General features: G+C 31.5%; 1 protein-coding gene and 2 long non-coding RNA genes across 4 annotated transcripts; all 3 read right to left on the bottom strand.

Moving 5' to 3' along the window:
* Nucleotides 1–36,740: 36,740 nt before the first annotated feature.
* Nucleotides 36,741–45,209, bottom strand: LOC127730861 (uncharacterized). Its single transcript, XR_007995332.1, has 3 exons — nucleotides 44,912–45,209; nucleotides 38,583–38,729; nucleotides 36,741–36,811 (listed from the first exon to the last, which is right to left on the bottom strand). It is a non-coding gene; the product is annotated as an uncharacterized LOC127730861 (long non-coding RNA).
* Nucleotides 45,210–50,402: 5,193 nt separating this feature from the next.
* Nucleotides 50,403–63,489, bottom strand: LOC127730859 (uncharacterized). Of its 2 annotated transcripts, none has more exons than XM_052239471.1 (4): nucleotides 63,398–63,489; nucleotides 52,133–52,282; nucleotides 51,728–51,781; nucleotides 50,403–50,799 (listed from the first exon to the last, which is right to left on the bottom strand). In XM_052239471.1, exons 1-4 carry the CDS (start codon nucleotides 63,459–63,461, stop codon nucleotides 50,759–50,761), a joined length of 309 nt encoding a protein of 102 aa, XP_052095431.1. In that variant the 5' UTR covers nucleotides 63,462–63,489; the 3' UTR covers nucleotides 50,403–50,758. The 2 variants fall into 2 exon arrangements, with proteins under 2 accessions (XP_052095431.1, XP_052095432.1); XM_052239472.1 differs by lacking the exon at nucleotides 63,398–63,489 and adding an exon at nucleotides 57,129–57,147.
* A 2,821-nt stretch (nucleotides 63,490–66,310) lies between these two features.
* On the bottom strand, nucleotides 66,311–68,787 carry LOC127730860 (uncharacterized). The gene is made up of 2 exons (XR_007995331.1): nucleotides 68,657–68,787; nucleotides 66,311–66,655 (listed from the first exon to the last, which is right to left on the bottom strand). It is a non-coding gene; the product is annotated as an uncharacterized LOC127730860 (long non-coding RNA).
* Between the last annotated feature and the right edge of the window lie 3,302 nt (nucleotides 68,788–72,089).

Raw genomic sequence — 72,089 nt, 5'->3', positions numbered from 1 at the left:
TTTAATGACCTGACAACAGTATCGTAACTATATCCCTTCTTAATAAGTCTATTTAAAGGTTTTGTTAGCTTCAGAGGTGAATACTGACATTTTTGTGCTTTATAAAGAATATTTCCATAAAAAATTGGATGTGAAATACCTGAACGTATAAGAAGTCTGCATGTTGAGCTATATTTACGAATGATGTCCTTAAAACGATGATAAAATTTAGTAAATGATTTGACTAGTTTGTGATATCGAAAACCCTGGTGTAATAATTTTTCAGTAATACATAAATTTCTCTCGTTGAAATCTAAAACATTGTTACATACACGAGCGAATCGTACAAGTTGAGATATATAAACACCGTAAGATGGTGACAAGGGAACGTCACCATCTAAAAATGGATAATTAACGATAGGAAATGAAAAATCATCTCTTTTATCATATATTTTAGTATTAAGCTTTCCATTAATGATATAGATATCAAGATCGAGGAAAGGGCAGTGGTCATTGTTAGTATTAGCTTTATTTAAAGTAAGTTCAACAGGATACATTTCTTTAGTATACATACTGAAGTCGTCATTATTGAGAGCCAAAATATCATCCAAATATCTAAAAGTATTATTAAATTTGTGTATCAGATGTTGTTTCGATGGGTCTTTGCTGATTTTTGTCATAAATTGTAACTCATAGCAATGTGTTTATCTGCAACACATTTATTGCATCACGGTCAATAAAAACACAATGCCGTCCACAAAGCTGTCGTAGAAAAGACATCAAATCTTTTCAATAACTTCCGTGTACATACATGTAGCAATCTATTATAAAGAAAATGCTGACAGAAAACGAATACATTGTAATATTGTCTTAACTGAAAGATGGATACTCAAACGAAGATGTTGCCTGAATATGATTCATAAAATTGAAAGTTCACATTTGGAATATTGAAATATCTATTATATTAAACACGCGATTCTACGCCAGAGTTAATGTTAAAATTACGATTCGGTCCCAGTGCTTAAAATCCCTCGATCCTTTATGGGTTGATTTGGCATACATAAATAAAATACAAAAATAAGTAAGCAATGAACGAGGTTGTTAAATGTGATATATGCTTTTTGTTCTTCTTTGTTAAATATTTGTTTGTTTTTGTTGTGATTAAGATTGTGACACGGTGTGGACTGCTGTACCCCTATTTTGACATTTTTACCTATTATGTCTGTTTGTTTTATTCACGCATTATTGTCAATATAATGGAATTTGATGCGACTGTCATACAAGTGAGAGGTTTAGCGCTATAAAACCAGGTTCAACCCACCATTTTCTACATAAGAAAATGCCTGTACCAAGTCAGGAATATGACAGTTGTTGTCCATTCGTTTGATGTGTTTGTGCTTTTGATTTTGCCATTTGATCAGGGACTTTCCTTTTTGAATTTTCCTCGGAGTTCAGTATATTTGTGATTTAACTTTTTTTATATTCTCAACTCACCCTAATTGTCAGGTTTGAGATGTATAAGATGACTATTCGGTCACAGAACATCATCGTTTAACGAAAAGAGAAGTGAAAAGACTACAAGGTTTTATTCATTTTTCTTGAGAATCCCTAGTATGAAGTATACGCTGTATATATATAGGAATACCGACTGTCTGTGGAAAAATTCGTCCACAAAACGTTACAAACATGTTACAAACATGTTATCAATCAAGAATGTTTTCCTTAGACTGAATAGGTGTGTCCCTTTTTAAAACATATGATTTCCCCTAAATGTTTTACTAAATTAAGATAGTTTTATCTATATAGAATTGAGAATGGAAATGGGGAATATGTCAAAGAGACAACAACCCGACCAAAGAGCAGATAACAGCCGAAGGCCGCCAATGGGTCTTCAATGGAGCGAGACAATTCCGCACCCGGAGGTGGGCCTCAGCTTGTAAGTTATTCTGTCTCTCTTTCTGAATATAGAATGAGAAATACTTTTATAAAGGTTTCAATGGTAAGATATTTTAGACCATTACACGAGGAGAAGGGATTGAATTGTATGTTATGTACTAAATCTATTGAATAGTTTCGGATCTATTTCTTATCTAATCTCCCAATAGAGTAGGTAGTCCTACAAAAAACATGTTTAGCCCGGTTTTGATAAATGCATGCTACATGTATAAAATTATTTGCTAGTTGGATAGAATTTTCGTTGTGCCTTTATAGAACCAGCATACTAAATATAATCGTTATGTAATTGTGTAGGGACCCTTATGTTATTTTGATATCAAGTAGAGGAAGGGAAGATCATGTTTGTTATGTTTGGTGGAAATTGACATAAGATTTTGGTCAAAAGAAAGATAACTCTAACTATTTCTGTTCTTCTTTTTCGTGTGATATAAAACTAATAGCACTTCTTCTGAAGGATCTAATTTAGAATTTTGATTAGATAATAAAACATTTACGTAACATTTAGATTTTACTTCGGTCACAAGACGGTTGAACTATAATTCTAAAACACTCATTGCGAATGTACGTAAATGAAGTTATAGAAATCCTTCTCCAGCATCTTATAAAAAACGATTTTGAACGTAATGTAAATCACCATAACTTACCTTCCTTCTCTCATTAAATTGCAAACGTTTTGCCTTAAGTAAAGTGTGCTAGCTATAGAAGTACGCCTTCTGACATACGGGCGATTTCTAACTTAGATTTTGACACCACGCTGTAGACCTCATGTGCATTATTCCATCCAAGCATGTAAACCAATACAAGAACTATGCCGTAGGAAACTGTATACAAATGCTCATACCAATAAAGGGTAAGTTGGGAGATGAAAATTATTAGTAAAAGCGTTGTCCCTTTTTTTCAATTGAGTGTTCGAATTTGTGTCATTAATTAATACACTTTATCTCTTTTCTCCCATAACAGTTATAGCATTCGATGGATTTACATGCTGATGTGAACTTTACGTAAGGACATCGTGAAACGTGATGGGAAAATTGATTTTTTTTAAAACCTTTATTTTTTCAAAACTAATCAGTTTATTGCACTATTGGTAGTTAAATTATACCATAAAAGGTACAACAAACCCACGTAGGTTTTAAAATCTTATGACATTCATATTAAGAAAATATTGTAATTAGTTTGTTTGTATACACCATGGCTTGGTTTTGCACCATTTGAACTTCAATATAATTCATGCTGACGTTTTTTGCCTTCGATAATAACTTATTTAGAAATTATAATTATTCGAAATGATTTTTGAACATGTCATTATCAAAACATTTATTATATTAGCAACTTTTTATTCAATAAAAAAAAAATCAAAATCCGTTGCGGTTTAATTACATGTATATGGTACACTGTGCTTGATCAGTTCTGTGGTTAAACGGATACGTAAGTATCCTTTGCAGATTTTGTTTGGCATATAAATAGAGAATATTGGAAACCATAGCGAACGATACAATATGATTTCTGCAGGACTTTTGCTGGTTTTAAATTTACTGGTCAGTTTACAACTTGCAGATGGCTACAGTGAGAGTATGTATATTCGTATTGTAAGGTTTATGCAAATATATATATATATTATATATGGACACTTACGAAGGCTATTTGTTCAGCCGAAATACGATTTTATAACATCTTCTTCGTATATTACCATCTTATAGTAGTACCATTGCGTAAATCTTAAGACTTTTATAAGACGATCCGGTGCATATCAAATTTGCTGGTTATATTAAGTTCAAGATTATTTTTAGTAATATCAAAATAAATTGATCAGATTCATTTTACATCATACTGATGAAGGATATCTGTTATCCGAAATATTTATTGATACTTGTTTTAACTGTTTCCTTTTCTAATATTGGTGTTGTTTTGTACACTTTTTTAGGCGTATATATAATTGTTTTACTGTGTACAGTATCGTTTTGTTTTTCATAACGATCCACAGCGCCCTGATAAGAAATCTAGACGTTTTATATATGTATCGTAACAGTCATGTTACCTGTCAGGCATTTTATAGCAACATGTATAAGGTCGATGATATGTTATTGTGTTAACAATTTTATTCTGATAGATAAGAAGATGGTAGAAAATATAAAAGACAGAAGATATTCACGTTTACTGAAAGTTCTGATCTCCCGTTTAGCATGTCCAGAAAACACATACTGGGACTCTGACACAGAACAATGTGAAAGTAGTGAAAGGTTTCATAAGAAATCACTTCAACAGTCTGCTACCTGTCCCGGAAACTTATCTTGGGACTCTTCTAGTGAGCAGTGTCAGTGTGATGAAGATTATAGCTACGATCAGGAGACAGGAATGTGTATACCTCGTAAGTTCGTACTTCAATTTTATTGAATATGGTTATATGTAAGTGAAAATGTGTATGTGTGTATGTATGTGAGGAGATTTGGGTAAACGCCATTGAGAAAGCAACCAAACAACACTATCGCCAAAATAAATATCTAGAGAGTTGGTAGTTCCAGCCGAATCTATCTATCTGAAGGAAACAATATATAATATCATACTATAGTAAAAGAGAGGCGAAAGATACCAAAGGGACATTCAAAAATAAACTAAAAACGCCATGGCTAAAAAAGAAAAAGACCAACGGACAAACAATAGTACACAAAACACAACATAGAAAACTAAAGACTGAGCAACACAAACCCCACCAAAAACTGGGGTGATCTCAGGTGCTCCGGAAGGGTAAGCAGATCCTGCTCCACATGTGGCACCCGTCGTGTTGCCCATGTTAGTACAAACCCGGTAATAAGTCTAATTCGGTAGGTCACCATCGGAAAAATGGAATATATCCCAGCTAATTATGCCATTTGATTGTTTACCTTGACAGGATATTTGAGCCCATTTACCGTGTGAGCAAAAACGGAGATAATGATGGTAATTAATGTTAAAATCAGGACAGTCCAGTATAATATCATTATTATTCGGGCTTTACACTAGGATTATGGAATCATATTCCCTGCCAGTACCCTATAAAAGACTGACAAGGGATATTGAATAGACATATCAGGTTCGGGAGGGGTATTTTTCGAAAAAATACAAGTCGAAAGAAGGTAACATTACCACCGGGCGAAGTAAAGTTTTTTTCTCAAGACTGGTTAACTTCGCAAATACCAATCCCGAACATGATGTATCTGCTCAATATATCGGATATCAACAGAGATGGTTAAGCTACACATTTCAAATTTAAATGTTATCATTCCATTATACTTTCGCGTCAAGACTTCAAAAATAACTGCATTTAATGAATGTTAGGCTTGGGGGGATCACCAGCCCATTAACTTACAAGAAAATGTAGATATTGCTCATTTTTTAAATTTTTCAGTTATGGAATTGCAAAATCCTCGAAATAAAGGAATGTATCTCCTTTATGCGTAGCTCTGATTCCTTGCACTGGTACCTGTTTGGCTCTACTTTTAGTTCTTTTTGGTTTTACCGGCTCTTTTTATATTAGATTTTAATCTTTCAAATATTTTGGTCTCGAGCATCACTGAAGAGAAATTAATTGTCGAAATGCACATCTGGTGCAGTAAAATGTGTACCTTTTATGTTATTGATAAAGCGCACCAATGATCAAGCATTTCCGTGATTGGTTATAAAAGGCATATAAGTTTTGGTCACATGTTAAATTGTCTGGTTCAACTTGTAACTGTGACAGGGGAAAATTGGCACCCATAATATGTCTACACTCCTAAATTAATATGATATTAAAAAAGGATGAATAAAAACATCAATGGGTTATACGACAGTATGGCAGCAACCCGACGACATAAATATAAAAAAAACATGCATTCTTCAATCAAAGACAGATGGTATACACAATGTGGGGAGCTAGAAAAAATCTCTCCGAGAGTAAAAACGTTGTGAAGAGATTTAACAGAAAATTTCACATATATGTCAACAACAAATTCTGCAAAATAAAACAAAAACATTTAGATGTGACATAAAACAAATAAAAACGAGTTTCCTGACTACGGAAAGTCACATACATATGTGGCGGAGTTAAACTAGTTTTTAACGAATATACGACGGGGTCAAACTATATTCAAATGATCATCATTTAGATTTCGTTTGCCCCTCGAACGTAAATGTAATTGATGGTGAAACGGAACGAACTTCTTTTTTTGGTGTGTGTTCATATTCATATTAAGAACTAATTATTAATTAACTACCATTTTTTTTATTTGTAGAAAATATAGGTTGCTGTAATGGAAGCTTACCATAAATAAAGAACTACAGCATGTGATAAACAGATATATCATATATTGAAATAAATCTTCAAACGAAAAAAAGCTTGAACTAGAAAAATGAATAGTAAAATCATTACGTAGAGAGTGTATTTAGTATTTAAGTCATTTAGTTGTTTATTTTTACTAACTTCATGATAAACAATAAGGATAGGCAATTCTAGAAAGGGCTTTTTTTCATTATTTTATGTTTGTGGTTTGAATGTTTGTTATTTTTCGAAGGATGGACTTTTTGTTTTTGGTCTTTTTTTTTCTTTTCTTTTTTTTTGTGGAGTTGGTATAGGTTGTTAACGGACTGGGAATGACTAAATAAAACCTGCTTGTATTTTCAACCATGAAAATGTATGAGAGAGTTAACCATATTGTATTTCTAAATAAAACCAGAAACTTTACATGGCTAAATAGTCAACACAAATATAACACACCTGTTGTCTACAGCTTTTACTTACCTTACCAAATTTTGTATTCAAGTTTATTAGGATTTATTCTCGAATGTCAAATCCAAGGAATATAAAAATAAGGAAATGTTTTGTTTATAAGCTGGGTTCTTTAAAGGATCATGTTGTCCCCATTGCCAACATCAATGTATCTACTTGTATTACGGACACAACCACCTGTTTCTGGTTAATAAAATGGATTTTTATAATTATCGTTCAATTCATCAATAAATAATAAAATGACAAAACAAAATACTTATTTACTTCATAACATGTAACAATATTATTAAGCTCATATTGTTATGTTTAATCTATGGCTTTTATATAAAATATTGAGATGTGGTATTATTGCCATTGAGACAACTATTTAACAGGGTCGACATAACGTGAATGTAAATAACTAAAGGTCACTGTACGGCTTTCAACAACGAGCAAAATTCATACTGTATAGACAACTATATATACAAGGCAACCGATATGACAAAATGTGAAACAATTCAAACAAAGCAACCAACGGCCTGATTTATGAAAAAAGAGTAAACGGAAAAAAAATATGACAGACAGCAACCAACGACAACCATCGAATTACATGGACTTGAATGGGGACAGGCACATATAGAATGTGGCGGTGTTAAACATTTCCGTGAGCGCTCAACTCTCTCCTAACCTGGGACAGTCATGTAACAGCACAACTTAAGAACAATATGTAAAAACAATTTTTAATGACTTGACTCGTCAAATTGGCACCTTTTGATTACATGCGGCAAAGATATTGTGTATTGAAATACATGAGTCGCATCTAAATTTACTGGCTTTATAAACAATATTATCGTCAAAATTAGGAGGTGATTTCCCGTTTTAATGAGAATTATGTTAGTTGCTTTTTATATCTAGGAATCTAATATACCGTCAAGTCATGGTAGTTAATAAATAAACTTATCATAAATACCAGGATTGAAATTTTGTACGTTAATGTAGTCCCGCGAGATAATTTTCTGATTATTTCGTTCTGACCGGTACTGGAGATTGTTCAGAATATGTAATAATTGTATATGTTTAAATTTCATTTCTGATGAATTTAAAAGCAATCTATCAACACAATTGGCAATCTATACTGCTTCAGTAAACGTAACAAAAGGTGCTCGTCAGCGGAAAATGAACCAAAAAATTGTCCGCTCATTAAACCCAAGCACTCATGGCATTGTCAATCTGTGATAAACAAATATGAATCTCTAAAATAGTGCAAAGTGTACTGATTCTGTGCTGGTTGATTATGACTTTGTTCTGAAAAGCCGGGGTCCTACATTCATTTTTACTGCCGTCCGTGATAGGACCATTCCCGATAAAATTTGTCAAAAGTCTGATCAAGAAATCTGGAAATTAACACTTTAACTAAAATTTGTAAATAGAGAATATCATATGGCTTTTTCAGTATCACATCCGTATCAACCTGAGACACCAATATAATCCCAAGAGCTCTGCTCGAGGGATTATATTGGTTGAGGGTTGATACGGTGTGTGAATTGATATTGAAAAAGCCATATCATATACACTTTAGTATATACCTCTAGAAGAAAATTTTTACATGACATGACGTAATACAGATTTAATTGGGGATTGATAAAGCCTTCTCAACCGTGACTGATATCGATATCATCACGGATGGCTGATACAGCACGATTCCATTGATTGTATTACACATACAATATATCTGTATTTACTACTAAATATATAATAAAAACATTTATTTAATCACTACAACAATCAGATATTGTTCAGGAAGCGTCCAAATTCATCAGTTTCCAGCCAATTTGTCCCGACTATCCCGTTCTTAATCCGAGATAATCCGATTTGTATCTTTCGCATGGTAAAAAACGACCGAATCTGTCCCGACAGCCTCCCGATTCTGCCGAATACGATCCAACGGATATCAGACAGTGACCAGACAGTGAACCGACGCTGACGGAAGATATCCGTTAGAAAACTGTCGCCATATTCGGGATGATCAGGTACTGTCGGAACGCAATCCTATCACAGTCTGCTGTACCGCATTGCAAACGGCTTTGTCTGGACTCAGTCGTATCGTGTTCTGTAATTGTCGGGACTCTGACGAGGGTATTATTGCCGAATGTCGTATTAATAACGGGATTGTTCCGGAACGGTTTCGGCAAATACGGTTTGCATTCGGCAAGATCTGGATGCAATCTGGACTCAATCGGTAAAAAAAACAGCAATGACAAATTGCTCCAGATTATGCCCGTTCCACAGGACACCGTCCAGAAAAAAGAGAACATTGTTAGGATTTTGATCCGATACAGCAGAATCTGTCATGACATAGTCACGATTGTAATCCGACTAGACAAAATCGGCCGAGTTTTCCCGAATGTTACGGGACGCACCTAACTGTCGGGGGTGCTTGGCCGACCTCTCCGGACCATTCCCGATCCGTAGGAATCTGTTACTAACGTATACGACTGCGTTCAGACAATGATAGGACATTCCAGATCATCATCGTGTCTTAGCGCTGTCTGATCTCAAACGGGAGCCATAATCGGCACTGTCAGTGTGACGGCCACATTATGTCTTGATACGGTCCTGGTGAATTTTGACAACACGAATTAAATGATGCATTATCGGATTTTTGCACCTATTTGAACCTGTACTTTGACATATAATTGGCTTTTTTAAATCATCGTTACTATATTTTATTAACATGAGTAATATATAAAAGTCATATGAAACTTCAAATTGAAAAAAAAAAGTTGAGTATGTTTTATATACTTGAATGGCTACGTGTTACTATAAAACAAGTGGACGTGAACTTTCTTGTAAGAGAAAATCCTTTATATTATCAAAATTATCATAAATGTACTGCTATTGAATTATTGTCTTCTCGTACACTAATTCGCCGATGTTTTCCCGTATGAAGTGACCTTAACTACTAGACCACTAGATAGAACTTCGGCCAACGCACAGCGCAAGTGCAAGGGGAAAACCGTGATGAAAGAATGTAAACAAACGTGCACTGAAAGGTAAATAGTAATAAATGATTTTTTCAGAATAAATTTAATACAACAAATCATATAACAGTTAAAAACCAATTGTTCAGAGAACACTTGAAGGTTTTTCCACCCGAAACGATATATTTTGATGTGAAAAATATTAAAACTCGGTTAGAAATGTAATTTTCAGCGCCAAATGATAGCTTATTTTACGCTGAATTTAAAAGTATATGGTTTCTATACATTTTTGTTTGAAATAAGGGAGATAATTCGTTACTTCTGGTTTAAAAAAGGTCACTTCCGGTATCATTTGATAGTTTACTTGACACTGATTCCAAAAATATATGGTTCTATGTACTTTTACATTAAATATGGACAAGAAATAGCTACTTCCGGTTTACAAAAGGTCATTCCCGGTTGATTTTTTCAAGGTCACATGGCTTGCAACAAAGTGCACAAAGAACCATAGCTTTATCAGGCATACATTAAAAGTTAGAGCAAAGGTCAAAATCTAGAACGTCAAATCAAACTTTGACCTTGACCCCAATTTCAAGGTCATGAAACATGGGCCTCAAATCAAAACACTCTAGGTCTCTACTATATATTGTTAATGAGTTATATAACCATACAGCTAATATTAGATATAAAAGGGGCGAAAACTCCCATTAAATGTCTACGTACCCTTTCAACTAAAATTAACGTATTACGACATGTCGCAACTAACAATTCTGTAAAAATATTTTGTCGATATCTTATACAATCTCTGAAAATAAGTGATAACAAGCCAAAATCAAAATTTAGAATATGACCTTGACCTTTGACCTTGACCTTATTTCCTTTTTTTTTTTTGGACCGAGGACCTCAAATCAAAAGACCTAAGGTCTCTATAAGTTATGGTTTTTCAGTTACAAATGCACATCACTTATATCAAATGCATAAGGGGAAATAACTCTCATATGGAGTCTCCGGATAGCTTCGGTCAAAATTAATCAAATCATCCTGAGGATATAACGAGCAATTTGGTAAAATAAATTAGTCGGTTTCTTATGCGGTTGCGACGTATAAGTAATAACAAGAAAAACAGTGTTCGGGGAGGTAACTCTTACATCGAAAAGTTTTTGGTTACGCGGTGTCAGTTTCAAAAGCGTATTAACTGTTCGATATCATATACCATATGTCTAAGCGACATCTTGCGAAACAAAAAAACAGCGAAGGAACAAAAAGTAGGCGGAAGAAAAAAAATAATAATCAGAACAAAATCAAAAGGTCTTTCCACGGAAAGGTGGAAAGACCTAATTAACTGTTAAGGAAAAGTTTAATAAACAAATGGGAACGCCTGGAAAATATAAAAAAAATATCATGGCTCTATCCATTCACTTATTTGTCATGTGCTTCACGTGCTCTGTGTTGATTGTTAATCAATGCCATGATCTTGTAAACTTTGGCAACAAATTCGAAAGTTAATTAGCTTGCGATCAACAATCACTGAATACAATATCATTTGTCGATAAAACACAACAGATTTGTAATAAAAAAAAATAAAAAAAACGTGCATACAGAACTTAATTTGGTATATATGCATGCATTGGTTAAATAATTTCGATAACATCAAAATTACAAGAAACTCGTATCATATGACTTTAAGCTTAATCTTTTATTTACAATAGTTTATAATTCAATCTTGAATCTTTGAACTTTATGAAGGAGTGAATGTTGAATTTCTTAAGATATAATATAATGCAAATGACCTGGGGAAAATAGCCTGGATTATGTTAGTTCACGTATGATATATTTGAACTCTTTTTTTAAGATTACAGGAGATGTAAATTCAAAGTTCATGCCATACATATAATTTCCGTGAGTGATATGATTATGACATTGTTATAAGTAGGAGGAATAAGTTAGTAGAGTATATCTCATGCATAACTTTTCCCAGGGAGATAAACTTCCTTCTCCATTGTCCATCTTTTCTTCGTGCCATTAATTAAATCATTTCACTCACAAAAAGCAATCTTTTCATTTGTAAGTCAACTTTAGATATGTATCTATAAGATTTTCTAAATTTCATACAAGTAAACCATTTATGAATAATGCTGACAAGACACATAGAATCAGTATTTTCAATTAAATCACAAATTCATTTCTTCTGTGATTATAATAGAATCCCCTGAAATAAAAGGAACAAACACACATAAATTTTGACCTTCTGCTCTTCTATTAGATATGATAATGTGAAAACAGTTCCTGCATTTTTATGTTGACAGGAAATGAAATCTTGTTGATGCTAAGGGACTTATCATTTTTTATCTGGGAGGGGGGCTGGTCAAAATGCAGGGGGGATCAAGTTTTTTCTGTATGTGGAAAAGGGGGGTTCAAATTTTTCATAAATTCAAAGTGGGGGGATCAATATTTTTTGCACATGGAAATAAGTAGTTCATATACTTCAAGAGACAAAATATCAAGAAGAACATTATAAAACAGTCAAATCGAAAATATATCTTTAACACCATTCATATACAATTAAGTAAGACATCACAAGACTTTGGTGATGTAGGAAGCTGCCATTTTGTGTCATTTTGTCCCATATAAAATGCATAGGTGCTTCATAATCCGAATTATTCAGTCGTTATATTTCACTCATTTCGGTCACTAAATTGACAAGCATTACTGCCAAGTTTTGTTATAATCAGCTAAATAGTTTGAGAGAAATTAAGTATAAATTAAAACGAAATCTGCATGTAGCGATTTGTGCAAAATTTTGTCCACAAATACAAATCACGCCACATCACGAAAGAATATAGTGTAGAGCAATATCTTCTCCAATAAATGATTAAATATTGCAAACAAACAGTTGAATATTGATACAAAAGATGATTCTGAGATGATGAACAACCCTTATGCATCTTTTTGTTTTCATTACAAGATCCCTTTGACTCCATTTATACCTCACACTCCCTCAAAATTTGTACTTTTTAGGCTAATAAATCTAAATTTTGAGGTTACTATCACACATTTATGAATGAAATGTGACAATAAATGAGTAATTGAATTGTTCAAGCTGAAAGGAACTATCCATATAAAAGTTTAGCGACTCAATGGAGGTTTCAATAAGGCCTTAAGTTTAAGCAGCGTTCAAGAGAGGGACATTTAATAGACCCCTCTTAGTAAATAATGTGTTGTTACTGTTTCGAAAAGTTAACTTTTTAATGTAGATTTTTACAGAGTTACCTAGGATCAAGTTTTCTTTAATAGCCCAATATGGGAAATTAGAAAAAAGGTCAGAATAAGCTACTCAAAGCACTGGCTTGCTCAACTTCTAATATTCATGGAAGAGCCTTATTTCAAGGCAATGTTCCCTCAAATATGTTTTTAGACTCAATCATCTGAGAATGTTTCATTTTCAATATGTTCGTGAAATAAAATGATAAGTGTTTTGCATGTTAAAATTTTGGCATGTTTAATAGAAAGGGGGGGGGTCACATTTTTTAAATGTTTTCACAGGGGGGATCAAATAAAAATAGTGAAATATTATGGGGGGATCAAGGAATTTTGTATTTTTGATTTCAAAATGACCAGCCCCCCCTCCCAGGTAAAAAATGTTAAGTCCCTAAAGTATGATTTCTTGTATATCTACTCCCTTGCCCATAGTATTGTTTATTAAAAAACAACTTTCAAAATGGGGATACCGATATTTTTACTTGTCAAAAATTTTAATAATTTTTATCACAAATATATCAATTTAATTTGATGCATGATTAAACACTCAAAGATTGAATTATAAGTGTTACAAAATAACATATATAATCTACATAATGTAACGTACATCATATTTGTACTTAGTAATACCATGAGCAACACGACGGCGCCACATGTGAGCATGACATATATGAGATTATCCCGATTTTTGGTGTGGTTCTTAATGCTCAGTCTTTAGTTTTCCATGTAGTGTGTTGTAGACTTGTTTATTTCCTTAGTGTAGATGTACCTAACATACATTTCAAGGTTTCTATTCAAAATAATGACTTTTTCAAATGATGAAAACGAACGATCTGTAAAGTTTCTGAAAGCCAGGCTTATAATTTCGTACACCATACGAGCGTTTCTTCGACATAAGAAACATCAGTGAGGCTCAAATCAAAATAGTTTGAATGCCAAATCAAATACAAAGTTGAAGATCATTAAAAACGAAAAAGTTAAAAGGTTGTGTCGAATAAGGCTAAGGCAATCTATACCTGGAGGTATAAAAACCTTCGTGTTTCGAATAATTCAACATTTTATAAACAGTAGTTTAACAGAAAACGCTTGTGTGCCTTAAAAGAACATGTGTTTTTCCGTCCTAGTAATATAATAAAGAACACACAATAATCAACAAAACTTGTTTACAAAGAAGGCAGTTGTCTGTATTGGTGAAGTTTGTTATCTCTCTTTTAACTTATTTAACTAATGCAATCAAATGTTTGGGATTCAAATGTCAACAAAATTATTGACTTTATAAATCAATTTCGCCAATTTAAAGTGTTAATTTATTTACAAACATTACTCTGCAAAAGTTCTGATTACTTCTGTTCTGTGGTGTTGTCATAAAGTGCGTTTAAGTGAACGATGGTTTAAAAAACATAAAATTCCCACACAAAATCTTATGGCAAACTTTTAAAAACAAACTTGGTAAATTCTATATGCTTAATTTTCCGATGTGGACATAATCTCAGCCATCCGTCGTCAGCATGGTCATTGCGACACATTATACATTTCTTTTGCCATTATGAATAATGAACAAAGAGGGTGGGGTTTAAAATGTACGTCACCGGTTAGAGTAAAATACAGTCTACTATGGCATGGTATTGGTTGCAAAAATTTGATATTTTTCATTTAAACGCAATATTTCTTATTTAATTGGTATATTTCTTCATTTAAATGCAATATTTTTTTATTTGAATGGTATATTTTTTCATTCAAATGGTATAACTTTCGTTCAAATGCAATATTTTTTATTTAATTGGTATAAAATGTCATTTGAATGCAATATTTTTTATTCAATTGGTATAGTACTTTTTTATTTATATGCAATAATTGCATTATGGGAAATTCTTTGACGTCATAAGGTCAAATTTGCAACAACGTTCGTGATTTGTCGGTAATTGTTTGGATTTCTCCCCTTTCTTTCTAAACTTGAGTGACCAAGAATTAAAAAACGCGTCTGAAAATCGCCCCTCTAACTATAAATTTGGCGTTCGTGCGAGTTCGTGCACTGGCTGTTAATGCCAATAATGGCCAGGACGAGCAAGAAATGCGAGTGACAAGTAATAATAATTAATTTGACACACAACTTGTTCATGGATAGAAACAGATGCCTGCGTGCATGGCAAAAACACCTCCAATGAAAACCTTTTCTGAAGAAACTCTCCTACAGTCTACACGTTGAAATAAAACATAGCTAGCCCCCCTCCCCCTTCTAAGTCCAGATACATGTAATCATGACGTTCTTTAGTGCTATATCATTTTTTACTTTTCTTGATCCTCAGAGATGTTGCAGGAAGGCACACATGAAAAAAGAATAAAAAGCATCCAGGACGTTACAATTATTTGGACTAAGCCCACTCTTTTTTACTACATGTAGAAAAAAAATCACCTAATTACGACAGCAGAACCAGAAACCCACAAGTAGTGACATAAGCTGTTATACTCCGGAACTATTCCTCAAATAAAGACAATTCAGGATAAATTGGAACCAGTCACTAACCCATGTTACAACAATAGTCCTATGACATAGGACTTCACTATATGAGTCGTGAACTTCATATTTAATACTATCTATAATATGTGCTCTCATGTCTTATGCTGCAAATCATTTTACATTTAGGATTCGTTACTGAGCTTTTTTTTTACTGTTCTCGTCTCCGAATCCCTTTAATAGATTTTTTTTTCAAGCCCCACAGTAGTTCAATAATTACTATATTTCTTTGCATAAATAAGTATGCAGGGCATATTTCAAAACATATTTTATCTTCAGGACTTTTAAATGATTTACTTTTCAATACTGCAAAACCTCGGTGTCTAGAAGGGGGGGGGGGGGGGGGGGGGAGTAGGTTCAAATTTAGATATTTGTATAGAGATGTATATATGCGAGTATTGGCAGTAATGGTTATGGTGTGTGTGTGAGGGTAGGAGTTTCAGATCAAAGATCGTTTCTATAATTCTATATCTTTTAGTTTTTACTATTTCACTCTATTCTTTATCCTTTGATCTCTATTATATTTGTCCTAAACATGCGTGACATATTTGCCACTGGACATAAGGCAACCAAAAGTCAATCAACGTATTCTGTATATTTCATCATTTCTTTATTATGTTATCTATAGGTTTGGTCCCGCCCCTTATCTATTTTTTTTGCACATTAGGGACGACATCAAAAGTTCAATTTAGGATAAAAAAAACTTAATTCATATAGTTTTTTCACTGACCCCCTAACCCCCCCCCCCCCTTTTTTTACTTAATTTGGGAAAAATTGATTGACCAATAAGGATATATATAAAATCGATGTTAATTAACCAAAACTTGCAGCAATTTTGACCCCACCCCCCCAAAAAAAAACTATTTGAATTAAGTTTTTATTTATCCTTCATTGATTTTCTGATGTCGTCCCTTATCCACCCAATTCATGTCCTGATAAATGGTGACTCATGCATAGCATCATATGTGGTTATTAAAACAAGAAAAAAGGGTAGGAGCAAGGCGTTTTTAAACATATCAATGGGGCGCGTTTTTTTTTTTTTTTTTTGTTCTTCGGAAGTGAGCCAGAAGAAGTCCATTTCTGTTTTTTTTTTGCATTGGGAAGATCTTCTGGCTCTCTTCCACCTCTTCTTTTTTGATAGGTTGACGACAGAGGCACATAACAAACATGGCGTCGTTTAGTCTAAATGAAATTAATAAATTTATGAATGCAGATGTATTAGAATGTGAGCTGTTTTATAAACGTTTTTATGGTATGACAGCCTTAGTAGGACATCCATGTGGGACGATAAGCTGGATAAATATAAGAACTACACGGACAATAACAGTTAAGGGACGATTATTTGATATTCTAGGGAAGTGATTTTGATTGATTGGTATTTAACGCTACTTTCAACACTATTGGGCTATTCCGTGGTGGTCAGTTTAAATTTATAGATGAAGGATGGGGAAGGGCAGAGAGGGTATTATTATTCATTTCAATCTGTCGCTAATCATGCCTATTTTTCAGCTCTTACCAGGCAACCATATTCATATATGAAATCCTTTTGTCCCCCACCCCAACAAATAAATAAATATCAAATGGTTTTCCTCTTATTTAACACAAGTTTAAATTGATTGATTGTTTGTTGCTAATTTTAACGCCCAGTGAAAATTATTTCATGCTTGTTCAGGAAAACACGAGTTTAGAAGTCACGTATATAATATAAAAATGAAGAGATGGAATATGATTGCTAATAAGGCAACTATCCACCGGAGTTCAAATATGAAGTGGATGTTAGCAATTATAGATAAGATAAGATAAGATAAGATAAGAAAAATTTATTTTAAGTCGGGTTACATGAAATACTACAAACATAAGCTCTGTAGAGCTTCTTGCCGTCATGTAGACAAATGCTTTTTGTAGACAATCGTAAGGCCTTCAACAATGACAAAAACCTGATACTGTAAAGTCGTCTATAAAAGGCCCGACATGAAAAGTGTGAACAATTCAAACGAAAAAACTAACAGCCTAATTATACATAACAAAACAATTTACAAAATATCAAATATGAGTCGAGACAGGAACCAACGACAACCACTAAAATACAGGCTCCATCCCTGGGACAGGCAAATAAAGAATATGGCAGGGTGGATATAAAAATGAAGATGTGTTATGATTGCAAATGAGACAACTCTCCACAAGAGATCAAATGACACAGAAATCAACAGCTATAAGTCACCGTACGGCCTTCGACAATAAGCAAAGCCTACACCGCATAGTCAGCTATTAAAGGCCCCGAAATCAAAAATGTAAAACAATTCAATCGAGAAAACTAACGGCCAAATTAATGTACAAAAAAATGAACGAAACACAAAAAAAAATATGTATAACAAAGCAACAAACGGCAACCACTGAATTACAGGCTCCTGACTTGGGACAAGCACATACATACGAAATGTGGCGGGGTTAAACATGTTAGCGGGATCCCAATCCTCCCCCTAATATGGGACAGCGGAGTAGTACAACAACATGTTTGTGAGCAACCCATCCCGGAGCTGGGACAGTGGTGTAACAGTACAATAAAATAACAACCTGCACAAATCAGCAAATAAACTCAAAAGATCGGCACGAGACACACAAAAAAACTAACATTAAGACAATAGACACAAAGCACCGACATAAGAGTATTTGCAATTACTGGAAGTTTGCTCAAACTTATTACAACTGGTACGGAAATAAATCTTGTTCTCCCAGACTGAGTTATCAATCAGTACACAACGCGCGGCAAATGATTTATTAAAAAAAGAAAACAGTCTGAGAAACGTCTGGTTGACGTTGTATATAGATATAAGAAGATGTGGTATGAGTGCCGATGAGACAACTCTCCATCCAAGTCACAATTTGTAAATGTAAACCATTAAAGGTCAACGTACGGTCTTCAACACGGAGCCTTGGCTCAAACCGAACAGCAAGCTATAAATTAAGGGCCCCCAAAAAATTAGTAGTGTAAAACCATTCAAACGGGAAAACCAACGGTGTCTAATCTATTTTAACAGCCAGTGCAGGACTCGCACGAACGTTAGATTTAGTTAGAGGGGCGATATTCTGACGCGTTTTTTAATTCTTGGTCACCCATGTTTAGAAAGAAAGTGGAGAAATCCATTCAATTTCCGACCAATCACAAACGTTGTTGCAAATTTGCCCTTATGACGTCAAAGAATTTCCCATAATGCAATTATTGCATATAAATAAAAAACTACTATACCAATTGAATAAAAAATATTGCATTCAAATGACATTTTATACCAATTGAATAAAAACTATTGCATTTGAATGAAAATTATACCATTTGAATGAAAAATTATACCATTTGAATGAAAAATTATACCATTTGAATGAAAAATTATACCATTTGAATAAAAAATATTGCATTTAAATGAAAAAAATATACCATTCAAATAAAAAATATTGCATTTAAATGAAGAAATATACCATTTAGATAAGAAATATTGCGTTTAAATGAAAAATATCAAATTTTTGCAACCAATACCATGCCATAGTCTACAACATTATACAGGTGCCTTCACAATATGCCAAACTGTATATATCGTCCCGAGTTTATAAAAGCAGACAATCTAAATTGTATTACAGCTGACGAAAAAGTCTTTAAAATATTTTTGAAACATTCGGAAGACATGGTTGATTAGTTGTTTGAACCTCGGTTTGAAAATAAATATATACCATTTCAATATGAAATTAACTAAACTGTATCACAAACAATTGACAGACTGAACTTGTATTATCATATTATAAAATAATCTACCTACGTATAGAAAAATTAGTAGTTTTAATATTTCAGAAAAATCTGACTACTATATCATTTTAATGTTTTTTTAGATATTATTTATATAAAATAAGGAGATGTGGTATGAGTGTCAATAAGACAACTATTCCAATAGGGTAATTACCTCATGGTATCACACTTCATGGAAAATGTTGTACTGGTCATAAAAAAAGTAGTTGTGGTTCAAGAAATAACTGTTGTACGCTAAATTATTTTTTTTTTGTATATAACTATACGATAACGGACCGAACAAACAGATATTTATTTATTTTTTACTTAGCAAGATTTACTTCAACTTTTTTTGATCTTTTGGTTTTCCGTACTTAGGCTGGTGTACTTGATGAGTTTTTTATTCTAGGTCGAAACCACTGGTTGTGGGCATTGCGTCCTCGAGCGTATAGCCTTTTCAGATCATTTTCTATAAGTTTATTTACATTAAATGTTTGAACCATTGGAAGTGCCTATGTTGTTCTACCTAAGGCCTTAGCCAGATTAAATACTCATTTTTGTCATTTTTCTGTTTTATTATAATGTTTTAATTCAAGCATCACTAACGAATCTTATGTAGACAAACTATTTTTCTAATGAGACAGTTAATTGTAATTCTAAAATTTTCTTTTATTTTTTCTGTTCTTTGTTTACGATCCGAAAATCTAAAAATTAAACGTCTGTCTAAATCAGCCAATCATCGATGCACACAACACCATGCTCTATTTTTCGTTGCACGCACAATGCACCATGTATATTCTTCGTTGCACAATACACCATTTTGAATAAACAATACATCGTTTGTTCCTAATTCACTTTTACGCCATACAAATTCGTTTTGAGTCAATGGGTGTGCATACAAATTCAATATCTTCAATATCATTAACAATTCTCCACCCAGAGAAGTAATTTAAAAGGTTAGTACAATATTAAGCTACTTATCAGTCAAAATAATCCAAAGCATGCAATTATTTTCCCAAACTTTAGCAAACTTAAATGAAGAGGAGTACATCTCTTATGTAAACAGTCGGGGTGTATTTTTCCTTTAGAATGCTTATGTAATTGTATTACAATTTCTGAAAAGTAACAGTTTTTTAAATTTAGAAAGGAAAAACGTTTCTGGTTACATTTCGATTTATACGTGTCATGTGTTTTGATGAAGCAATTTGGCAATGTCCAAAATCATAGAGGTGTATGTTTTCAAATCGTATAAATCGCTTTCAGAAAGAAGACAAGATAGATGCTGATAGGTCTATTTTATTGACTACAAACAGACAATCATTTTTCAACCTCTAACGTCCTGGTGTACCATTATTACAACATCCATTTCCTACTAAGATATTAAAAAAATCTTACTTAAATAGCATAAATAGAAAAATAGTATATGTTTTTCAAATATAAAAGTAAAAAACATAAGTACAAATCAAAATTTAGTGAAAGCATTAATGTTTAGTTTGTACAGAAAAGTGCCTGTAACTGTATTTAAACCGAACATTTTCATTTGCAAATTGTAAAAATGAGTGAAATAAAACAGCGACTAAAAAGTGGTTTCTATCACATTGTGGTTCTCTATAAAATCAGGTACGAACTTGGAGATAAGTCTAATTCGGCGTTGTCACATTTGAGAAAAAAAGGAAGGGGATTGTGGTTAAGAAAATTTGAACACATCAGTCGTCATCTGTGAAACAGATTCCGTAACGGTCAACCAGTTTGTGATAGTGTCCTTATTATATTTGTCTTTCTTATATGTAATCCATATGCAGGCCCTGTATGTAGTTTTGAATATTGAACGCAGTAAGCAGTTTTAAATTGTATGCAGATTAAAATTTTACGGACGTTATCACGAGTATGTTGATCGTTTTGGAATTTTTGTGCAATTGTCGTAACCACAATCCCGTCCTCTTTTCCACGATTTTGACATCACCGAATAAGTGAACTTTCATAAGCAACACAATGTGTGAAACGTGTAAAGCAAAATTGCTTTTGTTTTCTATGTAGTGTTTTATAAACTTCTTTATCTTTTCGTCATTTTCCTTTTTTTACCATGACGTCATCATTTTTCTTTGTCTTATGCGTTTATGATGTCTTATTAGTATTTTCCATCACTTTTTATAAGACAAATTATGATTACATAGCAGGTAACTCTGTAATAAAAACTTGTTTTGAGTAGTCGGTTACTGTAACCTTTTTTGGTGTAGCAATGCAATACATTTAAAGGAAGGTACTGAAAACGTGCAACAACATTTTAATAAATGCAGATTTTACTGCTTTAGTTTAGTAAATGTTTTCGATGTAGCAATTTGAATATTTGTTTTAATGTTGTATTTTATTTTTTTTCAGAAGTGGTTTTTATGTTGTTACACAAAAAAGTATAACAAACATATGACTGTACGGTATGGGTTTTTCTCATTGTTGAAGGCCGTATGGTTGCCTATTATTGCTTACATGCACTTTATTTGAACTTTGGTGGATAGTGGTCTCATGCGCAATCATACCTCATCTCCTTATTTTTATACTGAACTCCAAGGCTAATTCAAAAAGGGAATTGTCATAAAAACTGACAAAATCAAACGTCATCAATTAAAGGAACAAGTGAGTTGATACAGGCATTATCCGAGAAAAAGGATGGGTTTAACACTAGAGCGCAGTATCAACATTATTACATTTTGATTGAAATCTGTTTAGAAGTGAATTATTGGAATTATATTATCTAAACCCCTACCAATTTTTTCTGTGTAATAAACTATTGCATATGACATTTTTTTGGCTTATTTTGGAAGTTCATGAACCAATATGATTTCATGAGCAGTAAATTCATATGAGCAATAATAGGGTTGCATTTCAAAACAAATGTTTTTTTCTTTAAAAAAAAAGCCCTTAAAGAGAGTCACGGTAATACAAAAAAATAAAAACTTTCAATATAGAAATAGGTATACTTAAAGCGTTAAGATACCTACCATTATAAAGAAAGTTCAGATCTTTATTCTTTTCACATTTTTCTGTCAGTTTATTGAACGAAAATCCATCTTTACACCTGTTTTCTCCTCTAACTTCCAATAACAGGTTCAGAAGGTCCACCAAGCTTTCACCAGGCTGGGCTAGTCCTAAAAAATCATTTACCAATCAAAGTTGTTTATTAACATGTTATAACAAAACGATAGAGATTAACACACACTAGTATACAATATAAAGTTGCACGATGTATAATTGCAAGTCTTTAAAAAAAAAGTTGATATATATAGAAAATATAACTTTTCATTCTATGGATTTAAAAAGATGAATGGAAAATTTTAAAAACGCATACTTCAAGTACTTATTTCTTGAAAACAACATTCTTTTTTATGCTTTTTATGTGTTTTGAACGAATCAAAAGAAGTTTCGATTTCATGAATCCCACCGGGTGTTTTTATAAAACAAATATGTTGGAATTTTGTCAATACAGAAGCACTCACTACTTTAAAGAGTTTGTCGGTCGAAGGATATTGGTTCCCTAACCATAACAACGATTCATTCGTTTTTATCTAATATCACAACTACTAACGCTAGTTGCTTGCATTTCAAGCCCATTCCTTGAAATAATTCATCAGGGAGCACCCAAAGATATTAGAGCAAAACGCTAAATTTAAAACAGTAACCATAAAGAGATTTTAACAACAAATGCAAAAAATAAGAAGGGATATGGGATAAACTTTTTCGGAGGGCGATTATTTTCATACTTACATACCTTCAATGCTTCGCGAAGTTGCCACATCAGAGCATACAAAGAGAAGAAATGTTACCAACACTACACGTGAAATATCCATGTCTATTTTTTTCAGTGAAACTAACTCCTTTTAAAAACGCATCTATGGAATTTACTTTAGATTATACTTCATGAAATTATAAACATTTGTAAACTTGTATGCGACGTACCTTGGCAAATATTAATTTGATTTAATGTTTGGTATGTCTTAAATGAAAAATTAAAAAGCGTTACAATTAATCTATGGTTTCGATTGATGAAAAAATTGGACTAAATCTTTTCATTCAAATCATCTTTTTTAATCAAATTTTTTATAATGTTTCCATATATGAATTCTATCTTATGTATAACTGCATTGTCATTGGTCAACAAAGCTTCAATTTCTACCAACAAATATAAATTTTAACTTAATTACTTAAATGTACTCTGAATTATGATTTGTCAGCAGGACCCAATATATTCTGATGTAGTTAGTTTATGTCAGTATTTATGGAACGCCACAGCTGCCTTATGATGACGATAATCATATCATTAAGGGTTGAGATATAACATGAAGCAAATTTTCAATACAATAACGACATTTGACTATACTACTCTGTCAATTTACTATATCACTAAGATAAATTTATATACTATAAAGACGTTTTGATATAACATGGAGCTACCTTTTCATACTACTTATTCATCTAGACATTCTTTTATACTATGAAGACATTCTTTTATACTATGAAGATATCTTGATATAACATTGAACTACCTTTTCATACTAATCTGTCATTTTACTCTGTCATGAAGACATTCTTTTATTCTACGAAGACATCTTGATATAACATGGATCTACTTTTTCATACTATTTTTTCATTTTACTTTACTATAATGCGATATTGCTATATCATACATAAGATACATTTTATACCATAAAGACATCTTTATATAACATTAAGCAACTTTTTCATTATTTCTCCAAAAAACAAATTTAAAAAATTGAAGAAAGTGGTCATGCCCCCGCTTCCTCATAAGTTCTGAAGGGCATAGCTCTTGAACAGTAACAGTTACAAGACCCAAATTCGAACTTGATCTGTATATTGTGGTATTAAGCATTGTGTATAAGTTTCAAATAATCGGCCAAGGTACAGTAAAGTTAGAGCACGGAAACCACAAAAATTGAAAAAATTCAAAGTTTTCAAGGGGCATAACTAATGAGCCGTAAAAGATGCAAAACCCAAACTCGAACTTGATCTGAATATTGTGGTTATAAGCATTGTGTATAAGTTTGTAATCATTTGGCCAAGCCAAACTAAAGTTCGAGCACAGAAACCAATTTCGAGACATATGTACGTACGTACGGACGGACAGACGGATGGACAGGGGTAACATTTAATGCTCCTTCGCCAAGCGACAGGGACATACAAATAATATTTACTCTAAACAAAGTTGGGCGGTTGAAGATGTATGGGCGGCGAGATGGCTATTAATCAAAGCATCATGGATGTTGTGATCCAGCCAATTTTGTAGCTAGTCTGACATTTTTTCTGACCATACTTTCAATATTTCTTTTGTTATTCTCATTTCCATAATCTAACTGTAAAATTTCTATTCTATTGCCCAAAGATGGAGAATTTTTGCAATATTGATGCATATTATTTTGATATTTCAATTGAAGACACTGTCAGATTTTTTTAACATCTTCTTTTTTTAGAAATATTTGAAATTCAATAATTTCGACAAGAATGTTAAAGAAGATCTTTAAACGTGTAGCATATTTTTTATATGCCATTAATAATAATTGGCTTAATGATTTCCTAAAGCGGCATTAAAATGCACTTTCTCAACAACAACAAAAATAAATAACTATTTTTTATCTAAATTGGTGTTCATTCTCCACTAAGGGGAAAATACATTTCCTGTATTGAAATATACATGTACAAAAACCTAATGCTGAGTTAAATTCAATTACTGTTAAACAGCAATATAATAGGGAATATACAAATAAATTGTATTTATTGTTTCAACCAAATTACTAATAACTGTAACTTAAATAGACCTTAACTATTTACTTATGTCAGATGATTATGACACTTATTTTACAAGTGAAATAAAATCTGGTTGCATTTTTATACATATTTAATTTTCAGTTTTTTCTTTGAAAAAAAAACCCACATCTTATTAATCAGTCAGCTTTCACACAAAATTAACAGAATAATTTTAGGTAGTGTTGATCAAAATGAATAATAGGTACATTATTAAGGTCAAGATTTTGTATATTCAGTTAGATGTGTAATAAATTGAATGCACAACATGTTGACCTCAATACCAGTATGATTATCAATTGTCATGATATATTAACTAAAGTCAATTACAACTGCAGTTGAGTGGAGTTGATTCCAATTAATACTTACACATTGGAGTGTAATTGTTTGAAAATAGTGACAGTTGTCTTTCATACTGGTGTTGTATCAATACTCTTATTTGCCTAATGAAAGAGTGGGAATAATAGCATTTCAAAAAAGTGTGGGAATCAACTCTGATATCAATACACATCTTGAACCAAATCTTATTCAATGGCTTACAGGAACATAAGATACTGATAAAACACTTTCATTATTCTTATCAACTGCTTAAATTTTATAAATCACATTTTCCATATTAATAATAAAATGGCAATTTAACATAAATTTATATTTACAAAGGAACTATATGCAAATGTATATCTAAAATAAAGAAGCTGTTCGCCCAACCTTTTCTTAATTTAAGGACAAACAATATATTTAAAGTTGGCAGTTGATGATTAAAATGGTGTATAAAGTTTCTGTAAGTCATAGAAACACACAGTTATTTTCATGATATATTTTCAACTTAGAGTTTTGCACCGATGCAGGACGTGACGGCCATACTGCCATGACGTCCATAGGATGAAACGGCCATACCCCGAAAAGATGAAACGGCCATATGACAAAAACGGCCATACTTTGTGAAGACGTATCGTCCACGGTTTTTTTTTTTTTTATATAGATGTTATATATGAATTATTTTGATACTTATAGATGGTTATCATAACTTTTAAATAAACTTTACTGTTTTTATATTATTTATCATGTTTAATTTTGTTATATCATTTGTTTACTCATTATATATATATCATAAATGAATGTGTTTAATCTAATAAAATATTAAAATATCATATTGTTTTCTAAATGATTTTTTGATATCTTGCGTATAACAAACAGAACAAAATGAACAAATATGAATGACTATATCCGAATGGGAGACTAATTTCTGTCAAAATTAAAACAATAATTAAGTTCAGTTTTGAAATATATAAAACAAGGTAATCAAGTAATGATTAAGTTTGAAATTTAAGAAGATTGTTGATTGCTTATTATTACTTCTTTGATGAACACAAGTATTAATTATGCTTTTGTCAAGAAATTGTAATGGAAATACAATTCAAGATCACTATAAAAACACAACACCCAAGCTGAGTTCAAGCGGAGTGCAAACATACATTTGGTAGTGAAATTCTTGTAAAAATACAAGCTGTTTGAGCAGTCTTTTTGATGTACCGACCTTGCTTTATAAAATTAACCAGAAATGTCGGTGGCACTCATTTGGAAAATTGCTGTTCATCATGTCGTACCCTTGTGTGCTATGTGACCAGCAAGTCCCACCAAGACAACATGCTCTCCAATGTGAGGATTGTGATAAATGGCAACACAGGCTTTGCAATACAGGTATTTACAAATTTATTATTAATTTAGTTTTTCCTTTGAATCATATTTCGTACTTTCGGTCATATTTTAGATACATTTTTGTTTTTACTTTAATTTTGGTTAAGACCCTTCCCTGATAAGAATTAAATCTATATTAGTGTTATTTGCATTACACATTTGTCCAATAAATGGACCATAGGTATCAATTAATAGATATAAAAAGAAGATGTGGTATGATTGCGGTATGATTCCCAATGAGACAACTCTCCTTCAGAGACCAAATGATACAGAAATTAACAACTATAGGTCACCTTACTACGGCCTTTAACATTATTATCAGTGCATTAATATTACTTGACTGTAAAGAAATATATATATGTCATATTTTAATTTCTTGTTATTTCAGGTATATCAATTACTGATTACCGCCTGATGGTAAATGAAGAAGTCGACATTATTTTCCACTGTGCAGAATGTGTCCGCATACCACAAGATATGGAGGTTGAGGTACATATACGTTATTGTATTATTTCTTTAAATGTTGTGTGTTCGACAGAATTGTTTTAATTTCTTAACGTTTATTGATTATTTTGAGAAGAAAAATTGTATTCAACCTAAATTTTTCATTTTTTGTGGTTGACTATTATTCCGAATAAGTCCTGTTATGCCAAAGGTCTCAAACCGTTATTTATGATTATGTATGATTAACTATAAAAAAAAGACCCATCATAAATCATATTAATCCAATCATTGGGCGCGTGTCTCTGTTTAATGCAAAGTATACAAATTTCGGAGGTGTTAATCCTTTAATTAGTTTACGTGATTGCCAATTATCAAACAATGTTACAAATATTAATGTGAATTTATATATTTTGAATTATATTTTGACATATAATATTATATTATATTTGACGTTTTTTTTTTATACTTTTTTTGTGCAAAAATACACAATTATATTTTGTTTCACGACTTTTATACATATGTTTTTCGTTTAGGTTGTGACTTTTATAACTGCATGTTTATGTATTTTAGTGCTTTATGATATAGGTTATATGTGTGAATGTGAATATAAATGTTTGAATATTGGGTGAAATGTGTATGCAGTGGAATAAATGAATGAGTGACATGAGCATATGAGAGAAAAAGTATGAGATTGTTAATTGAAAAAATGTATATAAGATGAATGTTCAATGGCATATGTATATATGTATGTTCTTACATTTCGATGTGTTTGATTTTCTACATGCCTGAACGAAAAGAATAATATATATGAGTGTTTTGTGTATGTATGATGTATGATGTATGGTTTATATGTTTGTTGTATATTTGTTTATCTGTATGACTGAATGAATAAATAAAATATATTAAACAAAAATATTATCTTTTTGTTTCTTATACTAAGAGTATATTGGTATGATTGTCCATAATACAATTCTCCATCAACAAATGCACAAAAATGGGAACATTTAAATTGTCAACAAATAGTATTCAACACAATGAACAAACTTAAGCAAAAAGAACATTCAGTATGATAAAAATGAAACTGGCCATCTTTTATCATGTTATTAGGGTGCACATTCCTGTCAGATATTACGGTTAATTTGTTATGTTATTGGAAAATTCTACAGTAGTCTCCGTCTTGGAAAGATGTTCAGCAAATGGAATGACTTTTAACTATAAGAAAGAAAAAAAAATACAGAATTATTAAACTATGTGTCTGAATAAAATAAGATGCCTTTATATCACATTACAATAAAAATGATTCTTCAGAAATTGTTTATAACTGATAATGAAGAAATAATCAATATACTTACATAATATGGCCCAACAAGTTGTAAACACGAGTGATGATGATCAAGCAAAGATAACTCTTACAAGAATAAATAAGATCTCTTGTACAGAAAAAAATACTACAAAATCATATTAATGTTATTATTATGAATAAATACTTATTTTATTATTATATTTTATGTTATAACCTCAATAAAAAAAAATTTTTAAAGTGTGGACGATACGTCTCACAATGTGTGGCCGATATGTCCCATGGACGATGTGACGGTATGGCCGACACATCCTATGGCCGTCATGGAAGTATGGCCGTCGCGTCTCGAAAGCGCAAAACGGAGTGATCACATAGATCCAGCATGGCTGAATCAAAAAACTTTCAATAGCGGCCTTTATGCTGTTGAATTTGTAAACTGCATCTTGGAATAAAATTAAGCAAGACATTCTTAAGATACAGTGTGACATGTGAAAAATTGTCTCACCCCTTTTTAAATGAATAAAGTCAATAACTCTGGAAGAAAAAATCGAAATTTCACCAAAAATTATACAGACCATAAGACTGTCATGACAAACAACTTTGTATAGTGAAGTTAATGAAGCAAGACATTCTCAAGATACAAGTGTGACATGTGAAAAATTGTCCCCCCTTTTTATATGAAAAGTCCTTAACTCTGGAAGGAATCAAAATTTAGCAAAAAATTATACAGCCCATTAGACTATCATTAAAAACAACAGTGTAAAGCTCGAAATTAATCAAGCAAGGCATTCTCAAGATGTAGCGCAACGTGAAACACCCCTTTTTAATGAATAAAGTCCATTAAACTAAAACGAAAGGTTAAAATTTCACCAAAAAGTATACAGACCTTGAGACCATCACCACAAAGAACTGAGTACAGGTTAAAGTTATTCGGCAACAGCCAAACTTTGTTTAGAGTAAATAGTATGTGTATGCCCCCGCCGCTAGGCCTGTCTATCTGTCTTTCTGTCCGTACGTCCGTCCGTCCGTCCGTACGTACGTACATGCGTCACGAAATTGGTTTCCGTGCTTGAACTTTAGTTTGGCTTGGCCGAATGATTTGAAACATATACACAATGCTTTTAACCACAATATACAGATCAAGTTCGAATTTGGGTTTTTGCATCTTTTACGTCTCATGAGTTATGCCCCTTGAAAACTTTGAAATTTTCAATTTTTGTGGTTTCCGTGCTCTAACTTTTCTTTGCCTTCTGGCTGTTTATTTCAAACTTATAAATTATGCTTATAACCACAATATACAGATCAAGTTCGAATTTGGTGCCTTGATATTAAGATATGTCTTCATAAGATAATAATATGACTGAATAGTCCCGAAAAAGTTGCTTCATGTTATATCGAGATGATTGTATAGTATACAAATGTATCGTAATAAGATAGTAACATGACATATTAGTATAGTGAGGTGACAAAATAGTATGAAAAAGTTGCTCAATGTTATATTAAGATGTCTTTATAGTATAAAATGTATCTTTATGATATAGCAAAATCGCAACATAGTATAGTAAAATGACAGAATAGTTTAGTCAAATGTCGTAATAGTATAGAATAGTATAGAAAATTTCCTTCATGTTATATTTCAACCCTCAATGATATGATTATTGTTATGACAGCTGTGGCGTTCCATAAGTATTTTTATAACCAGGTAATGCACCTGGTCAATAATAAAATTAATACATACGTCATTAAATACGTCCTAAAATAATTAATTTCTCGATTGAAATTAAGCTTCTTATTGCGGAGATTAAACCATAATATTTACTACAGCCTCATACAAAAACATTTTCTTAAGATAAGTACGAAGTAATTATATTTCGTATGCCAACTCAAGTTTAACCTTTCAATCTTATTTTAATTCAAGTATACTTTGAAAATGATATTATTATCACCATTTTCGTAAACTCTTTGTGTCAAAACCGAAAGCAATACAGACTAATGCTTTATGACAAAAGCAATGTATGACGAAATAATTGTTATGGGGTCAGATAGCGTTCGCCATCATGGATTGTTAAATAGTAGAAATCACTCGTCCATTAAACCTTGTGAAGGAAAATTTATACAACTTGAATAAAGAAGTATTAACTACGAGTTAGACAAAAATTTTAGATACTATTCTTTTTGTTTCAAGTATTAATAAAAGCGGAATTTTGAAGCATTATTTCATTACACTCAGTTAGTTTGGCCCAAATTTGTCCAAATAAGCTCTAAAACATCGCTAATGTATTATTTACTTGCAAGTGAATAATTCGACCTCATGTGAATCCGTATTCATGTGAATTTTAATTTAACCCCTTATCTGGAAATGGGTTACGCATGATATAGTCGTGTTTGGCTATTAAAAGGAAAAAAATGTCAACATTGAAAGTGAAACACGAGTGAACCATTTCGTTGACTGATTCAATCTACAAATTATCGTTTTTATAGAGCTAAAAACGATGATTAACATATGGTTTTTACCTAAAACTTGAAATCAAACAGACCTAGAAAAATCCAATTGCACGTGGTTGCTATCTATTTATATCCATATTTATGTTTAAATCGGGTTATATGACCGTCGGCAGTCTTCGGAGGTCATCTCGATGGTTAATTAGATGGCGTCTAGACAAAATACACACGGAATGCTGATATTAATTACCGAGTCCATGCATGGTTACTTGTTTATTTTAGACTTTTGGTATTTTGGATATACGTTTTAGTATGTTATACATCAAATATGAGAATTTTAGTCAAATCGCTGAACATGAATTTGACAGCTAATTCCCCTTTAAACAATAATTTATTATATATACTTGAGGGGGAAATAATGATGTCACATAAATTAATGAATAAATTATAGCGAACATTTTAAAAAAACGTAACTTGATCCCTTTCATCATGAATTGAAAAACTGTGAAAATATCTGAAGGGAATGTCCAACCTACATCTATATTTTGTTTACTTTGAAATTGAAACAAAATCCAAACCTGTAATCTAATGATTGATTTATTGATAGCTGTGGGTTTTTTTTATTCCTATATACTAAACTATCTATGGCCCACGTATAAGTATATTTTTCTAAATTAACATAGATTAAATTCTCGCTCGCCCTACTCTTCCGGATGTAAAGTATTTCTATTCTGAATTCCATTGGATATAAAAAAAAAAAGAGTAAAAAAACACGGATTAGTTGCTCGCAATAACATTTAATTATTTTTTTCTTGCGAAACAATGTTGAAATAACTGAACAGATTTCTGCCATTCTAAAAACATATAAAAACATGTTATAAACGTAGCAGCAACTGTATATTTACTGATGTGACGAACTTGGACGTAACTGCGAACACCTTTGTTTTAATACATTAAAATTCCAAACTGTATATAGTAACAAAGAACCACACCCGTATAAACCGCCAAAACTTTACTCGTGCTCCATGCACCTTACATCAAACTTTATAAATATTAAGTAATGTTGCAGAACTAGCTTTAGTAGTTCCAATCTGTTTATGATTCATACAAATTACAAATGGGAAAGACCCACTTTAAAACAAATGAAATATATGTTAGTTTTACTGTGAAAATGACAAATGTTTTCAAAACATGTAGAACGACCAGTCACCACTGTTACTTAACAATATATAACTGTTTTTGGTCAATTAATTTTTTTCATCTTACCATGTAAAGAAGTAGACATCTCGTTATCTCATTATACATACATTCACCAGCAAAAACATGGGCCTCTTAAAATCACCAATATTTATGTTTGATTGTCATATAAACCATTAAGTTCCAAATTCGTGTTTGACATTTTTCTTACATTAATAGATTTCAGCACTCCATAGTCACGACATTTCAACAACGAAAAAAAAAATGTTTGGGTTGAGAATTATTAGAATAAAACACATTTTTTCTAGGGGTTTTTCAAGAAATACTTGATGCAAGCTATACATGTATTGAAATTTCTAGATTTATCTTAGAAGGGGTAAAATAGAACTGTCACACTCACGGCAAATTTTCTTCGCTTCAGATTTTTGAATTACCGTATTTAATCCATTAGAATAATTCACGCAAGCCATAGACTTGTTCTCATTGTCCAACAAATATATATCTTGCATGAGTTATTTTTTTATTTTTTTCACATCAAACTATACCGATGCATCTTTGTTACACATGTGAACCTTGTATTAAAAATTCAAAAATACAGTTGAAAATAATTTCTACTGCGAAACAATTTGAATTAATTGATTTTGCATTATTAAATATAATATAAAGTACTCTTTTTAAATTTTATCTTTTTTATTTTGCATTTTTTTAATAATAGCTTTTATGTCAAAGATCTTTTATTTAAAAACAAAATCCAGTAGCTACACGTATGAAAAGTTTATTTTGTGAAATAAAAAGAATCTACATATAACTGCTTGTCAAATTAATTTCAAAATTAGTTATGATGATTCCAAACGTTATGAAATAGTTTGTTTTAATAAATATTGATTAAGGATTTCATTTATTATATGGATATGTCGCACATTAACTATTCTTATCCTGGTATTTATTTTTAGTTTATTTATATATGAAATTTTCTATCTTTATTCCATATGAAATAGAACTACATTTAAAAGAATATATGACAAATTTTTATTCCATAGGTTTTGTAACTATATATGCAACACAGTTCACATTAAAAGAACATAAAAATAAAATTTTGTATTTTAGTCAATGGTTTCATACTTTAAACATTTTGAATATCAACGATTTAGCTGAATAGTAATATCTTGTGTAATGTGTATGTACTATTTTTCTAAAATTACATTCATTTTAAGTTTAAATTTAAGGAGAAAAAATACATCATCTTATGTCGTATGTGCTATACAGTTGTTAAAATGGACAGTTTAATAGCATATGCAAGTATTTATGTAGACACATCATGCAAAATGGAATAAGCATTTAGGTTTTTATATTAACATTCAGAAAAATCAATTAAAGTCATAATTGCATTCCGTTTATAAATGAAATTAAACAAAACGTATTGTATTGATGCAGTAATTATGTATACGATAAAGTCACGATTTATAAATAAAATGAACTGGTCGACTTACAATGTAAAAAAATCGGCTTTGAGCGTTTCTAATGAAGGTAAATCCAGAAAAGCGCTTCGGACGCATGAAATTTTAAAGGTGTATTTATTTTTTTACAGCACTGGGTAGATACCGCTGCTAGTGGACTATCAGTCCCTAGTGTATCATCAGATCAGTAGTCAGTACCTCGGTACTGACATAATTCAGAACAAACCTTTTAAAATTAAAATAAGAAACTATTAAGAAGTTAAGGTTTAACTCCCTAGTTGACCTTATATGAATTTGGCTATTATTTTTAGGTCATTTTGATAATGCTACATTTACACTTCAGTACAATAAGCATTCATATCTCAATGGTGGTATTCCTCTTCCATAGTATAATCTTGTTTAATTTTTTTGCATGAGTAAAGTTTTATCCTGTCCAGTACTATAGACAAAATTTCCCATAAAATTTCATTGCATATAAGAAAATAACCATCACTGGAAGTTAACCAATCAAATTTTCACCTCTTTTTTTCCTGTGTACAAGCTTTAGTAACCATGTAACCTCAAGTTTCCAAAATATTCTATAGAAACACCAAATGAAAAAATAATGGTGCTTTGAAACACCCAAGATATATGTTTATGACTCAGAAATGTTTTACTGCAATGAAATGTAGGATTAATTTCCTACAACTGTCAAATTCAAGGGAATATTTTTTTGTCCCTTTGTCGTATGAAACCGGATGTGACGACTATGATTTGGTGGTATTACACCTTAATATCTTGATTCACATTTAGAGAGTCAATTAAAAACTAATTTTATGACAAAAACAGATATTTTTTTTCTTTTCCATTGTAAAATATTTATTCCTCTGTAGCAGCAATATTCCAGCAGCGCCTTCATATAGGATAGTTGTCTCTAAATTGATACCACATTTCAAGGACTGCGTTTCCTATAATGACTTTATTGATATAGGGATTCAGATAGCAAAGAAATTATAAAACAAACGGTTTCTTATAGTCAAGCTGAAGTCATCCCTTCTGAAATGTTACAGACGCCATAAAGATTAGGTTCACCGTTATGGAAAATATGTGTCTCAGATGACCGCAGATAACCACACATATGTTCCACATGTAACAACAATAATATCCTCTTTTCCCCTACTATGATAGCATTGAGTGTGACTTATCACCGAATTTTACCTGCCATTAGCAACACCTCGTTTGTCACTATTGCAATAGGAAATTCATACCCTATCGCAGTTGGTGTTCTTCCTGGTTTTGTTTTAGGGGTTTCTTTTGTTTTCATGGAACCATATGTGCTGTTCGTATTGTTGTTTCTACCGGCAACAGTCTTGTGTATCCGATGTTCGTGAAAAACTTGTTTTCATTTCAAATGATCATTGTCGGTGAAGTTTAGGGTATACAAATTTACAAGGTTTTATGAATACGGTGATTTCGTAAGTGTATATACCAGACATTTATTATACCGCTGTTGTGTGGTGCCATATCAACGGATATGATTTATTGGATTATTTTCCTGGAGTTACATGGCGTGGGTTAATACTGAAACCCGAACCGCTGCCCAATACGGAGCACACGAATCCCAACAAGGTTTTTTGTTGATTGATTTGTATTTTTTTGTGTAGTGAATTCTTGAATTGTTTGTCTTGTCGCATTTTTGGACTAGCCTGCTCAGAATGCGAGACAGATCGATACTTATCCATTTACGGCTCTAACTATGTATAAAGCGTTATATCTTACAAGGAAAAAGTGTTTGATAATCCATATCTGGTATACAGATACCTAATATCCAATGCTCTTCTACCCGGTAGTTGATTTAGCCTTCCAACTGTTTTGATTCGAGCGCCACTGATTAATCTTCTGTAGACGAAACTTTGGTGAGTTTTATAGTATTAGCTTTCTGTTTTCCTTTTTTTCATGGTCAAATGATGAACGCTACGTTTTCGTGATTAGGTCTGTTGCTATACTAAGTGACTCTGTAAGCAATAAATCAACCATGTTTGGTATATAGAAAGATTGTAATGAGTATGTCATTTTGCCTGAATTCATCTGACCTTTATATGAAAATAAGGAGATGTGGTATGATTGCCAATCAGACAACTGCCAACCAAGATCCAAATGGTGTGGATTTAAGCAACTATAGGTTACCGTACGGCCTTCAACAAAAAGCAAAACCCGTACCGTATAGTCAGCTATAAGAGACCCCGACATGATAAAATTCGAGAATACTAGCGTCCTGGTTTATGACAACACAATAAACAAAAAACTAATATGACAGACAGCAATCAACGACAGTAGAATAACAGCACCTCAACATAGGAACAAAACTTTAAGAACTTGGAAATATATTGACTCATCAGATTGGCATGAAGGACTAAACAACTAATATATATACAAAAGACACAATGTACCGAATTAAGAGTACTCGCAGTTACTGAAAGCTAGTTCAAAGTCAATTACTAATAGTAAATGCCCGTCTAAAAGCGTGGATAAAACCTTGACTTCATGTGCATGGCTCATTGGGCTACGTTATGATAAAAGTCTTGAGAATATTGAGAAATAAGTAAACTGTTGATCATTTACCACGAAAATGATATGAAGACTAGCTAAACCGTGTCCAACGGTCTGTACATCTAATAGTCATTCTATCCATCTAATAAAAAATACGAAAAGGTGAACAACCATTTTCCTTTGCACAAAACGGCTAATTATAATCGATAGTGTATGACACCAGTTTACGTATGTCCAACATGACTGTGCAAAGGTAAATACTGTTCTCATCACGTAAAGTTTATCACTGGTGGTATCATTTATCATATGGCGTTGATAGTCAGGTTTGATCTATCCAATTGGATGTTAACAACTCTTCACATCTTAATAAAATTATTCTTTAAGTCTAACCGGTATTTTTTGTTAGATACTCTTCATCTGTTGTATTTCAACATCAAAGAACAAACCATGGCAAAACCGATGACACAAGAACACTCTTCTTATGAAAATTCGAATAAGATTATAAATCGTTTATTCAGAAGGACAAAATCTTGTCGGGCTTCAATTGATCAATGTATTGTATATTGATAAACAAAAGTGTGTTCTCAGACCATTCAATAATAAGTTCTTTATTCTTACATGTATATAAAAAAATCTTTTCAGAGATAAGAAAGAAATTAGTGAAGATGCATCTATTTTATTTATAACAATAATAATCTTTTCCTCCTGTTTTTAATCAATTGTGCCACTATTACAACATCCATATCCTACAAAAGTATGAAACAGTAGTCTTAATTAAAACATATTCAATAAAAGTCGGAATCCTTATGATATTCATTGCTAGCTTTTGTCAATGGTTCAGTAAAAAATTACTTACATATGCCTGAAATTATTATTCACAAGACCAATTTTATTTGAAATTTAAAAGGAATGCACAAGTTATGACAAGAAAGGTATGACAAAAATGAGGTGTAGAAATATTCAAGCCCTCGTTCACACCCTATCATATTTTCGTCATCCCAAACTGAAGTAAAACTTCATAGATTTGACGCGTTAATTTACTGCTTTTCTGTATTTATCTTCATTAAACACGATATAATCCAAACACTTTAATAACAAGGATGTCTAAGTACTTGCATACGTGAACACCTATAGGACCAAAAAGGATATCAAGAGAATAGCCAAATCCATTTAATGGCATGTGATCCATGAGGGAGTTGTAACATTATTTTCTTAATACTTTTAAAATTAATCAAAGGACACTTTAAGAAAGGTATTACAAATATCTCGTTAGTATAAAAGCACTGACTACCGAGCTGGTGATTCAGGCCGTTAGTTTTCTCTTTTGTATTGTTTTACATTTATCATTTCGGGGCCTTCTATAGCTTAATGTGCGGTTTGTGGTTTGCTCATTGTTGAAGGCCGTATAGTGACCCTATAGTTGCTAAACACTTCTACGTCATTTTGTCTCTTGTGGAGAGTTATCTCATTGGCAACTATACCACATCTTTTTATTTTCATATTGATAGATGTCATTATTGATGGAATTGAGCAATATGAATTTCCTTGTACAGCATTGTTTCAAGCTTAAGAAGCCCCTTTTAACAACCACAAATTCTTTATTGCACTGTTTAGTTGTTTTAAGAACTACCATATAAATCACAACAATTCTATGTAATGTTTATCCCTTTATGTGTGTTACTGTAATTTCAGAACTAATTCATTTGTTATATCAGAATGCGAGTTCTTGTTCTTATTATTGCGATACTTACCCAGTCGCGTTATTCGCATTAATAAAAAAAACCTCGCATTAATTTCTGAATTCACAGTAGTTGCCAAATGAATAAGGGGATTCATTTGACGAAGTTATGTTCTTCTTTGTTAGTGTTATACATTGACATTTCTTATCACTTTGCAAATATCTGAGAAACATTTTTTTCTTGAACAGAATTGTTTCAAACTAAAGAATCCGTAACAAATTATGCTGTATTAAATTTTTTAAAATGTCATGATTTACCATTAATGTGAGACAAACCATAAAATTAAACGGGAACACACCATATCACAAACTGAGCTGATTTTGTTTCATATACCAGTATACAAATATAATTTTTTTTACAAAATGTCTTTTGAACAGTTTGATGTTGATAAAATATCTTTTGAAGGCTGTGTTAGTGTTTTTACAATGTAAAGGTGATTGAGAGCATGACATATTTGACATTTATCAAATCTTGTCCATTGTTGAAGAGCGCGTATTGACATCCAGCTATCTTATATGATGTGTGTAGAATACATCTTTTCTTTCCCATGTTATAAAAAAATGCAAACCTCTTTATATTGTGTTTACTTTGTCTAATGAAACGAATTAGTTTGTAACTCGTTCATAACAAAATATAACAGATGTAGAATATTGAAATAAATGATAAAAAGGATATTAATTTTTTTTCAGATGTAACTTGTTACGGTAATGACGAAAAGTCGTACATACTGCTTTTAATATAAGAACATCTATCTATTTTCAAGCTTTGATATACTTACTTTCAGAAAGCTTGGATCTATTATTATCTTCTTCACATTTTCCTGTCAATTTATTGTAAGAAAAACCTTCGCTGCACTGGTTTTCTCCTCTATCTCCCAATAAAAGGTTACGAAGGACGTACATGGGGTCAATTGGCTTCTCTGGTCCTAAATAACACCAGTAAGTGTAGTTTCAATAACGAGATATAAATGAACAAAACATCGATAGAAATAAACACACACCAGGAATGAACGTAAGATTATACATGGTTTTATACAAATTCACTCTGCTAATAAGATGCTGAAGTGTTGTTAATTCTATGGATTTTTATAAGTGGCATCGCTTCCATTAATGTAATTTTATATTTTTACTAAACATATTTGTTTTTAAAAGAGAAAGATAAAAAATTACGTGTATTCTATATTATACTGCAATCAGCTATTTTACTATACAGATAAAGCTATACGTATAAACGTTAGCTTTATACGTCAATGACCTCAACTAACCTATTAGCCACGCCTACTTACCGGAACTACTGTATTTCATCAACAACGTCACGTCACAACCATGACAACGTGTAGTAACAATTGTCAAACTTTTGTAAATTTAAACTTGTTATGTCTTGAAATTCGTAATTTACATACCATATTTATTAAATACTATTAAATTAGTTTATTTTCTCTTTCTAATTCCTAAAAATGTCAATGTCTTATCGCCTGGACTTTATGAATTACTACGCTTATAGGGAAATACCCAACAATGGTACCCCAAGAGGGAAATTCCAAACACTTTTTTTTAACAATAAATTTGTTACGTATTTTATTTTATTTTTTACGTTTTTTCATCGATTGCAGTATAAAGACAATATACGTATAGTGTCTTGAAATATGAAATTTATTTGTATTCGGCACGAAACAGGGGGAAATGCTCGGTAAACCTCGCATTTCCCCCCGTTTCTTAGCCTCATACAAATAAATTTCATATTTCAAGACACTATACGTATATTGTCTAATTATTGGTTGAAAAAGGTTCCGTTCAAAATTATATTTCCTTAACGTTTACCAAGGTTTCTTCCGAAGTTAACACAAATAACCGATGTCGTTGGTGATTTCTTCCAGAGTTTTCATGCATAAGAAACGGTTCCCTATTATTGAGCTCGAACTTATGGCGTCCCATTTTTCCTTTATGAGCTATTTGGTAGGTGTTGAGAATATAAAGTTTTATTGTTTACTTATATTATTGTACTATTCATAGTTGACAAAGGTATATTGATATGGTCTTTGGGGAATATAATCAAACAGGGAAATATTAATGATATGAAAGCATGAGGATGTGGTAGGAATGCCAATGAGACAACTCTCCACCAAGGAACAAATGACGTAGAGGTTAACGACTATAGGTCACCGTACAGCCTTTAAAAATGAGAAAAACCTATACCGCATAGCAAGCTATAAAGGCCCTGAAATAAAGTTAAACAATTCAAACGAGTAAACTAACGGCCTGGTTAATGTCAAAAACAATAAACAAAAATAAAAAAGACGACAACCACTGAATTAAATACTCCTGACTTGGGACAGTTACATACGGAATGTAACGGGGTTAAACATTTTTGAGGGCTCCCAACGCTCACCCTGATCTCTGATAGTGGAATAACAGCACAACGTAACAAAAAACTAAAAAATCAGTAGAAAAGGGCTTAACTCTTCAAATCGATACAAAGCAAAACCACTAACAATAAACACTAAAGTCACAAAGTACAGTTCTGATAGTACGTACTCGCAGTTTCTGAAAGCAAGTTTAAAGGCAATAACAACTAATAAAACAATCATGTATCTGAGACTAAAACATCAATCACTACACCTCCAACATCCAAAAATTTAGTGTAAAGACGTCATTAACAGAGAAAAGCATGATAGGGCAATGTAAATATAAGCATTGAAAGACTGTAAAACCGTGAATATTGATAGGTGTATAGCAATAATATTTAGTTGTGTTTTAATTGTTTGATAACAAAACCAATAAAATGAGGTGAATTTTAAAAAAATCTAAAATTTAAAATTGATACTATAATTCAGCAGAGCATTAGTTAAGGAACAAAATAAGCTAAAAATATTGATAGGTTATGGAACTCTTTTTCGAGATATTTGATTTTAAACAAATGGGGGGAAAAGGCTGACTCGGACTTTCATTGGCACGTATACCACATCTTCTTATTCCTATTTAACTTTATATTTAGCATTGGCATTATTTGGGTCTCGAATCGTAAGACAAAAGAAATCTAGAATCTGCTTAAATTTTGGTAATGACCTTTTAAGGAGCTATTGAAGTCTTCTATGAAAAGAAAAGTGGGTAGTATTGGGCATGATATTTTATACTATATTGTTGGAAAAACACAAGGAGTCTGAACATCTGACAAAAAATCCTAAACCTAACCTGACTTTATCCTTATTTGATCTTTTAATATCCTTGTGAAAAAAGATGGTGGAAATAGTGAGTATGTTTGTGTAGGGGGCAATTGTTTTAAGATGATTTTTAGTTTGAATTAACTTATACAATTTCAAGTGTACCTTAGTAAAAATACATTAACATTCGATGACTGATAGATATGCAAACCAAATTGAAATACACCTGGAAACATATCTATTTGGAAAATATTTTAACTTGTTTTAGCTTCAGACAAAACCTGAAAGAATGGTACTATCCTTTTTAACGAATTCACACATATTCGTTGTTTCTTTTATCAAAACTATAGACGTATTTTTAATATTACAATTATAAACTAATATCGGTGAACTCAAATAACCACCTAGTTCTCTTAATCTGTGCACTAGCTAAAAGCCTTGATAATTACATCTAATATGCATGTAGCAGATTTAAATGATGAACAAAAAATAAAACAGAATCGTATGCACTGTAAGCATACATTTCTTAACATTTCCGTTCAATGATAATGATTCAGAAATTTGTAAGAACAGGCATTTTGAAATACATTATCAAGCTATGATATGATACCTTATATCCGGATAGGAATAGTATTTAAGCAAACCATATCTCGATTAAAACTCATGCTATTTACGAATTAAGAAAGATACGGTTAATTGAAACATGTGAATTATTGTTCGGCAATGCAATTGTGTGTACTTATTGACTGCTTGAAAAAGAAAGGTTAACTTTTTTTGTCTATTAAATGCCAAATATTGCTCGAGACAACAACAAGGACAGATCGATAGTTGTGAAGGAACAACAAACTTGCCATTCTCTTTATAACCAGTCAATGAATGTTTTATTCTATCGAACAAAGAAATATGCATACACCACCTGGCAAAAAATTATATGCACATGATGTATGAGAAGGATTTTTTGTCCTCGTCTTCGTTCTTAATTCGGAAACATACTTCGATGACAACCACAGACATGAACAGTTATATTATTATAACGTATAGATCGATTTTCTTTGTTCGAAATTGAAGTCAGAAAAGATGAAAAATGAAAACGATGCCATAAACATCCTGATTCAACCCATTTGGCTGAATGTTAATATTAAAAGATATGAAAAGTCATTTATTTTTGAAAATTATTTTAAATCGGGTATCTTTTTATAAGAGAGGCGAAGGATACCAAAGGAACATTTAAACTCTTAAGTCGAAAATAAACTGACAACGCCATGGCAAAAAAAGAAAAAGACAAATAGACAGACAACAGTACACAAAACGACATAGAAAATTAAAGACTGAGCAACACGAACCCCACCAAAAACTGGGGGTGATCTAAGGTGCTCCGAAAGGGTAAACAGATTCCTGCTCCACATGTGGCACCCATCGTGTTGCTCAGGGAAGTACAAACCCGGTGATATGTCTAATTCGGAAGGTCACATTCGGGGGAAAGGGGGAGAGATTGTAGTTACGACAATTGGAACACATTCGTCGTCATCTATGAAACAGATATTCCATAACGGTCAACCAACTCGTGATGGCGTCCGTAAAATTTACGAAGGGATGATTTCAACTTCACCACTTGGAACTCTTGATTTAATAGCTTCCTTAGTGAGCAGCAACCCTTTTTCAAGGAATTCATGATAGGAAACACAAGCCCTGGAATACCGTATCAACTGGGAAATATATACTCCTTATGAAGGCACTGCTGGAATGTTGCTACATAGAATTGGAAAGTTTACAATTGGTAAGCTGACATTATCTCTTTTGTTGTAAAGTTTTGTTTTCAACCGACCATCATTGTAAATTTCGAGATGTAAGTCAAAATATGAGGCAAACTGTATCTGTAGTATCCTTTATCTCAAGTTCGATGGGATAGATGCGTTCAACAAAGTCACCAGATTTTGAATTATTTAGTGAGAGAACATCATCTATAAAGCGGAAAATCAAGTTGAAGGATACTGCTAACTTTTTTTCTTTCTGTATGAAGTCAGCCTCATATGAATAAAGGAAAGTCGGCAAGAAGAGGAGCACGGTTGGTTTCTATGGGAATGCCGATTGTTTGTTGAAAAACACATCCCCAAAATGTAAAAAATATGTTGTCAATAAAACAAATCAAGCATCTTGATAATGTCAGTTTCAGAGAATTTTTTGTTTGAATCAGAGTGATGTTTTACAAAGTACGGTTAACCCTCCCTTAGACAAGAAACTTGTATCTACACAAGCCATTAATTCTTTTTCATGAAACAAAGCATGACCAACTCTTTCAATTTGCCTTTGAGTTTGGAATAGGGAATACTTGTGTAAAGTGTAGAAAAGTCAAATGTTTTAATATATTGCAAGATGAAGTGTCTTAGATAGTATGTACTCTAAAAGATCTTTGGAATTTTTAAGTATCCACATCTGATTCACGCCACCTCTAGAATATGTGGTTTAACAATAGCTTTGAAGCCCGGCTTTAATTGCTGAAAAAAAGTTTATGTTGATGATTTAGAAAGAGGTTTCGTGGAGCATTTGGAAGACCCAGCAATATAACATGTTTGTAAAGACACTTATGTATGTAGTTTAGGTATTCAATACAGTGAAGGAAGATCCGGCTCTTCATCTTTGGTTGAAATTCCAAAGGAACATAGATCAGACACCTATGATTATCCAGGATTTTCCTCCTTGGTAAGTGTCGTGTGGGTATATGTTGAGTTTCCTAGTGAATTGTCAATACCTAATTCATTTATCAAGCTGTTTATGTAATGTGATTTTCACAAAAAAAAAGTTGTTTGAAGCTTTATCTTCGGGGACAACAACATATTTGTCATGGTCTAATCTCAGATGGAAAAATGATCTATTCTCAGATAGAAAAAAAACATACTGACATTTGAACAACTTAAATCTCTATACAGTTAATTCCAATTTTGTTAAATATTATGGTCTTGTTAGTGCAATCCCAGATAGCTGGAAAAAAATATTTCAGAGCATGGTAGATTAGATACTATTGAAAATGATATTGTAGAAAGACTCAAAAATGTTAAAAAAGATACAATTAAATATTTTTATCGATTGTTTCTAGAAAATATTGAAGGAAATCTTTCAATATCACGATACAAATTGTCCGTGGATTTATGTGTTAAAATTGAAGATTGGGGGAAAATCTACTTCACTGCATTTCAAGCAACAAAAAACACTAAACTTCAAAATTTTCAGTTCAAGTTATTACATAGAATTTTAGGTACACACTCTTTTCTTTATAAGTGAGGTTTAACAAATACAGAAATATGCTCTTTTTGCACTGAAACCAAAGAAAGCTTACTGCATATCGTTTGGGAATGTGTACACAGTAGAATTATTTGGATTGCACTTCAAAACTAATTATTAAATTGTGGATTTACCCTTAAACAGATAGATGCAAGGGATGTTATGTTGACACATATAATACAGTTCAACAAATAATGTTGATTTTAAAATGTTATATTTATAGCTGTAAAAATTCAGGAGAAAAACCTTCTTTGAAAGGTAGTACTGAATATTTAAAATATTGTTTTAAAATAGAACAATGTACGGTGAATTATTTATTCCCTATACAAACAGAATATATGTATGAAAAATGGTTGCCATTAGATTCTGTCCTAGGTGATTTAAATATTCCATAACTGGTACAAAAATTATAGTTATATCATTTTTCATGTTTGCTATTTAGAGTTGATGTAATAGAATAGACTTTAAAGGAAATATCTTAAAAACCATACTTGAAACTGTACACCTGTAAGTAAGCTTGGTGTATTCTGTCTTTATGTCAAAAATAAACAAATTACAAAAGCAGTGTCTTTTTTAAGATGAAAACTTGTTATGGCATTGCATGACAGTCGTAAATACTGTTTTTAATATAAGAATATCTATATATTTTCAAGCTTAGATAAACTTACTTTCAGAAAGATTGGATCTATCTTTATCCTCCTCACATTTTCGTGTCAGTTTATTGTAAGAAAACCCTTCGTTGCACTGGTTTTGTCCTCTATCTCCCAACAAGAGGTTACGAAGGACATCAATGGGTTCAACTGGCTTCTTAAGTCCTAAATAAAACTGATTAGTGTAGTTTAAATAACGAAAGATAAATAAGCAAAAATATCGATAAAAAACACAGAGTACTATTGTTTATAAAAATAAGAAGATGTGGTATGTGTTGCCAATGTGACAACACTCCACAAGAGACCAAATGACACAGTTACCTGTATCATTGTACTATCACAATCGACAAAAGAATACTGATATGGTCTTTGCATAATATCAAGAAACAGGAAAAAGATGAATGAGTACGGAAACTTTGTATTTCAAAATGTTTTATATTTTTGTGTCCTAGTGTCAAAGGTAAGGAAAATGGTTTTTCTTTTTTTTTGCCAGTTATTTTTGTAGGATGATATTTAGTATAAATTATCTTCTAGTATTTGAAGTGCTCTTTAGTACAAAAAAACATCAAAATTCGATGCAAATTGAAATATAGACAGAAGCGTGTCTATTTGGGAAATATTTAATATGAAAAGAAGATATGGTATGATTGCCACTGAGACAACTCTCCACATGAGACCAAATCACACAGAAATTAACTATAGGTCACAGTACGGCCTTCAACAATGAGCAAAGCCCATACCGCATAGTCAGCTATAAAAGGCCCAGAAATGACAAATGTAAAACAATTCAATCGAGAATACTAACGGTCTAATTTGTGTACAGAATAATGAACGAAAAACAAATATGTAACACAGCAACAAACGACAACCACTGAATTACAGGCTCCTGACTTGGGACAGGCGCATACAGAATGTGGCGGGGTTAAACTAGTTTGAAGGCGCCAACCCTCCCCTAACCTTGAACAGTGGTTTAACAGTACAACATAAGAACAGCTTGTTTTAGTTGTAAACTAACCTTAAAAAAAACTACACTTACAGAAGTTTATACTATTAGTATCGAATCCCAAATAAGGAACTGCGTATTGCTACCGATTTACGAAGTAAGCATGCTGATTCTTACATTTAAAAAGTGTTTTAACTTATCAGCGTTGACTATATGATAAACGATGATTTTTTTTAAATATATCATGAGAGAACTAACGCATAGTCATTGTTTCTTTTATTTACTCTAATTGTTGTGATTACAATTCTTTACTAAATTTAAAATTGTCTGTGAACTCCAATAACCATCTAATTATCTTAAATGGACCATGAACAAAAATCATTGATCTAGTATACATAAAGCTTAATTCAAATTTAAATCATGAAAAAATTAACAAAATCGTATGTACTATTAGTATAATGTACTTTATATTTCCATTAATGATTATGCTTCTGATATTTACAAGATAAAGAATTTTTGAACATATTATACAGCTAAGATATGATACCGATTTTGCGGATAGGAATATTTTTTAAGCAAGCAATTCCTCGGTCAAAATTCATTGTATTTAGGAATTTGTAAAATTACTGTTAATATGAAAATTGTTGTTCGGCAGTGCAATCGGATGCACTTATCGAGGGTTATGAGGAGAGAGCAAGTTTGTTGTCTCTGAGATGCCAAATATTTCTCTTGGGACCAAGGGCAATTGTTTGTTTCAAAGGGACAACAAACTTACCATTCTCTTCATAACCAGTTGTTAAAGGTGATTCATTTTATCAAACAAAAAAACTTCGAAGAAACATCATTACCTGGCAAAAAAAAGTATTGGTAGCTGGTGTATGAAAAGGCATTTTTGTCCCTGTGTTATTTCTTAATTTTTAAACCGACTTAAATTAGATGACAATGACAAATATAAACAATTATAACGTATAGATTGATTCCCTGTTTTCCTACATTTCAGCAATTAACCTGACGATGTGAAAAGTCTAAGCAACGCGAATAGTCCAAGGCGTCATGTTTGTTGAAAAATAAATATTGATCAGTTTGGGAAATATCATAGCAAAACTTTTGACCGGTTAAATGGTCTTTGAATCTTTTTATTATCAAAAAGTTTTGGAATGAAAAACCGAAAATATGTCATTCTGTTTTAAAAAGAAAAGTTTTATTATATGTAAATGTTCTCACTAGTATCATGGTTGTCATTTGTCATTATGTAACAATGATTTACCAGATCTTGAGTTTATTAACGCAGCAAATCCGAATTGGAAACTTGACGGTTTATTTGTCAGTCAAACAAAAATATTTGTGATTTGAAAAGGTCCTTGAAATAAGAAAGAAAATAAAAAAGATGTTAACTGCTGGTGTAGCTATTTATATATTAAGATATGGTTAGTTTTATTTTCTATCATTTTATGTGACATTTTTTATCTCTTGAGTATATTTACAACACCACATCCAATGTAATTACATGAAATTCTAATGAAAGTTTAATAATGCATTATTTTTAATAGTACACTGTAACTCAAAAATAAACTGCGCCGAATGCAGAACAAAAATTTCTTTTAAATGAAAGTACCATGTATTCAAAAACTGTATTTTAAACTGTATTATAAATATTAATAATATATATGAATTTATGAAAACTAATTACATACACTTATATATTAAATTTCGGAATCCAAATTGTATTCCAAAATAACCAGTGGCACTTATTATTCTTGATATCGTAAAAAATAAAAAACCTTGCAGTCATTTAGGGATAGTTACTATAGTACTGAGTAGACTAGAATAACTGTCAAAAGGGAATTGTTATTAAAATTTGACAAAATAAAATGAAATTATAAACTTGAAAATGAAAATTTGTAGACAGAAGAAATTTAAGATAAAACACCAAACAAATAAGAAACATTAATGAAAAATTAGAAGAAAGTAATGGATTCTTATTTAAATACATACCTTCAACGTGTCGGGTTAGTGTGATCTCAAAGCACATAAACACCAGAAATAATGTCGACACTGATCGTGGAATATCCATGTCTACCTTCCTAAGCGAAGTTTTTCTTATCTTCTTTTTTTTTCTCAATTATCTATACAAGAACTTAAACTTTGCACTGATTTTTTTAACATTTTCAGCCTTTTTTATACAACATGCATTGACACAAATTCAATTAAGTGAATGGTACGTATGATGGGTTAATTCGAAATTAATATGGCGTTACATCTAATCTCTTGGTTTGATTGACGAAAACCTCGGACCAAACCTTTTATTCAAATCACCTTCTTTAATAAAAAAAGAAGTCATTGCAATGTTTTCATTTATGAATGTAAGCTTATATATTAATATATATTATTAGAATTACTGAATCTGATGGCTAACACATGATTAATTGAAACCAACAAATATAAGTTTCAACCTTTACTGACATGAACTCTGATTTATAATTAGTCTATCGGCCCAGATACAAGTCAATAACCTCTACGAAACCGTATTTAATCCTTTAATAGAATTTGCGTAGGTCTGTGTTGATGCAAATGCACCAATAACACATTCGTCATTCTGAACATAATTCATCGAAATAAAATTAAATTTATTTTTGCGTAGATTAATCTTTTGTTGTAATCTTTATTTAAACACTTTTTCATACACATTTTTTTCGGAAATATATGTGCCGTGATTTCATTTAAAAGGTTAAAAAGCTTGAAGAAGAAAATATAATTTTGGCTAGCTTGTTGTATAAATTTAGGGATGGAAAGCTTTTTGAGGTTTTGTTGAGGTATACAAGCATTGACCGGAACATATTTTGTATGAAGCGGCGGTGTTAAAACCAGAAAACCAAGCTTTATATTGCTTTTTTTATATTATCCAACTAATTGTTTTAATGCTTTCATGGAGAGCACGCGTAGTCGTTGGGTGATCCTATGTTTTTTCGGGAATTTAACATCATTTAGGAAACAATGCAATTGTTATCTTTTAAGGAAACTAATGGAATCCTTAAGAAACATATATTTAGGTGGGCTATAAAATGAAGCAGCAGTCTAACAATATAAGTCGATTTATGTCCAAAAATGTTTGTTTTTGTTGCAGTTCAGTGTTTCTGTTGTTCCGTTGTTTTCCTCTTATAGTTGATGTGTTTCCCCCGGTTTTATTTGTGACCCGGAGTTGTTTTCGCTTAATCGATTTATGACTATTGAACAGCGGTATACTACTGTTGCCTTTATTTACAATGTAGTAGTCAGTCTTATTCATTTCAATAAAACTATTTTGAGTGGATGAAATACGTAGAAACTTTCTGACTGCAACTCCCGATTTAATTGGCAGTAGTATTTCAAACATTTTTGACAAATTTTCGCAAAATTTCAAATATACCACATTAGAGAAGCTTTTGATTATGTTATTAGCTATTTGCGAAATGCTGTATTCAAGATTAGATTAATTTTTAATTTGATACAGGATTTTCTTATGTTCCATGCATGTGTATGGAACTGTTACCTGTCACAAGAAGCATTTGTCATATACGTAGACACACAAGGATTATACAAGTCTACGGTATAATGTTATGTAGGGAATCACCATTACCAAGGCGAAATAATTGTTTTGGCAAATTGCATGATCATAGAAGTGCAACAGACATATACATGTTCACTAAACTAGGCTGCTTTGGACCAAATGTTATGGTTTTAGACAATACTTTTAAGAGTACTCTTCCATGACAATCAGAATAGACTTTTGCTAGTGGCGGAGAAGAACATTGTTTTAAGAGAGAAAAGTTGTCATTTTGAAATATTTTAGCTTAACTGCGTCAAACTTATCGAACAAATTTCTTTATGAGATCTGTAATATTTTTTTTTCTGGTACTTGTTACCGTCCTAAGGGAGAAGAATTACTGTGTTGTCAAGTGTGTCAATGTAGAAACGATGGAGTGTAATAGATAAACACTGTAAAAAATTTATCAAACATCTGCAAAAAAACACAACAGTGTATTCGATACTATAAAACAATAACAAATTCCGGAAAATGCTGACATTATTTGTACCATTTTTGCAAAACGAGGCTACCTGAGCTTTTTTCATATTTCATAGTGAGTACAACTGTTTTCTGATATTTTGAAACATTGGTCATTAATATTGTTTTTCTTTTTTTTTCTTTTTTTAAATAGAAATCAACACAAATTTGTTTACCTAGGACGTGGATACCAAATTTAACAGTAATGTAAACAGCAATTTAAGTATTAAGGCAACAGTAGTTTACCGATGTTCAAATCTTATAAATCGATTAAGAAGACAAACCAAGGTAAGAAACACAAACGGAAGGAATCGCATGAAAACCTGATAAAGCGTCCTGCTATGCCTGTATATCCCGTCATGCGAATCCACACTCAGTCAAAATTTCACAATCGGGAATAGGACACAAACGGTTAAATTACAGTCCATATGCCTATTTCCATATCTAAATATCTAAGACTACTATGACATGTATTACGTATTACTTAAGTAGCAGAATACCAGTAGACGATATTAATAAGTATGTTATACGAATATTTCAAAAGTTTATTTGTACACTGGTATTTGAATAGCAAAATTGCTGATTAAAGGATAATACATATGCAGAATGAAAAGTATAATGCCTCAAAAACAAATTTTTAAGGTGTACTTGATATGAGAGAGAGAAAAAAACAAAGCCAACAAATCCGTTAAAGTTCTTTTCGAAGTTTTAAATGTAAATTCATTCGAAAATATAAACAACTTATACAAGAAAAATCTTATCTCTAACAACTTTCATGTTAATCAAAATGTTGAAATTGAATTACTATTTTTGTTTTCTTATTTGCTTGTTAATGTTTGTTAACACTAGAAGCGTAAATATGATGATGAATATTGATTCTTTATTTTCTTCCAATTCCTGCTCCACCAAAAGCTCCAATACCTGCAAAGATATTTTTCATATAAACATATACTTTACGCATTTAATAATATATATGTACATCATAGGCCATGAATTACACTTCAACAAGATTCTATGATATAATACTACAAAATATCATATCAGTTTCTTGGTACTCTATCAATAGTAGCTCTTTTTGTACTATTCATTGTTATCTTAGTGCATTGTGTATTATGTTTTAAAAGGATTAAGACTTTAACGAAATATGTTGTGTATTTTTCCTATTCTTTAAATACTTTTTTCCTGTAATGTTTAGTAGTTGCTTTTATCAGTCTGTACACATTTTGATCCATTAGTATATGGTGGATAGTTGTCTCATTTGGCAAAAACACAACAACTCCTTATTTCAGTCTTTAAAAAAGAAGAGTGAGGAGATATCATGATGGAAACCAAAAACATAAGTCGAACAAAAGCTGACAAAACCTTGATCGAATGAAAAAGTACGAATATACAAACGGTAGTCATTTGTGACACTAACTTTTCACAACGATCAACCAAATTAGTATGGCGCATGTAAAACTTAAGCTTTATTATATTAACCCTTTGTACGAAATTTTCGTTGTAATTAGCAACCATCTCCGGAAATAATGATAGGAAAAGCAAGCCCTGGGATATTGTTTCAACGCCATATGCAGGCGCTGCTGGCTGTTCCTAAAGAGAAATTAAAAATTTACAATAGGAAAATTAAAAATCATCCTTTTGTCTTCAGGTTCAGTTCTGAGCCGATCCTTATTCCCACAAATTTGATGCAGACTTAATTGGATCTGTATTCATAATTTCAAGTTCAGGTAAAACAATATGCGATCAATATTTATCGAAAATATTCAATAAAAAAGATGCCATCGTTTTAGTGAAAAGTAAAGTTTAAGAAATGAAAATGTTAGTCTATTTAATAACAATTACAACTTACCATTTACTCTACAACTTTCAGTATCGGAGTCGTAGATTTCGTCATTCCCACATTCTATAAAAAAATAAAGCAGCTAAATTGTACAATGTATGTGCAACATCATGTAGGCCCTTAAACCAACCTATATTTGTTAAATCAAATAAAGTTGAATCTATCCGCTATGTAATTGAAATTAAAAAAATAAAAACATAAAATAAGCAAAATCTTTACAATTGCGAGGATATGTTAAGTTGGTGTTCGATATTTTAGATTAAACACGATTCATGAATTCATTCTTTTAAAGTAGTGGTCTATATAGTGAACTCTTTTCATAGTGTACTAAGAAAAGTAAAATAAAATTGCATATCTATATACAGCTGTATGCATTTTCAAGAGAACAATCCTGACACAGAAGAAGTAACGTACTTTTGCATTTTCCTGTAGTTGCATTGTACACTTTATTTTTCTTTGCACATTTAGCAGCTTTCGAAATTCTAGTTTCGAGAAGATTCAAATCAGAACTCTCTATTGTATTAAGGTTTTTCAGGACTCGCAATAATCCATATTCCTTTCTTCCTGAAAAAAACAAACAATTTCATTGAAATTTAAACATTTTGTTTATATATATTTATTTTAGATCCCTGTGAACTTCTTCAGTTCTTGATATTTTCCTCGATATTGACACAGATGGACAACCGCAAACTAAAGTCTATGTTAAATGTGATGGTTACAACTGTTCAATTGTCAACTTCCCTTCTCTCAGCAGTAACATATCTCAGTTATACCAATTTAGTAGCAATATACCAACTTCATCTGCATACGGTATATACATATCCCAACTCATTCGGTATTCAAGAGCTTGCAGCTGCTACTCAGACTTTGTAAAACGTCACCAGTGTCTGAGCAGAAAGTTGATGAACCAGGGTTATACCAAAGAACGTCTCGTCCTTTTTCTAAAAAAATTCATCGGAAGATACCAAGACCTTGTTGATAACTATTCCGTATCAACTTCACAAATAATACATGATGGTCTTGATTTATAGATTCTAGGTACTGACGTTGATTTCACAATTACGTGTTATAGTGTTCTTTTATTTGTCTTTTTCAATGTGGGTTTTTAAATAATTACAAATTTTGATTCCTAAATCTTATAAATTAAATGATTCAAACCAATCATAGTGTAGACATATTTCATTCTACATTCATAATATTCAATGTTGATATGGTAAATAATTATTATACCAAAATGTGGTTTATAAATAGCAAATTATGATGATATACTAATCATTCATTTAACAGAAGAAAAATTTGTGTAATGTCATCTGTTGGAATATATTAAGTATTACACATGGACAGGATGTTCCCCATAAAATTAAGGTATTCCACACCCCAGAGTACATGCAACTGTCAAATAGAAGTTATTGCTTTACCTGTAATCAGCCATACAACTTATCAGTTGACCGACCATGCCACTACAATTTAAAAAGTTTGTTGATAGATGAAAATGAAAATCATCATTTTGATAAAAAAAAAAAATTGAATTGAAATTGATGTTCTTCATCAAAATTATGAAGTTAATTATTTTAACATAAAAACAAATTGAATAATTCCCAAAGATTAAAAGAAAATTATTATCTACTCCAGGAATAATAAAAAAAATGTATTTATAATGGGTCCCATCAATGATTTCTATAGAAATCATCGGTCTAATGAAATGGCTCTCAAACAGACATGCATAATATAGATCTAAACATTTTTTTCTTTTCAGGAAGGAGTTATCACAAATATTTATTTTTGATAAAAAATATAAAATTCAACACTCAAATTTGAATAAAATATGTTTTTGGGTTGTTCTAAAAAATGAATAAAGTTTTTGAATCAAGATGGGAACAAATTCTTTGACCTAAACGAAAGCCCCCCCCCCCCCCCCCCCCCCCCTCTTTTTTTAGCCACACAAACCCAAAAGATGAATTGTGGGGTCCAAAAGAGATACAAGACACCTATTTTAGTAAAGCAAATTTGACTGGCAGTTTTGCGAACGGCAAAAATCTAAATGCTGTTTGTCAATACCTTCGACTTATATTCCAAGTGAAAATAATTACTTAATTGTTTAATAAAAATAAATCAAAATTAAACTACATGGGGGATTATTCAGGGTATTCCAACTTAGTTGCACCAAAAGGGTATCTTACTATACCAAATTAATCCTTGATTCTTCAAAGTTTAGTTTAGCCATAATAAAAAGGAGTATATAACAGCAATAGAATGTCATAAACAGTGCAGAATAAGTCTGTTCACATTTCAGGCGAAATTTATACTGTTGATATAGTGTCAAGACATATTTAAGACGTCAAGAATGTGTCGAGACATATTCAGACATTATTTAGAATGTCAAGAATATGTCGAGACATATTCAGACATTATTAAGAATGTCAAGAATATGTCAAGACAGATCGAGACAAATTTAAGACAGTCAAGAATTGGTCGAGACTAATCCAGACTCTTATCAGATGATACAGGAAGTGTCGAGAAATTTTAAGACAATGTTCATACTGTCAAGACACTTGTCAAGAAAAATCAAGAACCTTATTAGACAAATTCAACCTATGTCAAGAATTTTTTTAAATTATTCAGACAAATTAAGAATGTCGAGTAAAAATTCATGCAAATTCAGACAAAAACTGGTCTTTTCAGACTTTTTGACTTTTGTAGTGTATGTTTCACGGTCGATATCACGGACTGGTTGACCGTTACGATGTTTCGGTGTCTCTGTTTTAACGTTGTCATGAAGAGCACGTGAAGTCATAAATGTAGCATTGATACCGGGGGAAATTTTATAAAGGTATAAAATGCATCATCCATGACTGCACGTGCCTCGCCAAAGTTATAAGGAATCGTATGAAACGTCTTTGTAATGTTTTTATAATTGTGTAAAAGCTATACATCAACTACATTTTGGTAAATATAAACAAAATATTGGTTTATAGAACCACTTATTCGGGCTCGGTCGGAAAGAACATAACAAAAAAGTTTTACATACTCAAACAAAATAGTTCGTATGCATAGTTGTAACTTTGTAAAAAGGTAAGCATATTTGGGTAGTTTTGGTATCAGATTAAAGCTTAAGCTTTTTAACAGTTTAGTAATCGTACGGCCTTCAACGATGCGAAAAAACTCACTCATTATAGTATGTTATAAAAAGGCTCCGACAATTTTCGACAAACAAATATGACATACATGAACCAACGATAACCACTGAATTAAAAGCACTTTACTTGGGAAATACACATAGGTTAAACATGTGTGTAAGCGCTCAACCCTCCCTAACCCAGAACAGTTGTGTAACAGCGTAACATAAGTACTTACAAACTGTAAAAATCAGTTGCAAAAGGCTGAACCCGATACATCGGTACGAAGCATAAAAATAAACAACTGCCATAAAAACAATAACACTAAGCACCGATATAAGAGTACTCGAAGATACTGAAAGCTAATTCAAAGCCAGTTACAACTAATAAATAAATTATGTTCTCCAAGACTGAAGTATCAATCAGTACACATCCAAGGGATTAAATGCCAGACGTCGTAAACATAATCTTTATTTAAACTTAAGATAAAATAGCTAAGAATTCTTGAAATCGCAGAATTTAACATCGAAAGCAATGGGGCCATGAATTAGTTATTTTATTCCATAATAACTCCAATACCTCTTTAATCGAAGAAGGTAAACATTATAGATTAATTGATAGGGATACCAATATATATCAACCTATCAAGCCATCATACAAAATGTCCATATTTCGCAAGAAAAAAATCATATGACATTTGTACGTTTCTTCTTTTTTCTACAGTTGCAATGGAGGTAATAACGTCGTTAACGGTAAATGATGTATTTCGCGAAGTCAAAATGAGAAATAATGGAAAAAGATGTATTTTTCCACTGATTTTAAATATGAGCTTGAAAACGAGTATATGGACCCCTGTTATTTGACATTATTATTTGTTCAATTTTTTATGAAAAAATCATTGATGAATTTTTTTGAAGGGGCACAATATTTTCAATAATACCATGAAAATCATGTTCATAAGCTGCGATTTAGACAAAAAATTCAAATACAATTTTGTTTTGTTTCAAACAATTATATAAGCGGTTTCGCTTTTAGCAGTCAATTTGGGCAGAATAAGATAAACAAAAACTCGTTTGAATCCGTATTTATGTAACCCTGGCTTTACCAATAGGTAAAGATGGGTAACGCATGCCCTAAACGTGTCCATTTATTGTAAAGAAAATAATGTCAACATTGAAAAGTGAAACAAGGGAGCCAATATAAAAAAAAAACCATTTTTTTGGCCGATTCGGCCCACAAAAAAACATTCATATACAGGTAAAGCGATGATTTACATTTGTAAAATCTATGGCATGAAATCAAAAATTACACAACTCCACGTGCTTCTCCGTCTATTTCTATTTCTATGTATGCTTATATCGGGTCGAATGACTGTCGGCAGTCTTCGTATGTAATCTCGATGGTTAAGTAGATGGCAAATAGTCTAAAAATGCACACGAAATACTGGAAATACTGATACATTATAACGAGTCCATGCATTTTTAATTGTTTCTTTTGAACTTTTTGTAATTTGGATTTTCGTTTAGTATGTTATGAATAAAATATAAGAATTTAAGTTAAATCGGTGATCATGAATTTTTACAGCTAATGCGCCTTTAGATTAAAATATTTTTGTATGTATCAAAAATGCCGTATTTTTTTAAATACAATCTATTTAAATGGATCATTTCCAAAGAAGTGTTACACAAATTTAAAGTATAATATTGTAAAGAGGATATTTCAAATATTTTTTTCACAAAAATCCGCTTGTGTTTATCGTTTGGAACAATAATTTTACAGATTACCTTAGTTGTGTTCGGCAAAACCTTTCGGAATTTTGTGTCCTCAATGCTCTTCAACTTTGCATTTTTTTGGCCTTTCTAAATTTTGTGATTCGAGTGTCACTGATGAGTATTATGTAAACGAAACGCACTTCTGGCGTACAAAATTTTAATCCTGGTATCTATGAAAAGTTTAATTAGGTAGGTCTGCCCAAATGACAGAAATGTGTTAATGGTATTATTGTCAAAAATTGCGACCTCATTTATAAGTAGCACATAAAGTTTTTGTTATTGATTACGAGGAAGAATCTATCTAAATGTAAGTTTGGTCTCTTTCGAGGTCAAAATATATGAAATTCTAATAACAAAAATGACTGAGCTAAAAAAAAAGGCATAAATGATCAGAATGAGCACCAGATCAGGAAACTAGGAGACACTATTAACACAATAATTTCGGAAACGGCAAACAAACAACTAAATAAAACAAAATGAAAATTTTGAAAAGAATATCAAGATATAAACATTCTCACTTACTTTCATAACCCATCGATGTAGAAATCACTAATATGAAAAGCAGACCTTTTCCAAAATAAAACATCCTCACGTATTGACTGTTTTTGGCTTAATGTCCTGTTTAAAAGTATCTGATTTAAACATTGATAATTAAACCTATAAGTGGTTAAAGTTAAACAAAATAAATATTTATATGTATATATTTATTGCTACTGGCGTATAAATAATTACTGATTTCACGTGATAAAGTAATGGAAACGTGTTATCTAAATATTATTTATACATTTGGTTATACTAATCATTAAATGCCAGTCTTTGTAAGAATCAGGCAATTTAGAAGAATTTCAAAACATGGCCGAAAAAATTCGCCGACCTAGCATCCTATTCTAAAAGTACCCTTATCCTGAGTAAGAAATGGTAGGTCTTTTGTGTCTGCGTGTCTAGTAATTCGAGAAATATCAAGTCAACTTTTGGTTAGAATGATAGCAAATGACGGAGTTATCTCCCCTTAATTGTTAATTTCTAGTGCATTTCCACCATATTATATCATGAATTACCAGACCAGGAAAAGGAAACGAATGTTATATTCGTGCACCAGTATACATTTTGAACTTGTACTTGTACATCCCGCCATTGTGTTGTTGTGCTGTGGTTATTTTTTGTATTCTTGTGTTTCATTTTGCGTATGTGCTTTGTCTATATGCCATTTTGTTTTTCTTTATTGACATATTTGTTTGTTTTTATGATGATTGAGGTTTTAACACAATGTTGACTGCTGTACCCCTATTTTTGACATTTTTACCAATTATGTCTGTTTGTTTTGTTCACATATTGTTGTCAATATAATGGAATTTTATGCGACTGTCATACAAGTGAGAGGTTTAGCTAGCTATAAAACCAGGTTTAAACCACCATTTTCTACATAAGGAAATGCCTATACCAAGTAAGGAATATGACAGTTGTTTTCTTTTCGTTTGATATGTTTAAGCTTTTGATTTTGCCACTTGTTAAGGGACTTTCCGTTTTCAATTTTCCTTGGAGTTCGGTATTTTTGTTGTTTTACTTTTTACAACCGTTATGTTATTACATGTTGAAATTATACGAGTGGTGCTAGACGTTCAGACACCACTTACAACAATGTACTATTGTCGGGACACTTGCGGTGTCCCGAGCCCAATCGGGTCCGCCTGAATATAAAAAATAGCCAGCGTGGGGGACCCAGGTAGCCCGGATACTGACGTTAGTAACTACAGACATCCTTGAAATCTGTCAACTGAACTTTTATACATCTATCTTTAACTTTGGTAATAATTAACGTTTACAACGTAAGGAAATATATTGTCATATGCAACAACCAAAGGTATAATGGAGTTAATAAATATTTAAACTTATACTGATCTATACCTGTTTATCGAATATCTAACTAGGGGAAAATATGACGTGGGTACGAGTAACTAACACAAGAATCATCACAAAGCATACGCCCGTTACAATACGAACTTCATTAACAGGGGTGAACTACTTGCACAAAAATTGCTCCTCTAGTGTTATGAGGAAGAACGACTTAAATCTACTATCACTACAAAAGTCTAAAAGTCTGAAAAGACCAGTTTTTGACTTAATTTGCATGAACTTTTACTCGACATTCTCCAAAAGTATGGCTTGTGTCTTAATTTTTCTTGACAAATTCTCATTTATATTAAATTTGTATGAAATTTACTCGACATATTCTCGACATTCTGAATATGGTCTTAAAATTTCTTGACAAATTCTTGACATTTGAATACTGTCTTGAAATTTCTCGACATATTCTCGACATTCTTATTTTTTCTCAGTATGGCTTGACATATTCTGAACATTTTGAATCGTGTCTTAAATTTACTTGACAGTTCTGAGTTTTACAAATCATGACCAATATTCATGATATAACTTTAATCTTTATTTCTCTTTATATGATATACTGTTGTTTCAAGTTACACTTCTTTACAACAAAAATAAAAGTTGGGCATGTAAAAAAATTGAAAATTTGGGTATATAAATATTTTTACAAATGCAAATATGGCTATGAAGTCTAAAGTATAAAATAATTCAAATGTGGGTGTGTTGATATAAAACAATTTCAATGTGGGTTTTTAAATAATTACAAATTTTGATTCCTAAATCTTATAAATTAAATAATTCAAACCAATCATAGTGTAGACATATTTCATTCTACATTCATAATATTCAATGTTGATATGGTAAATAATTATTATACCAAAATGTGGTTTATAAATAGCAAATTATGATGATATACTAATCATTCATTTAACAGAAGAAAAATTTGTGTAATGTCATCTGTTGGAATATATTAAGTATTACACATGGACAGGATGTTCCCCATAAAATTAAGGTATACCACACCCCAGAGTACATGCAACTGTCAAATAGAAGTTATTGCTTTACCTGTAATCAGCCATACAACTTATCAGTTGACCGACCATGCCACTACAATTTAAAAAGTTTGTTGATAGATGAAAATGAAAATCATCATCTTGATAAAAAAAAAATTGAATTGAAATTGATGTTCTTCATCAAAATTATGAAGTTAATTATTTTAACATAAAAACAAATTGAATAATTCCCAAAGATTAAAAGACATGCATAATATAGATCCAAACATTTTTTTCTTTTCAGGAAGGAGTTATCACAAATATTTATTTTTGATAAAAATTATAAAATTCAACGCTCAAATTTGAATAAAAAATGTTTTTGGGTTGTTCTAAAAAATGAATAAGGTTTTTGAATCAAGATGGGAACAAATTCTTTGACCTAAACGAAAGCCAATCCCCCCACCCCCCCCCCCCCCTCTTTTTTTAGCCAAACAAACCCAAAAGATGAATTGTGGGGTCCAAAAGAGATACAAGACACCTATTTTAGTAAAGCAAATTTGACTGGCAGTTTGTCAATGCCTTCGACTTATATTCCAAGTGAAAACAATTACTTAATTGTTTAATAAAAATAAATCAAAATTAAACTACATGGGGGATTATTCAGGGTATTCCAACTTAGTTGCACCAAAAGGGTATCTTACTATACCAAATTAATCCTTGATTCTTCAAAGTTTAGTTTAGCCATAATAAAAAGGAGTATATAACAGCAATAGAATGTCATAAACAGTGCAGAATAAGTCTGTTCACATTTCAGGCGAAATTTATACTGTTGATATAGTGTCAAGACATATTTAAGACGTCAAGAATGTGTCGAGACATATTCAGACATTATTTAGAATGTCAAGAATATGTCGAGACATATTCAGACATTATTAAGAAGGTCAAGAATATGTCAAGACAGATCGAGACAAATTTAAGACAGTCAAGAATTGGTCGAGACTAATCCAGACTCTTATCAGATGATACAGGAAGTGTCGAGAAATTTTAAGACAATGTTCATACTGTCAAGACACTTGTCAAGAAAAATCAAGAACCTTATTAGACAAATTCATACTATGTCAAGAATTTTTTTAAATTATTCAGACAAATTAAGAATGTCGAGTAAAAATTCATGCAAATTCAGACAAAAACTGGTCTTTTCAGACTTTTTGAATTTTGTAGTGTATGTTTCACGGTCGATATCACGGACTGGTTGACCGTTACGATGTTTCGGTGTCTCTGTTTTAACGTTGTCATGAAGAGCACGTGAAGTCATAAATGTTGCATTGATACCGGGGGAAATTTTATAAAGGTATAAAATGCATCATCCATGACTGCACGTGCCTCGCCAAAGTTATAAGGAATCGTATGAAACGCCTTGTAATGTTTTTATAATTGTGTAAAAGCTATACATCAACTACATTTTGGTAAATATAAACAAAATATTGGTTTATAGAACCACTTATTCGGGCTCGGTCGGAAAGAACATAACAAAAAAGTTTTACATACTCAAACAAAATAGTTCGTATGCATAGTTGTAACTTTGTAAAAAGGTAAGCATATTTGGGTAGTTTTGGTATCAGATTAAAGCTTAAGCTTTTTAACAGTTAAGTAATTGTACGGCCTTCAACGATGCGAAAAAACTCACTCATTATAGTATGTTATAAAAAGGCTCCGACAATTTTCGACAAACAAATATGACATACATGAACCAACGATATCCACTGAATTAAAAGCACCATACTTGGGAAATACACATAGGTTAAACATGTGTGTAAGCGCTCAACCCTCCCTAACCCAGAACAGTTGTGTAACAGCATAACATAAGTACTTGCAAACTGTAAAAATCAGTTGCAAAAGGCTGAACCCGATACATCGGTACGAAGCATAAAAATAAACAACTGCCATAAAAACAATAACACTAAGCACCGATATAAGAGTACTCGAAGATACTGAAAGCTAATTCAAAGCCAGTTACAACTAATAAATAAATTATGTTCTCCAAGACTGAAGTATCAATCAGTACACATCCAAGGGATTAAATGCCAGACGTCGTAAACATAATCTTTATTTAAACTTAAGATAAAATAGCTAAGAATTCTCGAAATCGCAGAATTTAACATCGAAAGCAATGGGGCCATGAATTAGTTATTTTATTCCATAATAACTCCAATACCTCTTTAATCGAAGAAGGTAAACATTATAGATTAATTGATAGGGATACCAATATATATCAACCTATCAAGCCATCATACAAAATGTCCATATTTCGCAAGAAAAAAATCATATGACATTTGTACGTTTCTTCTTTTTTCTACAGTTGCAATGGAGGTAATAACGTCGTTAACGGTAAATGATGTATTTCGCGAAGTCAAAATGAGAAATAATGGAAAAAGATGTATTTTTCCACTGATTTTAAATATTAGCTTGAAAACGAGTATATGGACCCCTGTTATTTGACATTATTATTTGTTCAATTTTTTATGAAAAAATCATTGATGAATTTTTTTGAAGGGGCACAATATTTTCAATAATACCATGAAAATCATGTTCATAAGCTGCGATTTAGACAAAAAATTCAAATACGATTTTGTTTTGTTTCAAACAATTATAAAAGCGGTTTCGCTATTAGCAGTCAATTTGGGCAGAATAAGATAAAAAAAAAATCCGTATTTATGTAACCCTGGCTTTACCAATAGGTAAAGATGGGTAACGCATGCCCTTAACGTGTCCATTTATTGTAAAGAAAATAATGTCAACATTGAAAAGTGAAACAAGGGAGCCAATATAAAAAAAAATATTTCTTTGGCCGATTCTGCCCACAATAAATCATTCATATACAGGTAAAGCGATGATTTACATTTGTAAAATCTATGGCATGAAATCAAAAATTACACAACTCCACGTGCTTCTCCGTCTATTTCTATTTCTATGTATGCTTATATCGGGTCGAATGACTGTCGGCAGTCTTCGTATGTAATCTCGATGGTTAAGTAGATGGCAAATAGTCTAAAAATGCACACGAAATACTGGAAATACTGATACATTATAACGAGTCCATGCATTTTTAATTGTTTCTTTTGAACTTTTTGTAATTTGGATTTTCGTTTAGTATGTTATGAATAAAATATAAGAATTTAAGTTAAATCGGTGATCATGAATTTTTACAGCTAATGCGCCTTTAGATTAAAATATTTTTGTATGTATCAAAAATGCCGTATTTTTTTAAATACAATCTATTTAAATGGATCATTTCCAAAGAAGTGTTACACAAATTTAAAGTATAATATTGTAAAGAGGATATTTCAAATATTTTTTTCACAAAAATCCGCTTGTGTTTATCGTTTGGAACAATAATTTTACAGATTACCTTAGTTGTGTTCGGCAAAACCTTTCGGAATTTTGTGTCCTCAATGCTCTTCAACTTTGCATTTTTTTGGCCTTTCTAAATTTTGTGATTCGAGTGTCACTGATGAGTATTATGTAAACGAAACGCACTTCTGGCGTACAAAATTTTAATCCTGGTATCTATGAAAAGTTTAATTAGGTAGGTCTGCCCAAATGACAGAAATGTGTTAATGGTATTATTGTCAAAAATTGCGACCTCATTTATAAGTAGCACATAAAGTTTTTGTTATTGATTACGAGGAAGAATCTTTCTAAATGTAAGTTTGGTCTCTTTCGAGGTCAAAATATATGAAATTCTAATAACAAAAATGACTGAGCTAAAAAAAAGGCATAAATGATCAGAATGAGCACCAGATCAGGAAACTAGGAGACACTATTAACACAATAATTTCGGAAACGGCAAACAAACAACTAAATAAAACAAAATGAAAATTTTGAAAAGAATATCAAGATATAAACATTCTCACTTACTTTCATAACCCATCGATGTAGAAATCACTAAAATGAAAAGCAGACCTTTTCCAAAATAAAACATCCTCACGTATTGACTGTTTTTGGCTTAATGTCCTGTTTAAAAGTATCTGATTTAAACATTGATAATTAAACCTATAAGTGGTTAAAGTTAAACAAAATAAATATTTATATGTATATATTTATTGCTACTGGCGTATAAACAATTACTGATTTCACGTGATAAAGTAATGGAAACGTGTTATCTAAATATTATTTATACATTTGGTTATACTAATCATTAAATGCCAGTCTTTGTAAGAATCAGGCAATTTAGAAGAATTTCAAAACATGGCCGAAAAAATTCGCCGACCTAGCATCCTATTCTAAAAGTACCCTTATCCTGAGTAAGAAATGGTAGGTCTTTTGTGTCTGCGTGTCTAGTAATTCGAGAAATATCAAGATAACTTTTGGTTAGAATGATAGCAAATGACGGAGTTATCTCCCCTTAATTGTTAATTTCTAGTGCATTTCCACCATATTATATCATGAACTACCAGACCAGGAAAAGGAAACGAATGTTATATTCGTGCACCAGTATACATTTTGAACTTAAATTAATGTAAAGTTGAGCGGCTTTTTCCTTATCCTTTCACCACTGCCTGATTATTAGGCAGATTGGCCCTCAATAAACTTGGAACCAGTAGTAAAACATACACTTTAGTGTCTCACATAGGGAGTTTCCTTCGCAACATTAATATTTTCTATTATAATCTTTTGTTCTTCTTCTTCAATGTCATGTATTTAAAATCACATTATGTGTTCATTTTGTTTTATTGTATGGATAAAATAATTACAATTTCTGTTTGTTTGGTTGTCTTTTAATAAGTTTGTACTTACAATGTTTTTTAATAAGTTTGTACTTACAATGTTTTTTAATAAGTTTGTACTTACAATGTTTTTTAATAAGTTTGTACTTACAATGTTTTTTAATAATTTTTTTTCAATAATGTGTTGGTAATGTTGATGAACTGCTTGCAATAGATAATGATGCCGTTTATAGACATCTTGATAATAATGTTCACAGTTATAATGGTTCACACTTCCCTTGATTTTGATGACCGTTGTATAGAAATGAAGAACAAATTATAATGTAGAAACTATTGGGGATCATGGAGTGTTACACTGTTCGTCACACATTGTTGTCAATATAATGGAATGCTATATGACTGTTACACAAGCTTTAAAACCAGGTTTAATCCACCATGTTCTAAAAAAGGAAATGCTGGTACCAAGTCAGGAATATGACAGTTGTTTTCTATTCGTTTGATGTGTTTGAGCTTTTAATTTTGCCATTTGATGAGGGACTTTCCATTTTGAATTTTTCTTGGAGTTCGGTATTTTTGCTATTTTACTTTTTGATTGTATTCAGTAAGCGTGATTCATCATAGGAACAGGACGTATACGTTGATGAGTGAATTTACTTTTTTTCAAATAATCTATCGTGTAAAACTTAATTTTGAATAAAACCAAAAACAGACTTCATTCCAGATTATAAATCTGTGAAAACAAATAAATATATGTTCACGACATCACTATTTTATATCTATTTATACATGTAATACTTTTTAAAATTAACCAACAGTGCAACCAAGTCAACTCAATATCTAAAAATAAAATCACAAAAGTTTGATTGTGGTAGATTCTTAATTAATTATAAATTTTTAAATATTAAATAAAAAAAAAAAAGTCCATTCACCATGGTAAGTCATTTCTATAAGAGACGTCTACAGAAGTGAAAAAAGCTATACGTTATCGTCATATGTATTACGTACGTGTAATGGATGATGTAATGTAGTCTAAATTTGAAATATTTTCAGTTGTCACTTTTTCCTTGTAAACGAGAGATAACTCAGTGTTTAATATGTTACTCAGCATTACAAATGCATTATAAATATCTTGCGTTCGAAGCGCTTCCCGGATTTATCTTCATCTTCAACGTTCAGATCTAAACATTTGAAAGTTATACGTAAAAATATGTAGAAATGTTAGGGACTGCGTTACGTATTACCAATGTATAAGTTATGACGCTTCTCGTGATGTTTTTTTTATTAAGTGTATCTGTTATGCTATGCTATAATATATTGTTTCATTAAAACATTACATGCAACTACCGCCATGCAAATCCACACTCAATCAAAATGTTACAATAGAGAAAATGGCACAGTCGGTTTTTTGACATTTTTACCTATTATGTCTGTTTGTTTTGTTCACACATTGTTGTCAATATAATGGAATTCTATGCGACTGTCCTACAAGTGAGAGGTTTAGCTAGCTATAAAACCAGATTTAATCCACCATTTTCTACATTAAGAAATGCTTGTACCAAGTAAGGAATATGACAGTTGTTTTCCATTCGTTTGATGTGTTTGAGCTTTTGATTTTGCCATTTGATAAAGGACTTTCCGTTTTGAATTTTCCTGGAGTTCGGTCTTTTTGTTATTTTACTTTTTATTAACAGATAAGACAACTATTCTGATAAATAAATGTAAGTCCGCAAAAACATGTCCATTGTGAGTAAAGGCAAAAACACATCGTACCAGTCAACCAATGTGTGATGATGACCGTGAAACATAAGCAGTCGTTCTTCCTCATAATCCTGTTGGAGCAGTTTTTATGCAAGGAGCACACCCCTTTTAGTGAAGTTCATGGCCATATAATATATTGTGTAAGGAGCACACCCCTTTTAGTGAAGTTCATGGCCATATAATATAAACATATGAATTCAAAACTTATACAATAGTATAAACAATACGACACCATTTTTCTGACTATTATTTTGACATCAGATGTACAATAGTTCGAAAGATTGTAAGTCAGTATTTTTATAGAAGGAGGACAAAATAGATTATTGTTAAATAAATTAAACAACCACTATGCTTAATTTTACTTTACAAATACAAGTTTATAGGGAAAAAGATCACACTTGCACATCAATTAATACTCTAGGAAGTTAGAACAAAATGACTTTTAACACATAACAGATAAAGATTTGTAACGCAAATATTTAAATACGTCACAGTCAGAACTGGATTCTTCGCAGACAATATTTTGATCGTTTTTGTATGAAACATCGACATTTTCCGGTGATCTCGATCTTCAGTAATTCCTTCAACTATTTTTTAAACTGACATCATCCGGTAATACGATGAGATAAAGGTACGGTTTACTTTTTACCAAATCCACCATTACAGCAGCCATGTGTTCCAATATCTGGATCTAGCCATAGAAAAAATGTAATATATCATGATTATCACGTGATCTCAATTTTTAAATTATTTCTAATGTTTCAAATGAGCATTCTTATTTGAATTGATAAATTTTAGATCAAATAGGTATTTTACTATTCCTGTTCACTATGTTAGTTCTTTAGATTTTAAAGACGATCGACAATGTATTTCTTCTGTAATTGTTCATTATGTGATCGGACAAACAGATGAACCATAGCATATTTAGCCAATGTAATAAAAATATTAGATGAACCATTTGAGCGATACAGAAAACACTACGGATATATTCAATGATAGCCAGAAGAACTTTTATAGTGGGCATGTAGACCATTAGTGGATAGATTTTCTAAGAGGGACGGGGGGTTTTGAAATGAATGGTTTGGCCTGGTAAGAACAGAAAATAAATAACTTTGCACAATACAGGGTGAAAATGAATAGCCTGCAATACAAAATGCAGGAAATAATTGTGTACAAAAGTGAAAAAAATATTTAGCGCAGCAGCAGCAGATGAAAATGTATAATCAATCCGAAAAAAATCCTTCTGTCCCACCCACCCCAGAATATTAAATGGTTGTACCCTATGGTGAACTTTTTGTAGACATAATCATTCGTAAACTAGGACAACGTTGTTCTTCAGTCAGTCACTGTTGTCGATTTAAAAAATGAAAGCATCAGTCAAACTTCTTTATATTCAATGTTTTATGATTTTTTATCGTATTTTGATTCATTACTTACGACATCTGACAATCTTACTTCTTTACTTCATATTTAGATCTTATATTGTCCCGGATAGGAAAGAACAAAGCTTTCCTAACGCACATTTGCAGATCTAACATTGTTCGGCTAAATATGAGACCAAGTACATATAAATTGTAGTGTTAGACCTGTATAACCACGGTTATCCGATGGAGAACGTCTGTCGTAAAATTGTCACATGTTCAGACTATATGTGACGGCATTGTAAGTAACATTATCATCCTTTACGACAGACAAAACATAACTGATATGAAAGGTACACAATCTACTTGCCCATATACAACCCTGAAAAAACCCGACAATGAAAAGCATTTCTCGTCTAACGAAACCTATATTTTTGTATAGTCTTGTTGGTAAAAAAAGTCTATGGCTCTGAACATAGTGCAGGCGATGTCGATGTCACAGAAGCAAGGCTAATGGAAGAATCGCAAATTTAAGACATAGTATATATAAATGATGGTGATAGCCCTGGTTAACAACGGGTTATCTAATGAAGAACGTCTGTCGTCTGTTGTCATTTGTTTAGACATATTAGTAAACGATCTTTCTTGCGAGGGCGTTGGATCGTAATGAAAAACAATAATGTATACAACAAATAAATAAATTGTATATACGCCTAAGATGTGTACAAAACAACAATAATATTGAAATATAAAATATAATTTATTTATTTATATATAGAATAGTTATCAAAGGTACCAGGCTTATAATTTGATATGTCAGACGCGCGTTTCGTCTACATAAGACTCATCAGTGACGCTCAGATCAAAATAGTAAGAAAGCCAAAACAAGTACAAAGTTGAAGTGCATTGAGGACCCAAAATTCCAAAACGTTGTGCCAAATACGGCTAAGGTAATCTATGCATGGGATACGAAAATCCTAGTATTTCGAATAATTCATACTTTTGCAAACAGTAAATTTATAAAAAAAAATCTCGAAAATAATCCATAATACATAATTGGGAACCCTCCCCTCGTTTGCTACAATGTAACAGCTAGTTTTACGATGAATTTTTTCTTTTGATAGGACTAATCCTGAATATAAAAATCATTATGTTTCTATATAGTGTTTATGTGTTTTTCAATTTTTTTTCTAATAATTGTGCTTAGCTGCCCCCTTTAACTACCAAAAATGGTCGAGCACTTGAGGTAACAGTTCCGTTGAAATTAAAACATAATATAAGCTTTATTACGTTGCTGTCTGTCGACTTATTGCAATAATAATACTACATACCTGCTGGTTCACATTGTTCCGTCTCTGTATTATAAATCTCGTTTCTTTTACATTTCTTTCCCTTTACTGATCTCTTTTCTAAATATCTGATATCTTTAGCACCAAATTCGTTGCTGTCTAAACTTGAAGTTTTAAAAACAGAGTGATCTTTAACTTTTCTATATTCTGAAAATTTAATCCTTTTTATGTATACGGCGATAAAAGAAGTAACTGCAAGTGATGATACAGTTTGAAAAAAGTAACATTGTTATAAAATTAAAACCCGAAAACAAAGAAAAAATATTTCAGAAAAAATGCCTCTAGTAAATATGTTTCGTTTTGCTTTGACTGGTGTTTAATTATAGAAAAAAAACAGATTGAGTATAATACGTTTGTAGTTGAAACAACTGAACATAAAAGGAATTTTGAAAATATATGGCATGGCAAAAATTATTATGCAATAGTTCCTTATTTTATTATATATAACAAACACTTACTCGGAAAACAAACTGCAGTGGTGAATAGCATCAGTGTTATCAAAATAACTAATTGATTCCTTTTGTAGGCCATCATGACACGAGTCGTTTGTTCTAAAAAATAAATATAACTTATTGATCTGACATTTATAAGCAAAGTAATAACAAAGGTATTTAGCTAGTATAGAAAATGATTATAGGATCAAGATAATCATAGCTTTAAAGTTTATAATTGTAACAGTAAACATGTTTACATTGTATTCAGTCAATATAGTTTCAACAACAATTTATATATATATATATATATATATATATTGGTTGAAAGCGGTAAATTTTTCTGTATTTTCGCTTAGTCAATTTACTCCTTATGTAGAAAGATGAATTGCAGGATAAATTGAGCCACATCCTGAGATAAAGTGACTACATTATATCTTTTTTTTTACTTAACAGATAATCATTCTGCACATTCTGATATAAAAAAAAATATAAATAGCGTCCTACAAACCTAAAATACAGATTATGTTTAGAAACACCGACATAGCTAGATAATACTATTAATTATCTTATTACTACCACATTTTATATCAATTAGTATTGTAATTTTCATTGTTATTGATAAATGTTATATGAATATTATAAACCAAATCTTGAATTCTATCCTAATTCTATCCTATTTTGGGGAAATTTCAGAAATTCAAATGTGACGTCACCTTTTTTTAGCGTTGATCTCTTTGGCTAACTCGGCTGTGAATTTTTATGTGGTTTATGTTGTTTTATGTATCCGTTTTTATTCTGTAGTTAGTCACCACTTCGGTGTTATCATGTATATCTATTATATAGTCATTTTTATAAATTTACTGCTTGCAAAAGTATGAATTATTCTAAATACTAAGAATTTTCTTATCCCAGACATATAACCTTAGCCGTATTTGGCACAACTTTTTGGAACTTTTGGTCCTCAATGCTCTTCAACTTTGTACTTGTTTTGGCTTTCGTACTTTTTTGATCTGAGCGTCACTGGTTAGTCTTGTGTGGACGAAACGCGCGTCTTGCGTATTAAATTTTAAACCTGGTACCTTTTATTCGTATGTTTCTCTGTCCTATATGTTCTCCCATTTATTTGTATTGTAGTCCTGTCATGTAATGTCGTCATTTTAATGTTATATTTAACATTGCCATAAAAGGTTTGGCTAGCCACAAAACCAGGTTCAACCCACCATTTTTTTCTTAAAATGTCCTGTACCAAGTCAGGAAAATGGCCATTGTTATATTATAGTTTGTTTCTGTGTGTGTTACATTTTAATGTTGTGATTCTGTTGTGTCGTAGTTCTCCTCTTATATTTGATGTGTTTCCCTCAGTTTTAGTTTGTAACCCGGATTTGTTTTTTTCTCAATCGATTTATGAATTTCGAACAGCGGTATACTACTGTTGCCTTTATTTAGAGTTAGTTTTGAATGTTCTACATACGTCCATTCCTGTTTAAAAGATTTAAAATTCGGTTAAATAAAATTGAAAAATACATCAATAAATAGGTAAAACTTCACTTGTAATCAGTCTATACTAAAGAACATGGAATCAATTTGCTCGCATTTCTAATGAACTGCATCTCAGTGGTGGGCGATGCTCGACTCTAGTTACAAGTTATTGTAATTCTCGTTGGAACTGTTTTTGCGTTGTATTATCCGACCTGTTTCTGTATCCTTCTCAATCATAATTTATTCAGCCATAATTAAACAATTATAAAAGTGATTAAACACAATTGCAAAAGATAAGATGATTTTTGATAATGATTTCGTTGAACATTGCACTGAATACAAAAATTTAGGAATAGTATTTAAGCCATCTGGAGTTTTCGCCTATGCAGTTAATCTGATAAGACAGATATTTCTCCCATATGAAATTTTTAAATGCTTGTGTTAGTCCAATTTTGATTTATTGTAGTGAGATATGGTCACTTAATATTGTAAAGAACAACAAAAACAGTCAAAACATTTGTCAATGTTGGAGATAATTCAAAGGCAGTAAATATAGCTGTATTAGCTGAATTAGAAATTGTCCACATTTTTATTCAGGCTCCAAAGTTTTGGACAGGATTCTGGCTACATATTTCAAACTCAAAGGAGTCTTAACTATATAATGTTTATAAAGTTAACCATGATAGACATTAAAATCACACTATCCAAATTGAATTTTTCTCGTGTTCTGGAAAATCAATGTACTTTTTCTAAAAGGAACGATTACTTTAGGCTTTAGCAAAGAGGCTCAAGGAAAATTACAATACATTTGGAAAAATAGTCTTTTTAATGATGAGAATTCGATTAATGGAAATAAGTTAAGAACTTATAGAAAATTTAAAGTAAAGAGTGAACGCAAAAAATCTTTTATTAAAATTTAAATAAAAATGTTGTTAAAACTATGCCAATATAAGAATAAGTAAGAGCACGCTAGCTATTGAACGTGGTAGATATAATGATAAAAGCAGATTTTTGGTAATAATAATCTGCGGGCGGGAATAATAATAATTTGCGGGCGGGAATGATAATAAAATGCGGGCGGGATTGATAATAATCTTCGGGCGGGAATAATAATAATCTGCGGGTGGCCGCCGAATAATTATTTTTAATGCATTTCTTATCGGAAAAATAAAAATAATCGGGGGTTTCTCTGCGGCTTTCCATACATTTCTTATGGGAAAAATAAAAATAATCGGGGGGTTCACTGCGGCTTTCCATAGTTTCGTAATATGTGTGCACAATTCTTAAAAAGAAAATATTTTATAAAACTTCTTAATATTGTTCCTTGTTTTATTTCAATGAGTAATGGGGGGGAAAATGATTTTTATTTTCTCTTGGGAAGAATATGACATTTTGATAATTATTTTTAATGGCATAAGTGAGATGTATAATTACAGAAACAATATTAAAAATTGTGTATGAACTGTTGATTTTACATGTATACCTTTCTTTCTTTTAATATA

Source organism: Mytilus californianus, unplaced genomic scaffold (genome assembly GCF_021869535.1).
Source record: "Mytilus californianus isolate M0D057914Y unplaced genomic scaffold, xbMytCali1.0.p SCAF_2, whole genome shotgun sequence".
NCBI classification, from domain to species: domain Eukaryota; kingdom Metazoa; phylum Mollusca; class Bivalvia; order Mytilida; family Mytilidae; genus Mytilus; species Mytilus californianus.
This window is presented reverse-complemented; position numbering and strand designations above follow the sequence as displayed.

Bases quoted from the DNA above. Each gene is read 5' to 3' on its own strand.
- LOC127730859 (XM_052239471.1), bottom strand. From the start codon at position 63,461: ATGTTTTATTTTGGAAAAGGTCTGCTTTTCATTTTAGTGATTTCTACA. The intron at 52,283-63,397 runs GTAAGTGAGAAT...TGTTTTTTTCAG, and splicing joins TACATCGATGGGTTATGAAA to GAAGAAAGGAATATGGATTA. The intron at 51,782-52,132 runs GTACGTTACTTC...ATTTTTTTATAG, and splicing joins AACTACAGGAAAATGCAAAA to AATGTGGGAATGACGAAATC.